This window comes from Procambarus clarkii, chromosome 24 (genome assembly GCF_040958095.1).
Source record: "Procambarus clarkii isolate CNS0578487 chromosome 24, FALCON_Pclarkii_2.0, whole genome shotgun sequence".
NCBI classification, from domain to species: Eukaryota; Metazoa; Arthropoda; class Malacostraca; order Decapoda; family Cambaridae; genus Procambarus; species Procambarus clarkii.
In genome coordinates, this window is record NC_091173.1 from 23,282,065 (window position 1) to 23,354,153 (window position 72,089).

At 43.7% G+C, this 72,089-nt stretch overlaps 1 protein-coding gene across 1 annotated transcript; it reads left to right on the forward strand.

Annotated features, from left to right (window-relative positions):
- The first annotated feature begins 16,925 nt into the window (after window positions 1-16,925).
- LOC123761597 (nitric oxide synthase-interacting protein homolog) lies at window positions 16,926-58,004 on the forward strand. Its single transcript, XM_069330749.1, has 8 exons — window positions 16,926-17,257; window positions 18,525-18,714; window positions 24,800-24,906; window positions 29,555-29,654; window positions 33,493-33,623; window positions 46,806-46,993; window positions 53,975-54,083; window positions 57,280-58,004. The coding sequence occupies exons 2-8, from the start codon at window positions 18,534-18,536 to the stop codon at window positions 57,349-57,351; spliced, it is 888 nt and encodes a 295-aa protein (XP_069186850.1). The 5' UTR covers window positions 16,926-17,257; window positions 18,525-18,533; the 3' UTR covers window positions 57,352-58,004.
- The last annotated feature ends 14,085 nt before the right edge of the window (window positions 58,005-72,089 follow it).

Here is a 72,089-nt window from a genome sequence, read left to right on the forward strand (position 1 = left end):
AGGTACTCATCAGTGCTTACCAGTATCATAAGAAAAGCAAAACTTTCATATTATGAGACTAGATTCAAAGAAGCAAAAGGCAACATGAAAAGCACATGGAATACCATCTCTAACATCCTGGGAACTAAACAACACTCCCACAACCAGATAACACTCTCTAAGGATGGCCTTACACTGTCATCTGACTTAGAAATGGCGAATGAATTTAATAGCTTCTTTTCATCGGTTGGTGCTAATCTTGCCAGTAAAATCCCACAGACTCAGACACATATTAACACATATCTCTCAGGCAGCTATCCTAACTCTCTTCTCCTCTCACCAGTCAGCCCGACAGATGTTGTGTCCATCATACACTCTCTAAAAACCAAGGCAGGGAACATCAGTGAAATCCCATCCATTGTATACAAGAGAGCCTCCCATGCCCTTGCGCCACCTATAGCTCTGCTGTTCAACAAATCCCTTGAGTGTCATACCTTCCCTGATATCCTTAAAAACGCAAGAGTAACGCCAGTTCATAAAGGAGGTAATCCGTCAGACATAAACAACTATAGACCAATATCGAACCTACCCATACTATCAAAAATATTTGAAAAAATTATCTATAAACAGCTCTACTCCTATCTCGTAAAATTCGACATTCTTAGCCCCTGTCAGTTTGGCTTCCGCTCTCAAAAGAGTACCAACGATGCAATTATTAGTCTCCTTGATATAATTTACTCAGCTCTTGACAAAAATGAGTTTCCAATTGGACTCTTCATTGACCTGAGAAAGGCCTTTGACACTGTTAATCACGATTACCTCTTAAGTAAACTCCATCATTATGGAATCCGAGGCCATGCACTGGACTATATCCAATCCTATCTTAGTGATAGACACCAATGTGTAGCCATCAATAATATAATCTCTCCCATTCTACCAATAACTGTTGGAGTGCCACAGGGCAGCATCTTGGGACCTCTTCTTTTTCTTATATACATCAATGATCTGCCTAATGTCTCTAACATTCTGAAACCTATTTTGTTTGCTGATGATACTACCCTCATCTACTCCCACCCCAACCCACATACACTAAATGGTGTTGTTAATAATGAACTAAAAAAAGTCCACTTATGGATGTCAACCAACAAATTAACACTTAACATAGAAAAGACCTACTACATCCTATTTGGAAGCAAATCTACAAATGCAATTCAACTTCAGATTGACAATGTAAACATTAGCAATAAAAATGATGGAAAGTTTCTTGGCCTATTCCTAGACAAGAGACTCAACTTCAGTACCCACATACAACACATAACTAAGAAAGTCTCTAAAACAGTTGGTATACTTTCCAAAATCAGATATTATGTTCCTAACTCTGCTCTCATCTCTCTATATTATGCACTAATCTATCCCTATCTCAACTATGGTATCTGTGCATGGGGTTCAACCACTGCAAACCACCTCAAGTCCATCATCACCCAGCAAAAATCTGCTATCAGAATAATATCAAATTCTGCTTTCAGACAACACACAGCCCCCTTGTTTAACTCCCTAAACATGCTAAACATAATCTCACGCCACAAATTCTCTTGTGTCAACTACATTTACAAAACCCTGTTCTTAAATGCAAATCCTTGTCTGAAACTCTTCTTGGACAGATGTAATAGGACCCATTATCACCACACCAGAAATAAATATCTCTTTGATATCCCCAGAGTTAAACTTAATCTGTGTAAACACTCAATGCAAATAAAGGGACCCAGTTTATATTATCATAGCAATATGGAAGTTGTAGTGAAGGACCTGGTGACTCTAGTGGGAGCCCTGAGGACAGAGTTGGACTCTCTGCGGGAGGAGGTGCGTCAGCTTAAAAAACAACGAGAAGTAACGAAGGAGGAGACCAGCAGTAAAGGGACCTCGTCTTGGAGAGTTGCGAAAGACAGGGGCCTTAAGAAGACTTTGATAAAGCCGCCTTCAAACGCCATAGCAACTTCAAATTCATTTGACGTTTTGGAGGACGAGTGCTGTGGAGAGACTGTGGATCGCGCAAAAGGGAAAGCAACGAAGAGAAAGGAAGCGCAGGCCCCTCAGAAAGTAAAGGAAGTACCTAAGCAAACATTAGTTGTGGGAGATTCCCAGATAAGGTATTTGGATAGAACGTTTTGTGCTAGAGATAGGGGGAACAGGTTAAGGGTTTGCTATCCCGGAGCTGGCATTGGTGATATTATAAACAACATGAATGATATTATGGCTGGTAATGGGAACAATCCCATTATTTGCATTAGCGTGGGAGGAAATGATGTTGGTCGAGTCAGGAGTGAGGAACTGATTCAGAGGTATAAAACAGCCATAGAGTTAGTTAGGAGCAAGGGAGGAATCCCGATCATATGTGGCATTCTTCCAAGAAAGGGAGTGGGAAATGAATGGATATCGAGGGCACTTGGTGTCAATTGCCGGCTGGAAAGATATTGCAAATCAAATGCAATATCTTTCATAGACAACTGGGAACACTTCTATGGAAGAAATGAAATGTATGCTCGTGATGGGGTGCATCTATCGAGAGCTGGGGTTGTTGCTGTTGCGAACTCGCTAGAAGAAGTGGTTAGAGGTGTTTGTTTGGGTTTAAACTGTTAGTAGATAGAGGTATGGGAATTGATTTGGAGGAAGGAGGTAATAAAAGTATGTGTTTGTGGGAGAAAGGAATTGGCAAAACGATCAGGGAAAGAGAAGGTCCGCAAAATAACAATTCACTTAGGGTATATTACACTAACAGTAGAAGTCTAAGAAATAAAATTAACGAATTAAATGCTCTTGTCTGCACAGAAAAAATAGATATTATTGCACTTACCGAAACGTGGATGAATGTAGAAAATAGAGAACTATTAGCTGAATATCAAATATATGGATTTAAACTATTTCACACAGATAGATATATTAGACGAGGAGGTGGAGTAGCCATATATGTTAGGGACAATTTGAAATGTAGTCTCAAAGAGGGAATCAAAACAGAGCCACACACAGAAACTATTTGGATTGAATTAAACGAAAAAGCTAATAATATTATAATAGGAGTAATATATAGGCCACCAAATTTAGACAGAATGGAAGCAAAGCATCTATGGGATGAAATATCTAGAGCATCTAGATCTAACAGTATTTATGTCATGGGTGACTTTAATTTTAGCGGAATAAACTGGTTGAACAAAACAGGGAATAGTGAAGCAGAAGATTTTCTAGAATTAATTGACGATTGCTTTCTTACGCAACACATTAAGGAACCAACACGGGAAAATAATATTTTAGATTTAGTGTTAACTAACAGGGAAACGCAAATTAATGACATCGAAATAGGGAGTGAGCTAGGGAGCAGTGATCACAAAGAAATCAGATTTAGCATAGAATGGAATAGACCAGTAGGAGAAAATTCTGTTAAAGTGCCAGATTTTCGAAAAGCTGATTTTAATAGCCTAAGAAATTTTTTGGGTCAAATTGATTGGAAAGGCTTGGGTATGGGGTGTGGGCCGGTCTTGGAGCGAGACATGAACCCAGCGATAGGTGACTTAAATGGGGATTTCGATGTGGATTCAATATATAACTTATTTAAGAATATTCTAAACAAAGCACAGGAACGTAGTATACCATACAAATTGAATAGATCGTATACTAATGACCCAAAGTGGATAACAAAGAATTTGAAGAACCTTATAGGTAAAAAGAGAGCTTGGTACAAAAGGATTAAAAATGGGGAGGTCACTTTAGAACAGGAATTCGTACAACTGGTTAGAAATGTTAAAAAAGAGATAAGGAAAGCAAAAAGAAACTATGAAGTTCGCATAGCAAGGCAAGCAAAGACAAATCCTAAAGGATTTTTTCAGTTATATCGTACTAAGACTAGGGAAAGGATAGGTCCATTAAAAACTGAGACAGGTCAAATAACAGATAGTGATGAAGAGATGAGTAGTATTTTTAATAAATATTTTGTATCTGTATTTACTAAAGAGGAACTTAACAATATGCCTTCAGCCGAACAAGTCTATGTGGGTGGGGACGAGGACAAGTTGACGAGTTTAGCAGTTACCAGGGAGGATGTTCTTAAACAAATAGTAAAACTCAAACCAAACAAATCCCCAGGGCCGGATGAAGTGTTTGCTAGGGTGCTTAAAGAATGCAAAGAGGAGCTTTGTGACCCACTGTCAACCATATTTAATAAATCAATAGAGTCAGGCAGAGTGCCAGAGTTTTGGAAAGTTGCTAATGTGATACCAGTTTTTAAGAAAGGAGATAGATCACTTGCGTCTAACTATCGACCAATTAGCCTAACGTCTATTGTGGGAAAGTTACTCGAATCTATAATAGCAAATAAGAACATAAGAACATAAGAACAAAGGTAACTGCAGAAGGCCTATTGGCCCATACGAGGCAGCTCCTATTCTATAACCACCCAATCCCACTCATATACTTGTCCAACCCGTGCTTGAAACAATCGAGGGACCCCACCTCCACAATGTTACGCGGCAATTGGTTCCACAAATCAACAACCCTGTTACTGAACCAGTATTTACCCAAGTCTTTCCTAAATCTAAACTTATCCAATTTATATCCATTGTTTCGTGTTCTGTCCTGTGTTGATACTTTTAATACCCTATTAATATCCCCCCGGTTATGTCCATTCATCCACTTGTAAACCTCTATCATGTCACCCCTAACTCTTCGCCTTTCCAGTGAATGCAACTTAAGCTTTGTTAATCTTTCTTCATATGAAAGATTTCTAATTTGGGGAATTAACTTAGTCATCCTACGCTGGACACGTTCAAGTGAATTTATATCCATTCTATAATATGGCGACCAAAACTGAACTGCATAATCTAAATGGGGCCTAACTAGAGCAAGATATAGCTTGAGAACCACACCAGGTGTCTTGTTACTAACGCTGCGATTAATAAATCCAAGTGTCCGATTTGCCTTATTACGAACATTTATGCATTGATCCTTTTGTTTTAAATTCTTACTAATCATAATTCCCAGATCCCTTTCGCAATCCGACTTCGCAATCACAACACCATCTAGCTCGTATCTTGTAACTCTATCATCATTACCTAACCTCAGAACTTTACATTTATCAGCATTAAACTGCATCTGCCAATCCTTTGACCATTTCAAAACCCTATCTAGATCAACTTGAAGTGATAGTGAGTCCTCCTCCGAATTAATTTCCCTACCGATTTTCGTATCATCGGCAAATTTGCAAATGTTGCTACTCAAACCTGAATCTAAATCATTTATATATATTATAAACAACAGAGGTCCCAGGACAGAGCCTTGAGGCACTCCACTTACAACATTTTCCCACTCTGACTTGATTCCATTTATACTAACTCTCTGTTTCCTTTGGTATAGCCATGCCCTAATCCAGCTTAATATAGCACCCCTAATACCATGAGACTCTATTTTTTTAATCAGTCTTTCATGTGGCACTGTATCAAAAGCTTTGCTAAAGTCAAGGTATACAACATCGCAATCCTTACCACTATCAACTGCCTCAACAATGCTAGAATAAAAAGATAACAAATTTGTTAAACATGAACGGCCATTTATAAAACCATGTTGCGACTCAATTATTAATTTATGTTTTTCAAGATGAAGACGAATTTTATTTGCTATTATAGATTCGAGTAACTTTCCCACAATAGACGTTAGGCTAATTGGTCGATAGTTAGACGCAAGTGATCTATCTCCTTTCTTAAAAACTGGTATCACATTAGCAACTTTCCAAAACTCTGGCACTCTGCCTGACTCTATTGATTTATTAAATATGGTTGACAGTGGGTCACAAAGCTCCTCTTTGCATTCTTTAAGCACCCTGGCAAACACTTCATCCGGCCCTGGGGATTTGTTTGGTTTGAGTTTTACTATTTGTTTAAGAACATCCTCCCTGGTAACTGCTAAACTCGTCAACCTGTCCTCGTCCCCACCCACATAGACTTGTTCGGCTGAAGGCATATCGTTAAGTTCCTCTTTAGTAAATACAGATACAAAATATTTATTAAAAATACTACTCATCTCTTCATCACTATCTGTTATTTGACCTGTCTCAGTTTTTAATGGACCTATCCTTTCCCTAGTCTTAGTACGATATAACTGAAAAAACCCTTTAGGATTTGTCTTTGCTTGCCCTGCTATGCGAACTTCATAGTTTCTTTTTGCTTTCCTTATCTCTTTTTTAACATTTCTAACCAGTTGTACGAATTCCTGTTCTAAAGTGACCTCCCCATTTTTAATCCTTTTGTACCAAGCTCTCTTTTTACCTATAAGGTTCTTCAAATTCTTTGTTATCCACTTTGGGTCATTAGTATACGATCTATTCAATTTGTATGGTATACTACGTTCCTGTGCTTTGTTTAGAATATTCTTAAATAAGTTATATATTGAATCCACATCGAAATCCCCATTTAAGTCACCTATCGCTGGGTTCATGTCTCGCTCCAAGACCGGCCCACACCCCATACCCAAGCCTTTCCAATCAATTTGACCCAAAAAATTTCTTAGGCTATTAAAATCAGCTTTTCGAAAATCTGGCACTTTAACAGAATTTTCTCCTACTGGTCTATTCCATTCTATGCTAAATCTGATTTCTTTGTGATCACTGCTCCCTAGCTCACTCCCTATTTCGATGTCATTAATTTGCGTTTCCCTGTTAGTTAACACTAAATCTAAAATATTATTTTCCCGTGTTGGTTCCTTAATGTGTTGCGTAAGAAAGCAATCGTCAATTAATTCTAGAAAATCTTCTGCTTCACTATTCCCTGTTTTGTTCAACCAGTTTATTCCGCTAAAATTAAAGTCACCCATGACATAAATACTGTTAGATCTAGATGCTCTAGATATTTCATCCCATAGATGCTTTGCTTCCATTCTGTCTAAATTTGGTGGCCTATATATTACTCCTATTATAATATTATTAGCTTTTTCGTTTAATTCAATCCAAATAGTTTCTCTGTGTGGCTCTGTTTTGATTCCCTCTTTGAGACTACATTTCAAATTGTCCCTAACATATATGGCTACTCCACCTCCTCGTCTAATATATCTATCTGTGTGAAATAGTTTAAATCCATATATTTGATATTCAGCTAATAGTTCTCTATTTTCTACATTCATCCACGTTTCAGTAAGTGCAATAATATCTATTTTTTCTGTGCATACAAGAGCATTTAATTCGTTAATTTTATTTCTTAGAGTTCTACTGTTAGTGTAATATACCCTAAGTGAATTGTTATTTTGCGGACCTTCTCTTTCCCTGATCGTTTTGCCAATTCCTTTCTCCCACAAACACATACTTTTATTACCTCCTTCCTCCAAATCAATTCCCATACCTCTATCTACTAACAGTTTAAACCCAAACAAACACCTCTAACCACTTCTTCTAGCGAGTTCGCAACAGCAACAACCCCAGCTCTCGATAGATGCACCCCATCACGAGCATACATTTCATTTCTTCCATAGAAGTGTTCCCAGTTGTCTATGAAAGATATTGCATTTGATTTGCAATATCTTTCCAGCCGGCAATTGACACCAAGTGCCATCGATATCCATTCATTTCCCACTCCCTTTCTTGGAAGAATGCCACATATGATCGGGATTCCTCCCTTGCTCCTAACTAACTCTATGGCTGTTTTATACCTCTGAATCAGTTCCTCACTCCTGACTCGACCAACATCATTTCCTCCCACGCTAATGCAAATAATGGGATTGTTCCCATTACCAGCCATAATATCATTCATGTTGTTTATAATATCACCAATGCCAGCTCCGGGATAGCAAACCCTTAACCTGTTCCCCCTATCTCTAGCACAAAACGTTCTATCCAAATACCTTATCTGGGAATCTCCCACAACTAATGTTTGCTTAGGTACATCCTTTACTTTCTGAGGGGCCTGCGCTTCCTTTCTCTTCGTTGCTTTCCCTTTTGCGCGATCCACAGTCTCTCCACAGCACTCGTCCTCCAAAACGTCAAATGAATTTGAAGTTGCTATGGCGTTTGAAGGCGGCTTTATCAAAGTCTTCTTAAGGCCCCTGTCTTTCGCAACTCTCCAAGACGAGGTCCCTTTACTGCTGGTCTCCTCATTCGTTACTTCTCGTTGTTTTTTAAGCTGACGCACCTCCTCCCGCAGAGAGTCCAACTCTGTCCTCAGGGCTCCCACTAGAGTCACCAGGTCATTCACTACAACTTCCATATTGCTATGATAGCAATATGGAAGTTTGCTATCCAGTAGTAAAGGGACCTCGTCTTGGAGAGTTGTGAAAGACAGGGGCCTTAAGAAGACTTTGATAAAGCCGCCTTCAAACGCCATAGCAACTTCTAATTCATTTGACGTTTTGGAGGACGAGTGCTGTGGTGAGACTGCGGATCGCGCAAAAGGGAAAGCAACGAAGAGAAAGGAAGCGCAGGCCCCTCAGAAAGTAAAGGAAGTACCTAAGCAAACATTAGTTGTGGGAGATTCCCAGATAAGGTATTTGGATAGAGCGTTTTGTGCTAGAGATAGGGGGAACAGGTTAAGGGTTTGCTATCCCGGAGCTGGCATTGGTGATATTATAAACAACATGAATGATATTATGGCTGGTAATGGGAACAATCCCATTATTTGCATTAGCGTGGGAGGAAATGATGTTGGTCGAGTTAGGAGTGAGGAACTGATTCAGAGGTATAAAACAGCCATAGAATTAGTTAGGAGCAAGGGAGGAATCCCGATCATATGTGGCATTCTTCCAAGAAAGGGAGTGGGAAATGAATGGATATCGAGGGCACTTGGTGTCAATTGCCGGCTGGAAAGATATTGCAAATCAAATGCAATATCTTTCATAGACAACTGGGAGCACTTCTACGGAAGAAATGAAATGTATGCTCGTGATGGGGTGCATCTATCGAGGGCTGGGGTTGTTGCTGTTGCGAACTCGTTGGAAGGAGTGGTTAGAGGTGTTTGTTTGGGTTTAAACTGTTAGTAGATAGAGGTATGGGAATTGATTTGGAGGAAGGAGGTAATAAAAGTATGTGTTTGTGGGAGAAAGGAATTGGCAAAACGATCAGGGAAAGAGAAGGTCCGCAAAATAACAATTCACTTAGGGTATATTACACTAACAGTAGAAGTCTAAGAAATAAAATTAACGAATTAAATGCTCTTGTCTGCACAGAAAAAATAGATATTATTGCACTTACCGAAACGTGGATGAATGTAGAAAATAGAGAACTATTAGCTGAATATCAAATAAATGGATTTAAACTATTTCACTCAGATAGATATATTAGACGAGGAGGTGGAGTAGCCATATATGTTAGGGACAATTTGAAATGTAGTCTCAAAGAGGGAATCAAAACAGAGCCACACACAGAAACTATTTGGATAGAATTAAACGAAAAAGCAAATAATATTATATTAGGAGTAATATATAGGCCACCAAATTTAGACAGAATGGAAGCAAAGCACCTATGGGATGAAATATCTAGAGCATCTAGATCTAACAGTATTTATGTCATGGGTGACTTTAATTTTAGCGGAATAAACTGGTTGAACAAAACAGGGAATAGTGAAGCAGAAGATTTTCTAGAATTAATTGACGATTGCTTTCTTACGCAACACATTAAGGAACCAACACGGGAAAATAATATTTTAGATTTAGTGTTAACTAACAGGGAAACGCAAATTAATGACATCGAAATAGGGAGTGAGCTAGGGAGCAGTGATCACAAAGAAATCAGATTTAGCATAGAATGGAATAGACCAGTAGGAGAAAATTCTGTTAAAGTGCCAGATTTTCGAAAAGCTGATTTTAATAGCCTAAGAAATTTTTTGGGTCAAATTGATTGGAAAGTCTTGGGTATGGGGTGTGGGCCGGTCTTGGAGCGAGACATGAACCCAGCGATAGGTGACTTAAATGGGGATTTCGATGTGGATTCAATATATAACTTATTTAAGAATATTCTAAACAAAGCACAGGAACGTAGTATACCATACAAATTGAATAGATCGAATACTAATGACCCAAAGTGGATAACAAAGAATTTGAAGAACCTTATAGGTAAAAAGAGAGCTTGGTACAAAAGGATTAAAAATGGGGAGGTCACTTTAGAACAGGAATTCGTACAACTGGTTAGAAATGTTAAAAAAGAGATAAGGAAAGCAAAAAGAAACTATGAAGTTCGCATAGCAGGGCAAGCAAAGACAAATCCTAAAGGATTTTTTCAGTTATATCGTACTAAGACTAGGGAAAGGATAGGTCCATTAAAAACTGAGACAGGTCAAATAACAGATAGTGATGAAGAGATGAGTAGTATTTTTAATAAATATTTTGTATCTGTATTTACTAAAGAGGAACTTAACAATATGCCTTCAGCCGAACAAGTCTATGTGGGTGGGGACGAGGACAGGTTGACGAGTTTAGCAGTTACCAGGGAGGATGTTCTTAAACAAATAGTAAAACTCAAACCAAACAAATCCCCAGGGCCGGATGAAGTGTTTGCCAGGGTGCTTAAAGAATGCAAAGAGGAGCTTTGTGACCCACTGTCAACCATATTTAATAAATCAATAGAGTCAGGCAGAGTGCCAGAGTTTTGGAAAGTTGCTAATGTGATACCAGTTTTTAAGAAAGGAGATAGATCACTTGCGTCTAACTATCGACCAATTAGCCTAACGTCTATTGTGGGAAAGTTACTCGAATCCATAATAGCAAATAAAATTCGTCTTCATCTTGAAAAACATAAATTAATAATTGAGTCGCAACATGGTTTTATAAATGGCCGTTCATGTTTAACAAATTTGTTATCTTTTTATTCTAGCATTGTTGAGGCAGTTGATAGTGGTAAGGGTTGCGATGTTGTATACCTTGACTTTAGCAAAGCTTTTGATACAGTGCCACATGAAAGACTGATTAAAAAGATAGAGTCTCATGGTATTGGGGGTGCTATATTAAGCTGGATTAGGGCATGGCTATACCAAAGGAAACAGAGAGTTAGTATAAATGGAATCAAGTCAGAGTGGGAAAATGTTGTAAGTGGAGTGCCTCAAGGCTCTGTCCTGGGACCTCTGTTGTTTATAATATATATAAATGATTTAGATTCAGGTTTGAGTAGCAACATTTGCAAATTTGCCGATGATACGAAAATCGGTAGGGAAATTAATTCGGAGGAGGACTCACTATCACTTCAAGTTGATCTAGATAGGGGTTTGAAATGGTCAAAGGATTGGCAGATGCAGTTTAATGCTGATAAATGTAAAGTTCTGAGGTTAGGTAATGATGATAGAGTTACAAGATACGAGCTAGATGGTGTTGTGATTGCGAAGTCGGATTGCGAAAGGGATCTGGGAGTTATGATTAGTAAGAATTTAAAACAAAAGGATCAATGCATAAATGTTCGTAATAAGGCAAATCGGACACTTGGATTTATTAATCGCAGCGTTAGTAACAAGACACCTGGTGTGGTTCTCAAGCTATATCTTGCTCTAGTTAGGCCCCATTTAGATTATGCAGTTCAGTTTTGGTCGCCATATTATAGAATGGATATAAATTCACTTGAACGTGTCCAGCGTAGGATGACTAAGTTAATTCCCCAAATTAGAAATCTTTCATATGAAGAAAGATTAACAAAGCTTAAGTTGCATTCACTGAAAAGGCGAAGAGTTAGGGGCGACATGATAGAGGTTTACAAGTGGGTGAATGGACATAACAAGGGGGATATTAATAGGGTATTAAAAGTATCAACACAGGACAGAACACGAAACAATGGGTATAAATTGGATAAGTTTAGATTTAGGAAAGACTTGGGTAAATACTGGTTCAGTAACAGGGTTGTAGATTTGTGGAACCATTTGCCGCGTAACGTGGTGGAGGTGGGGTCCCTCGATTGTTTCAAGCGCGGGTTGGACAAGTATATGAGTGGGATTGGGTGGTTATAGAATAGGAGCTGCCTCGTATGGGCCAATAGGCCTTCTGCAGTTACCTTTGTTCTTATGTTCTTATGTTCTTATGTTCTTATGATAATATAACAACACTCAGGAGCTCTGGTTAACACAACCTCTCACTGTGACTTCACCTGACCGACTGACTTCACCTGACCGACTGATTTTTTTAATCAGTCTTTCATGTGGCACTGTATCAAAAGCTTTGCTAAAGTCAAGGTATACAACATCGCAATCCTTACCAAAATAAAATTCGTCTTCATCTTGAAAAACATAAATTAATAATTGAGTCGCAACATGGTTTTATAAATGGCCGTTCATGTTTAACAAATTTGTTATCTTTTTATTCTAGCATTGTTGAGGCAGTTGATAGTGGTAAGGATTGCGATGTTGTATACCTTGACTTTAGCAAAGCTTTTGATACAGTGCCACATGAAAGACTGATTAAAAAAATAGTCTCATGGTATTGGGGGTGCTATATTAAGCTGGATTGGGGCATGGCTATACCAAAGGAAACAGAGAGTTAGTATAAATGGAATCAAGTCAGAGTGGGAAAATGTTGTAAGTGGAGTGCCTCAAGGCTCTGTCCTGGGACCTCTGTTGTTTATAATATATATAAATGATTTAGATTCAGGTTTGAGTAGCAACATTTGCAAATTTGCCGATGATACGAAAATCGGTAGGGAAATTAATTCGGAGGAGGACTCACTATCACTTCAAGTTGATCTAGATAGGGTTTTGAAATGGTCAAAGGATTGGCAGATGCAGTTTAATGCTGATAAATGTAAAGTTCTGAGGTTAGGTAATGATGATAGAGTTACAAGATACGAGCTAGATGGTGTTGTGATTGCGAAGTCGGATTGCGAAAGGGATCTGGGAGTTATGATTAGTAAGAATTTAAAACAAAAGGATCAATGCATAAATGTTCGTAATAAGGCAAATCGGACACTTGGATTTATTAATCGCAGCGTTAGTAACAAGACACCTGGTGTGGTTCTCAAGCTATATCTTGCTCTAGTTAGGCCCCATTTAGATTATGCAGTTCAGTTTTGGTCGCCATATTATAGAATGGATATAAATTCACTTGAACGTGTCCAGCGTAGGATGACTAAGTTAATTCCCCAAATTAGAAATCTTTCATATGAAGAAAGATTAACAAAGCTTAAGTTGCATTCACTGAAAAGGCGAAGAGTTAGGGGCGACATGATAGAGGTTTACAAGTGGGTGAATGGACATAACAAGGGGGATATTAATAGGGTATTAAAAGTATCAACACAGGACAGAACACGAAACAATGGGTATAAATTGGATAAGTTTAGATTTAGGAAAGACTTTGGTAAATACTGGTTCAGTAACAGGGTTGTAGATTTGTGGAACCATTTGCCGCGTAACGTGGTGGAGGTGGGGTCCCTCGATTGTTTCAAGCGCGGGTTGGACAAGTATATGAGTGGGATTGGGTGGTTATAGAATAGGAGCTGCCTCGTATGGGCCAATAGGCCTTCTGCAGTTACCTTTGTTCTTATGTTCTTATGTTCTTATGTTCTTATGATAATATAACAACACTCAGGAGCTCTGGTTAACACAACCTCTCACTGTGACTTCACCTGACCGACTGACTTCACCTGACCGACTGATTTTTTTAATCAGTCTTTCATGTGGCACTGTATCAAAAGCTTTGCTAAAGTCAAGGTATACAACATCGCAATCCTTACCAAAATAAAATTCGTCTTCATCTTGAAAAACATAAATTAATAATTGAGTCGCAACATGGTTTTATAAATGGCCGTTCATGTTTAACAAATTTGTTATCTTTTTATTCTAGCATTGTTGAGGCAGTTGATAGTGGTAAGGATTGCGATGTTGTATACCTTGACTTTAGCAAAGCTTTTGATACAGTGCCACATGAAAGACTGATTAAAAAAATAGAGTCTCATGGTATTGGGGGTGCTATATTAAGCTGGATTAGGGCATGGCTATACCAAAGGAAACAGAGAGTTAGTATAAATGGAATCAAGTCAGAGTGGGAAAATGTTGTAAGTGGAGTGCCTCAAGGCTCTGTCCTGGGACCTCTGTTGTTTATAATATATATAAATGATTTAGATTCAGGTTTGAGTAGCAACATTTGCAAATTTGCCGATGATACGAAAATCGGTAGGGAAATTAATTCGGAGGAGGACTCACTATCACTTCAAGTTGATCTAGATAGGGTTTTGAAATGGTCAAAGGATTGGCAGATGCAGTTTAATGCTGATAAATGTAAAGTTCTGAGGTTAGGTAATGATGATAGAGTTACAAGATACGAGCTAGATGGTGTTGTGATTGCGAAGTCGGATTGCGAAAGGGATCTGGGAGTTATGATTAGTAAGAATTTAAAACAAAAGGATCAATGCATAAATGTTCGTAATAAGGCAAATCGGACACTTGGATTTATTAATCGCAGCGTTAGTAACAAGACACCTGGTGTGGTTCTCAAGCTATATCTTGCTCTAGTTAGGCCCCATTTAGATTATGCAGTTCAGTTTTGGTCGCCATATTATAGAATGGATATAAATTCACTTGAACGTGTCCAGCGTAGGATGACTAAGTTAATTCCCCAAATTAGAAATCTTTCATATGAAGAAAGATTAACAAAGCTTAAGTTGCATTCACTGGAAAGGCGAAGAGTTAGGGGTGACATGATAGAGGTTTACAAGTGGATGAATGGACATAACCGGGGGGATATTAATAGGGTATTAAAAGTATCAACACAGGACAGAACACGAAACAATGGATATAAATTGGATAAGTTTAGATTTAGGAAAGACTTGGGTAAATACTGGTTCAGTAACAGGGTTGTTGATTTGTGGAACCAATTGCCGCGTAACATTGTGGAGGTGGGGTCCCTCGATTGTTTCAAGCACGGGTTGGACAAGTATATGAGTGGCATTGGGTGGTTATAGAATAGGAGCTGCCTCGTATGGGCCAATAGGCCTTCTGCAGTTACCTTTGTTCTTATGTTCTTATGTTCTTATGTTTATGGAACTCACTCCCTACTGAATTGAAAAGCTGTCCAACTTTTACATCATTCAAAATCAATACTAAAAAGTACCTAATTTCATCTTCATAGTTTTTCACTTTTTGCCTTAAAATTGCACTGTATCAATTGCAACCCAATCTCCCAACCTTTATGTTCCCAATTTGAACATCTTTACCATTGTGATCATTGCTGTTTTCTTATATGTGCTGCCAATCTGTTGTATGGTGTTTATAAATCTTGTTATCTGTATCTTTTGCTACCCAGTCTCCCAATCTTTATGTACCCAATCTGAACATCTTTACCATTGTGATCATTACTGTCTTATATGTGCTGTCAATCTGCTGTATGGTGTCTAGTAACCTTGTTTAAATTACTAATCAAGCTGTCAATGTAATCAATCAGAGCTTTAATATAACAATGTGCTTTACTATACCTACTTATCTCTCTCATCTCATTTTTCTCTTGTAATGTATCTTTCATTTATCAATTCTGATTGAAATTACCTACTTAAAATTATCTGTTAGATTAAGGACCTGCCCGAAACGCTGCGCGTACTAGTGGCTTTACAAGAATGTAAATACTGTACTATCCAATGTATTCTCACAAACCCAATGTACCTTCTTGTATATATATAAATAAATAAATAAATAAATAAATAAATAAATAATGGGATTGGGAGGTTGTGGATGGGAGTTGCCTCGTGTGGGCTGGTGGGCCTTCTGCAGTTGCCTTTGTTCTTGTGTTCTTATGTAAGTGGATGAATAGACTGAAGATTGATGATTGATGAAGATTAAGCCACCCAAGAGGTGGCACGGGCATGAATAGCCCGTAAGTGGTGGCCCTTTCGAGCCATTACCAGTATCAATAGATGATACTGGAGATCTGTGGAGGCGCAACTGCACCCTGCGTGACGGGAGATGTCTCCCGTACCAAGTGGTGACCAAATGGTGGTGGTGGTGTGGTGTCGTTTCTACGATTGATGATTGATGAAGATTAAGCCACCCAAAAGGTGGCACGGGCATGAATAGCCCGTAAGTGGTGGCCCTTTTAAGCCATTACCAGTATCAAGAGCTGATACTGGAGATCTGTGGAGGTGCGACTGCACCCTGCATGACGGGAGATGTCTCCCTTATGAATGTGTTAAGATGAAGATGAAGCAACCCAAAAGGTGGCACGGGCATAAATAGCCCGTAAGTGGTGGACATTTTAAGCCATTACCAGTATCAGGAGCTGATACTGGAGATCTGTGGAGGTGCGAATGCACCCTGCATGACGGGAGATGTCTCCCTTGTGAATGTGTTAAGATGAAGATGAAGCCACCCAAAAGGTGGCACAGGCATGAATAGCTCGTAAGTGGTGGCCCTTTTGAGCCATCACCAGTATCAATAGATGATACTGGAGATCTGTGGAGGTGCGACTGCACCCTGCGTGACGGGAGATGTCTCCCGGACCAAATGGTGACCAGATCGTGATGAATAGACTCAACAAAGGGGATATTAATAGGGTATTAAAAGTATCAACACAAGACAGAACACGAAACAATGGGTATAAATTGGATAAATTTAGATTTAGGAAAGATTTGGGTAAATACTGGTGCGGTAACAGGGTTGTTGATTTGTGGAACCAGTTACCGCGTAACGTGATGGAGGTGGGGTCCCTCGATTGTTTCAAGCATGGGTTGGACATGTATATGAGTGGGATTGGATTGTTATAGATAGGAGCTGCCTCGTATGGGCCAATAGGCCTTCTGCAGTTACCTTTGTTCTTATGTTCTTATGTTCAATGTACCTTTTTGTATATAAATAAATAAATAAAACTTCATACTTATGTTCTTAGTACTACATTGTGGCTTAATAAATAAATAACATATAAATAAAATCTAATAAAACTACTTATAAACCAAATAATAACCTCCACAAACAGGAGAGAATGAGAGTGTTAGAAAGCGGGTCATAAGCGACCGATGACGTCATCACAACAACAACACCTCACGGGCAGGAGGGAGGAAAACCTTCATATAGTAGATCATGGTCGTCGCCCCTAACTGAACAACAACACTAGTAGTAGTGTACTGCCTACTACACCAAGGCCTTCTTGCCTCCATGAGGGACTCCTGGGGCTCCCCAATCATCTGCCCGTCTCTGTGGTGTTTGGCCGCGATTAGTTTCTGCTGATAAGCCACATTCATTCCGCGATTAATCCTTGACGGTGGTGTGGGGCTCATCCCACGAGCGTCGTCGCCCCCAACTCAACAACAACAACAGTATCAAGAACACTAACACCCTTGTTAGTCCTTTGTATACAATAAGAGGTAAATCGGTAGATTTTTTTTATAAAAAGTACAGTTGTGGCAATATTGCATAGTTCAAGTTTATTGAGGTAATGAAATGCATCTCAATTCCCCCTTGCTTCATGGCTATGCCTGCACCTGTATTGTAAACTTTATCAGAGTACCTGAGTGTACCTTAAACTACCTTTAGTGTAATTGTAGTCATTTTACTAAGTTTATTTTATTACTAATCATATGCCTTCAATTTTATATTCACTTTCATCTCAATATGATTATTTTTTAATTTGAATTTTTATTGTAATTTATTAGAACCCCATCAAGAGGTGTGGAATGCATGTTGCAGACACTTGGTGGAGGTTAGTGTGGAATGCAACACCTGGTGATGTCAATAAAGTTGATCAGTCAGGCAAACAAGCAGTTAGTTTGTAGTGTAGTTTGCATAGATTTTGCAGTATCTTGTGATGCCCAATGAAGGTTTGGTTAAGTTTTGAGCCCCTGTGACTGTACATGCGACTTTTGAGCCCCTGTGACTGTACATGCGACTTTTGAGCCCCTGTGACTGTACATGCAACTTTTGAGCCCCTGTGACTGTACATGCAAGCAATGAGTCACAATAACGTGGCTGAAGTATGTTGACCAGACCACACACTAGAAGTTGAAGGGACGACGAAGTTTCGGTCCGTCCTGGACCATTCTCAAGTCGACTTGAGAATGGTCCAGGACGGACCGAAACTTCGTCGTCCCTTCAACTTCTAGTGTGTGGTCTGGTCAACAATGTACATGCAACTTTTGAGCACTTGTGAAGTTGGCACTGAGCTTGCCAGTAATGTTTCTAGCACTTGTACTGACCCTGCTGGGATGTTTGAAGATATCCCTGCAATACTGGTGTCTTGCATGTTATCCTGCATGACTCTTGCCAGTATGAAACACTGGATAAGCACCTTAGGGAGAAACCTTGTGAATCTACTGTAATAGCTACTTTTCATATTGAATAAATTACTTATTTTTCTTTATTGGATTTTAACCATATTTATTTATTAATATTGTAATTACAAAAATTCTTCAGATATGTACTGTACTGTACTTCAAAAATCTTAAGACTGATTCTGTTGTTTAAAATACAAAGCTTATTCAGTCATTTACAAAGCTTATTCAGTAAATTAAAACGATAGTATTTAAAAGTACTGTAATATCTGTTCCTATACCTAATTGATATAGACATAGATAGAAAAACTAGCATCTTTGTAGCCTGTATTTTTTAGAAAAGTCTTTATTTTCAAAATTTCAGGTCATCATCATGACCCGACACTCCAAAAACTGCACAGCCAGCTCTGTCTACTCTTACCATGAGAAGAAGAAAGATGCCAAGGCCTCAGGGTATGGATCACTGAAACTACGTTATGGTAAAGATGGTGTGAAGGATTTTGACTGCTGCAGCCTTTCACTTCATCCATGCCGCAACCCAGTAATAACACCAGGTATGTGCTGTGTTCTCTGCTGGTCCCATCAGTGGCTCCATAGTGCTAATGAGACTGACTGGTATCACATGGCCACTTCATTCATATCAAGCTTCTGAGACATTTACAACCTTTTGGGGACCAAAATTTTTCCTCAAAGAGACAGCAGGAGCATCAAAGAACAACCCAAAACCAGGGAAAACTGGCCAGAAAGTTAGATTCAATAAAACAAACCATTGCTCTTTAGAAAATAAAATTTAGAGAACAAAGCAAACACTAGTTAGCAACTGTTAAATAAACCTGCCCTAACTTCTCTGGCCACCAAACACTGACAGGTCAGGTCATACAGTTCAACCAAGCCACTCTCCACTCAAGATCCTGGTATCACCCTGTTCACATCTTTCCTGCAGGGCTTGTATTTCTCCTACTCAAGCTACGTGGTTTTGGCGTTCTTGGTACATTAATCCTTCAACTGCAAATATCAACCATGGTTGATTTTACATGTACTGTAGTGCGAGACTTTAAACTCATGGGGTTTACTTTTGCTTTCTCAGGCCTCCAGTAAATAGATGCCATCTTGGAAAAAATCATGGGCACCACATCTCTCTTTGGTGTGAGGGGCCTCGGTACGAACACGTTATAATTGCCATCTCATTTAGTACGTTTCCTAGTTTCGAGTCATTTTCTCTGCTACATTTACATAAATTGGGATCTCTGTACTGGAACACCTTCCAACGTGAAGAAATCGGCACTTGAACATTGTGCTCACATTGGGTAGTCGACCGTTTACTCATCAGGGACGCGTATTTACGTTTGCGTGCCGAGTCAGTTTTACAGTAGCTGTCGTTCAGAGCACACCACTAGACTTATCTAACCTTTCTTGTGTTTTCTTGGATAATTTTTGTATTCTTCGTGTAAAGTCACTATGGCACTGAAGAATGTTAGTCATAAGAGCCAAGCAAAAACAAATATTGGTTAGAACCATGATAGAGATGAAAAAAGAACTCGGCAAAATATGAAAGTGGTGCCCATGTGTCTGTTCTTACTACCAATTTTGGTATGCCTAAATCTAGTTCTCTAATAAAAGAAATGTGTGCAAAATGGGGGAAAGTGCACTCTTAAGTTTCTTAAGAGGGGAAACAGGAGAGGATAAAGAACCTCAGAAGCACAATTACCTGAAGTTATAATGGTAGATGACTTCCCTACCAAAGAAAAACATCTTTCTTCCACCAGCCTGTCCTCCTAAGGTTTCCCAACGTCAAGAAAACTGTCAAATTGAAGTGAACTGAAGTGAAGAGTGAATGAGCTTGTTGAATGCAAGAGGAACCTGTGACTCATTGAACCCAGTGACTATTACAGTATGTCAGTAGTACAGTGTGAGTAAGCCAACTACACCAGAAGATTCGTAATTTCCTAAGTGTAGTTACAGGATGAGAGTTGTGCTCATGGTGTCCCATTGTCCCAGTACTCTGTCGTATAACGCATTGACACTATTGGCGGTTTTGGCCTCCACCACCTACTTGGCTTGCTCCAACCATATACCACTGTTTGCAAAAGAAAACTCTCTAATTTTTTTTTTTTTTTTTTTTTTTTTTTTTTTTTTTTTAGATATATACAAGAGTTGTTAAATTCTTGTACAGCCACTAGTACGCGTAGCGTTTCGGGCAGGTCCCTGGAATACGATTCCCTGCCGCGAAGAATCGCTTTTTCATCCAAATGCACATTTTACTGTTGCGTTAAACAGAGGCTACAGTTAAGGAATTGCGCCCAGTAAATCCTCCCCGGCCAGGATACGAACCCATGACATAGCGCTCGCGGAACGCCAGGCGAGTGTCTTACCACTACACCACGGAGACTGGACACCTTTTTGGCACCTTCGTTTCCTTAGCTTGAATCTGTGTCCTCTCGTTCTTGAAGTTGTTGGTTTCAGGAATTCCTCTTTGTTAATTTAGTCGATTCCTGTTAGTATTTTGTAAGTGATGATCATATCTCCTCTTTTTCTTCTATCTTTTACTTTTGGCATGTTTAAAGCCTCCAATTTCTCTTTGTAACTCTTTGTTTTTCAGTTCTGGAAGCCATTTTGTATTATGCCGTTGCACCTTTTCCAGTTTATGTTCCTCTTGAGAGTTGGACACCATACAACTGCTGCATATTCCAATTTTGGTTTCATAAAAGTCATGAACAGTTTCTTTAGTATTTCACCATTCATATAACTAAAAGCAAATCTTCAGTTGGAAAGCGATGCATACGCTCCTCTCACATGTTATTTGTGTTCCTCTGGCGACAGTTTACTATCCAAAACCAACCCTAGGTCTTGTTCTTTATTAGAGTTCTGTAATTTCTTTCTACATAATTTGTAAGTTGTGTGTGGTCTATTTTCTGCAATTCCTCATTCCGTAACATGCATTTATTCACATTGAATTCCATTTGCCTCTTGATGCTCCTAGAACTTATTTTATCTAGATCAATTTGAAGGGCATTACAATTGTTTGCAACCCCTATCTTCCCAGTATATGGGCATCATCCGCAAACATGTTTTTATAATTCTGTATTCCTTCTGGTAGATAGTTTATGTAGATGATAAACATTACTGGTGCAAGAACTAAGCCCTGTGGTATTCCACTAGTAACACTCCTCTAGTCATATATATTGTTTCTGATTACTGCCCTCATCTGTCTGTCAGACTGAAAATTTTTCATCCATGTCAGACGTCTCCCTGTCACCCCTCCAGCATGTTTGTTTTCAGAGCAACCTTTTGTGTGGGACTCTGTCAAAATCCTTTTTTAGGGGAAGTCCTTTCGGCTCCCCAGAGCTATCTGGGCTGATATGAATGTATTAGATCCTGGCATCAGTCATGTGTATGGAGTTCTTAGGCCTACCGGGGACCACGAGCCAGAACCTGCACCCTCTCAGAGAGGCACGAGGAGCAATGGCCTGTAGAAATCCCTGTGTGTGTCAAATACTGTCACCTCGTATCATGCCACCTCGAACCACTGCAGTTTGCGTTCAGGGTGTCCCCCCTCACCCCTGCGTCTTCGGGTTGGTTCGTCTTCCGGCTGTGGCCTCCTCCGGCCCCAAGCCCGGGCGTTCGCGCCCGCCGCGATCCGCTCAACCCCATCAACCAGGTATCCCCGTTCCATAAGCTGTCTCGTACTTTGTTTCACCTCAGGCCTGCTCATGCGCTGCCTTAGCCGTCCTGGTCCTTGGACTAGGTGCACTATTTTTTCTCTCTTCCCCTCAGTTTGTTGTGTCCCCCTTTAGTTCAAGATTGTTTCTGTTGGCATTGGCCTCTAGGGGTCGGGTTTGTGAGCTTCATGCCCTCCTCCGGTGCAGAGGTTTCTGCTCTTTGGATCCTGGTGGTCAGTTTGTTCAGTGGCAGCCATCTCCTTCTTTTCTTGTGTAGAACGAGATGGCGGGCTGCCAGAGGGGCCCTTGGCTTATTGATGCTTGGTTGGCAACCCGTCCTCAGACCAAGTCCATTTTATCCAGAGGTCGACCCTAAAGACATATTCATCAATTTTAACATGCTGTTCATTCAAAACAGAACTTTTCTCAAATATTAATTAATATTATTATATATTGGCATATTGTGCATATTTAGGCACTGGCTAGGTTGTGTGTTTAGGTTCTGTTGCCGATTATTTGTATTTATAGTACAGTACATGGGTGAAGCATTTACAGCGTTGTAGTTCAAACAAAAGTCATCAGTGAAGAACTCGTTCCGGAAGTGTTCGGATATCATCAGTTGTGAGTCGTGTGTAAACCTGTTTTTAATTCATAAACAGGGGGTTTGGCGGGTGCATGGAATGGACTTTGGGTCTTTGTTTAGAGGATAGGCTGTGGTTGGTTAGGCTGGGGGTGAATTATGTATTGTGAACAAATGCACATGGGCTGTGACGAGGGTTCGAACCTACGTCCGAGAGGATCCCAGACACTGCCTTAATCGACTGAGCTACGACATGGTTAAAAGAATTGCAACCGGGAAATCAACTTGACCTACCCAGATTTCAGAAGCATCTTTTGTGAGCCCTCCAAAAGGTACAGTAATTCAAATTTAAAAAGAGCCCAAGATTTCACCCCAAAAAGAAACAAAAATCCACTGCTGATGTCAAGAACCAGCATGATGCACCCCGGAACACCAAAAAGGAAAGCAGAAAGGCAAAAACCCTGCACAAAATAAGAAGTTCGTTCCAAGTTTTCCTCGAACTGTAAGCAAACAGGCACAGAACAGCCACACCTCAGAAAGCATCACCAGGCCAACAGCAAAGTAGGACCATTGATCTCATGAAATGGGCCAAAAATTAAAGACCCCCACAGACATCCCAGGTGTCTGTGAGGTCATGCAAGAGCTCCTATGAGGAAAAAGTGATCGGGCAATAAAATAAATCAGACAACCGAGGCCAGAGCAACAAAGAAAAGACCCAATGTCCTGCAAAGAGGTTTTTAGACGCAACATGGGACTACAACATTCTTTGGAAGCATCCCAAGCTCCCAGCACCAACCTTGGCCCAATCAATAAAAGGCCAGAAATGGGCTCTCTCTTTTTCAAAGATGAAATTACTAACTTGGAGAATGTGCAGAGAACTTTTACTCTCTGAATCCATACAGTAAGACATGTATATTATTGGTACTGCATAAAAGCTCTCAAACTGCTCTTCAGAGTGAATGTAAGAGATATATAATAATTTACACTTCGAAGAAAATTGAGGGACTAGTTCCTAATCTGCAGCTGGAAATATTTACTTATGAGACAAGGAGGTATTACAGAACCTGTAAAAGATCCCTTTTAAAAGTAGAAAAAGGGGTAAAGAAATCAAGACCTTTCAGCTCCCTCCCTAATCCAGACCTAAACATTAGAAATAACTAGCCAGCCTCTCTTGGTGTTTCAAAAGGGATCTTTATAACTGCCTCGAAAGATATCTGATCAACTGGACTGTAATTCATACATTGGACTGCAAACATTGGCATCTAGTTCACCAGACCAACCAGAAGCCTTGGTTAGAGATAGGATTGCAAGAGTTTTGATCTTCAGAAACACCTCAAGGTAACCACAAGGAAAGGTAAGGATCTCTTATCCTTAAGCTCCCCTCACTTTGTAGAGAGAACCAGATTCTGGTCTTGGCTCTTGGTAGGTCAGGGGGGAGGTCTCGGAGGACTGGTAAACTTCCCAGGGCTTAGTTTCACCTTAGTGCAAGCCAAGCTATGGGGAACTTCACAGCCAACTAGAAATTTTAGTTTCATTACAGTATATACTTAAAAAAAAATATAGTTTTTTTAACACTATCGGTCACGTTGGACCGGACTCTCGTCCATTATTTTTCTCCCGAGTCCTAACTTTGGACCGGACTTGCATCCACTACAAAAATATTTGTATAAAATTCATTTTTTATCCAATTGACCTCGGAATAGTATCAAAATAAGCGCCTTTAGAATGTGCACAATTTGATACCAAAATGAAAGATGTAACATGAAACTTGATGTTCGAACACTTATATGATTATAAACAGGTTTTTGGTCAAAATTTTAAAATATTTGTTAAAATTCCAGTTTTTTTGTTATTATTATGGGATTAATTTTAAAATACGCGCCTTTTTATTGTGAACAATTTGATACCAAAATGAAAGACGTAACACAAAAATTGATGTAATCAAACTGAAGGAGTATACACATTAGGTTGCAGTATACAAATTGGTGCTCGTTCACGGGTAACTTTAGGCTTATCTGCGGGAAGGCACTCCAGGCTTTTGTACATAATATTCATACACATCTGTAGGGAATTTAATTGCGAACACAATGATACCAAAATGAGCGACGTAGCACGAGAATTAAGGTGAGAAAAATGGAACGAGTATGCACATTTTACTGATTTTGTGCGCTCACGGGTAACTTTTGCAGACTTTAGGCTTTGCTGTTGGGAGTCACGCCTGGCTACCGCCAGGCGGTAATGTTAAAATGCATCAGGAAAAAACATGTGATGTTGCACACTTTGGACTCAATTCTTTAGTCAGGTCCTGAAACCTGTTAGAATATATGCAGATATCATGTGCATTTACATAATGTTACTGTATATACAAATCGGTTAATTCACACATGTTGTGTGTTTCAGATGGTCATTTATTTGATAAGGAAGCTATCCTGGAATACATCATCTCAAAGAAAAATGAAATTAGGCGTCAAATTAAGGAATATGAAAAGCAGTGCAAGAAGGAACAGGTTTGTAATAGATTTTTGTTGAGCTATATATGTTCTTTCATGAATAGACTCCCTTGGTTTACATGACCGCTAGAGTTAGCATTAGAGGTGTACTGTACTAACTTGTTTTATATTCTGAGACTGCAATTTGGATCCATATTTACAAGGTCATCATGCAGTAAAGGCAGATTATGGTCACTATTAATTTTTTTGAAATGTACCAGTGTGTCCCAGGAGTGACTGTGGGTGTGGAAATGTACCAGTGTGTCCCAGGAGTGACTGTGGGTGTGGAAATGTACCAGTGTGTCCCAGGAGTGACTGTGGGTGTGGAAATGTACCAGTGTGTCCCAGGAGTGACTGTGGGTGTGGAAATGTACCAGTGTGTCCCAGGAGTGACTGTGGGTGTGGAAATGTACTGGCATGTGTGGGGTGTGGGAGGCACGGGCATGTGTGGGGTGTGGGAGGCAAGGGCATGTGAGGGGTGTGGGAGACACGGGCATGTGTGGGGTGTGGGAGACACGGGCATGTGTGGGATGTGGGAGGCACGGGCATGTGTGGGGTGTGGGAGACACGGGCATGTGTGGGATGTGGGAGGCACGGGCATGTGAGGGGTGTGGGAGACACGGGCATGTGTGGGGTGTGGGAGACACGGGCATGTATGGGATGTGGGAGGCAAGGGCATGTGAGGGGTGTGGGAGACACGGGCATGTGTGGGGTGTGGGAGACATGGGCATGTGTGGGATGTGGGAGGCACGGGCATGTGTGGGGTGTGGGAGGCACGGGCATGTGTGGGGTGTGGGAGACACGGGCATGTGTGGGGTGTGGGAGACACGGGCATGTGAGGGGTGTAGGAGACACGGGCATGTGTGGGATGTGGGAGGCACGGGCATGTGTGGGATGTGGGAGACACGGGCATGTGAGGGGTGTGGGAGACACGGGCATGTGAGGGGTGTGGGAGACACGGGCATGTGTGGGGTGTGGGAGACACGGGCATGTGTGGGGTGTGGGAGACACGGGCATGTGTGGGATGTGGGAGACACGGGCATGTGTGGGATGTGGGAGACACGGGCATGTGTGGGGTGTGGGAGGCACGGGCCTGTGAGGGGTGTGGGAGACACGGGCATGTGAGGGGTGTGGGAGACACGGGCATGTGTGGGGTGTGGGAGACACGGGCATGTGTGGGGTGTGGGAGACACGGGCATGTGTGGGGTGTGGGAGACACGGGCATGTGTGGGGTGTGGGAGACACGGGCATGTGAGGGGTGTGGGAGACACGGGCATGTGTGGGATGTGGGAGACACGGGCATGTGTGGGGTGTAGGAGACACGGGCATGTGTGGGGTGTGGGAGACACGGGCATGTGAGGGGTGTGGCAGACACGGGCATGTGTGGGGTGTGGGAGACACGGGCCTGTGTGGGATGTGGGAGACACGGGCATGTGTGGGGTGTGGGAGACACGGGCATGTGTGGGGTGTGGGAGACACGGGCATGTGAGAGATGTGGGAGACACGGGCATGTGTGGGGTGTGGGAGACACTGGCATGTGAGGGGTGTGGGAGACACGGGCATGTGTGGGGTGTGGGAGACACGGGCATGTGTGGGGTGTGGGAGACACGGGCATGTGTGGGATGTGGGAGACACGGGCATGTGTGGGGTGTGGGAGGCACGGGCCTGTGAGGGGTGTGGGAGACACGGGCATGTGAGGGGTGTGGGAGACACGGGCATGTGTGGGGTGTGGGAGACACGGGCATGTGTGGGGTGTGGGAGACACGGGCATGTGAGGGGTGTGGGAGACACGGGCATGTGTGGGTTGTAGGAGACACGGGCATGTGTGGGATGTGGGAGGCACGGGCATGTGTGGGGTGTGGGAGACACGGGCATGTGTGGGGTGTGGGAGACACGGGCATGTGAGGGGTGTGGGAGACACGGGCATGTGAGGGGTGTGGGAGACACGGGCAGGTGTGGGAGACACGGGCAGGTGTGGGGTGTGGGAGGCACGGGCCTGTGTGGGGTGTGGGAGACACGGGCATGTGTGGGGTGTGGGAGACACGGGCATGTGAGGGATGTGGGAGACACGGGCATGTGTGGGGTGTAGGAGACACGGGCATGTGTGGGATGTGGGAGGCACGGGCATGTGTGGGGTGTGGGAGACACGGGCATGTGTGGGGTGTGGGAGACACGGGCATGTGAGGGGTGTGGGAGACACGGGCATGTGAGGGGTGTGGGAGACACGGGCATGTGTGGGGTGTGGGAGGCACGGGCCTGTGTGGGGTGTGGGAGACACGGGCATGTGTGGGGTGTGGGAGACACGGGCATGTGAGGGATGTGGGAGACACGGGCATGTGTGGGGTGTGGGAGACACGGGCATGTGTGGGGTGTGGGAGACACGGGCATGTGAGGGGTGTGGGAGACACGGGCATGTGTGGGGTGTGGGAGACACGGGCATGTGTGGGATGTGGGAGACACGGGCATGTGTGGGATGTGGGAGACACGGGCATGTGTGGGGTGTGGGAGGCACGGGCATGTGTGGGGTGTGGGAGGCACGGGCATGTGTGGGGTGTGGGAGACATGGGCATGTGAGGGGTGTGGGAGACACGGGCATGTGTGGGGTGTGGGAGACACGGGCATGTGTGGGGTGTGGGAGACACGGGCATGTGAGGGGTGTGGGAGACACGGGCATGTGTGGGGTGTAGGAGACACGGGCATGTGTGGGATGTGGGAGACACGGGCATGTGAGGGGTGTGGGAGGCACGGGCATGTGTGGGGTGTGGGAGGCACGGGCATGTGTGGGGTGTGGGAGACACGGGCATGTGTGGGGTGTGGGAGGCACGGGCATGTGTGGGGTGTGGGAGGCACGGGCATGTGTGGGGTGTGGGAGACACGGGCATGTGAGGGGTGTGGGAGGCACGGGCATGTGTGGGGTGTGGGAGACACGGGCATGTGAGGGATGTGGGAGACACGGGCATGTGTGGGGTGTAGGAGACACGGGCATGTGTGGGATGTGGGAGGCACGGGCATGTGTGGGGTGTGGGAGACACGGGCATGTGTGGGGTGTGGGAGACACGGGCATGTGAGGGGTGTGGGAGACACGGGCATGTGTGGGGTGTGGGAGGCACGGGCCTGTGTGGGGTGTGGGAGGCACGGGCCTGTGTGGGGTGTGGGAGACACGGGCATGTGTGGGGTGTGGGAGACACGGGCATGTGAGGGATGTGGGAGACACGGGCATGTGTGGGGTGTGGGAGACACGGGCATGTGTGGGGTGTGGGAGACACGGGCATGTGAGGGGTGTGGGAGACACGGGCATGTGTGGGGTGTGGGAGACACGGGCATGTGTGGGATGTGGGAGACACGGGCATGTGTGGGATGTGGGAGACACGGGCATGTGTGGGGTGTGGGAGGCACGGGCATGTGTGGGGTGTGGGAGACACGGGCATGTGAGGGGTGTGGGAGACACGGGCATGTGTGGGGTGTGGGAGACACGGGCATGTGTGGGGTGTGGGAGACACGGGCATGTGAGGGGTGTGGGAGACACGGGCATGTGTGGGGTGTAGGAGACACGGGCATGTGTGGGATGTGGGAGACACGGGCATGTGAGGGGTGTGGGAGGCACGGGCATGTGTGGGGTGTGGGAGGCACGGGCATGTGTGGGGTGTGGGAGACACGGGCATGTGTGGGGTGTGGGAGGCACGGGCATGTGTGGGGTGTGGGAGGCACGGGCATGTGTGGGGTGTGGGAGACACGGGCATGTGAGGGGTGTGGGAGGCACGGGCATGTGTGGGGTGTGGGAGACACGGGCATGTGTGGGGTGTGGGAGGCACGGGCATGTGTGGGGTGTGGGAGGCACGGGCATGTGTGGGGTGTGGGAGACACGGGCATGTGTGGGGTGTGGGAGACACGGGCATGTGTGGGGTGTGGGAGACACGGGCATGTGTGGGGTGTGGGAGGCACGGGCCTGTGAGGGGTGTGGGAGACACGGGCCTGTGAGGGGTGTGGGAGACACGGGCATGTGAGGGGTGTGGGAGACACGGGCATGTGTGGGGTGTAGGAGACACGGGCATGTGTGGGGTGTGGGAGACACGGGCATGTGAGGGGTGTGGGAGACACGGGCATGTGAGGGGTGTGGGAGACACGGGCATGTGTGGGGTGTAGGAGACACGGGCATGTGAGGGGTGTGGGAGACACGGGCATGTGTGGGGTGTGGGAGACATGGGCATGTGTGGGGTGTGGGAGGCACGGGCCTGTGTGGGGTGTGGGAGACACGGGCATGTGAGGGGTGTGGGAGGCACGGGCATGTGTGGGGTGTGGGAGACACGGGCATGTGTGGGGTGTGGGAGACACGGGCATGTGTGGGGTGTAGTCAATGTATTGCAGAAAAATAGGCAGAGGCAATTTGCAACAGCCTTTGCAGTGCAACAGTTAGTCTCTAATATGAATAACTGTGTTTTAGAGGAGTTGTATATGATTTATTTGGACTTTTTATTTATCCAAACTTTAACTGAACCAACAACCAATATTATTGGTTGAAGTAGATATGTAGGGAAGTAGATGTGTGTGAGAGAAGTTCAATTGTGTGGTTAATAACCACATTAAAATAAAATTATTAATAGTAAATGCCTTGTATTTACTGTATTGTTAATTGATCACTAAATATTTAATGAAACTTTAATTACAGAGGGAATTGGAAGAACTTGGGGAAGCTGAGAATCGGTCCCGTGTTGAGAAATTCCTGAAGACAGAAACAGCCGTTTCATCAGCTTCACAGGCTGCTCAAGGTGAGAAGGGTATCTCAGTTGGTTTGTTGAATACAGTACCACCTGTCATGTGAGATATCTTGAGAAGTGCAGTGTGCGGGTTAAACTGCATATGCCAATCTTTCGACCTTTTTGAAAGTCTATCTAGATCGTTTTGAAGTGTTTTTGAGTCTTCAGAATTTATTTCCCACTCAAACAGAAAATTTATAAGTTAAATTCTTCAGCTCATGCCTATAGTATATGGCATGATTCAGCAGCATCTGCTCCTACTTCTTCTGTAACTCGCTCTTTCTTCCACATTAATAGCACAGCCCATCCTCTTAACATTTCAAAATGTCAAGAAACCGTCATACTGAAGTGCCTTTATCCTAACCTACCAGAGGACCCAAAACAGAAAACTGGACACTGTCAATTTCACAAGGCGCTTTCATTTTCTGGAACGACTATTTCTGGGGGAGCCCCTTTGGCTCCCCGAAGCTAACCATCTTCTTGAGGTTATCTTGAGATGATTTCGGGGCTTTAGTGTCCCCGCGGCCCGGTCCTCGACCAGGCCTCCACCCCCAGGAAGCAGCCCGTGACAGCTGACTAACACCCAGGTACCTATTTTACTGCTAGGTAACAGGGGCATAGGGTGAAAGAAACTCTGCCCATTGTTTCTCGCCGGCGCCTGGGATCGAACCCAGGATCACAAGTCCAGCGTGCTGTCCGCTCGGCCGACCGGCTCCCTACCATGCTGATATGGATATATTATACTTTGGCATCAATGTGAATGGAGTTCTAAGCCTACTGGGGACCACGAGCCAGAACTTGGCCCTCTCAGAGAGGCATGAGGAGCAATGGCCTATAGAAATGAACATGTGTTATGGATCACATCGACCGGGTCAGGCACCCAGAAAGGTAAGCATCCCCAAAGAAACCCCTGTTTTGATTGAAACTACTAAAATACTACTGAAAGTCAAAAGAGTGGACAGAACTTTGTTTTGGAAAACAACCAAACAAGCATGACATCTCCCACATGTTGCGCCGCCGTCTGCGCAGCTCCCCCCTCCCCGAGAGCAGGAAGGGGGAGCCCCAGACCCCTAACGCCGGTTACCCACACTTCAGTTCTTCGGCTGATGTGGATGGCAACAGTCGTGTGACTCTGGCTCCTGACTCCTGTCCTTTGCTCTGTGCCTGGTGGTCTGGTGCAAGTCTTCTCTGATGGTGCACGTGCCTGCACCTAGGGTCACCTACTGCCCTTGGGGCTTGTGGCCACCTTCTAGAGGTCATCTTGGGATCATCTTCTGCTTGGTCTTTTGCTGCTCGGTGATCGACCACCCTTAGTGTGCTGGGGGTGTTTTCTGCACCCTTGTTTGCCTTTGGGAAGGGGTAGGTTACACTGATAGGAGTGCGGGGTACTGCACAGCTAGTTATCCCCTATTATAGTGGCCGGCTTTGTTCCGCCTGGGTACGTTGTCCTCTTGTGGGGGTTTCTCTCTTGTTTTTGTTTTCCTACCTGGTGGGGGTCTGCCTTTGGTTGGTTGCCCCTATATATATTTAGGATTGCGAACAAGCCTGAATGGTCCCCAGGACTATATGCGAATGAAAACTCACACCCCAGAAGTGACTCGAACCCATACTCCCAGAAGCAACGCAACTGGTAACTACAGGGCGCCTTAATCCGCTTGACCATCACGGCCGTCAAAAGGAAGTGATGGATTATATACATCTCTGTTTCTTGGTGGTATTCCCTGCTAGGCCCCTGTGAGTGGGCACATCTCGGGGGTTCAGCTTTTAGAAGTTTGGTTGGTAGACTTGTGCGCCGGTTCGCAGTATCCTGCCTCGGCTTCCATTAGCAATACCAGTCTTAAGGGCCTTGGGAAACCCATCGGGAGTGCAAGGGGTCCGATGTAGCTACCGCTGGGTCCCCTCTTGCCTTGTGCGCGTTTGAGAGTTGCTCTGTCCCCTTGTCTCATTGTGCCTCATCGTTTTTGCCTCCACCATGCTGCCTGATGGGTTGGTGACACCTTTGATCCGGAGTCCTGCGAGTTTTGTTGCTTGTTAGTGGCTCAGTTCACCCAGTCCACTGATGACTATTCGGATGCAGGCAGCTCGGGCGTTGCATGCTAGTTGTAGGTTGCTGCAACACACTAGGTTGATTGCTTACCCAGAAGCCCTAAGGCTTCTGGGTAAGCAATCAGGTTTTTGGTTATGGGGACCCTGATTTGGGGTGTTGGGCGCTTCGGCCTTAGTTCAGTCTACTCGTTCTTCCCCTGCTCTGATGCATTCTGGGCCTCCCTCTCTGAGGGTCCTCCTTCTGGTCCTCCCTCTGAAGCGCCTGAGGGCTTTGGTGTCGGGGCAGGGTTTAGCTGGTTTTGAGACTTGGGCAGTCTCGGGGAATGCCCCTTCCGGGTTGGCGACGGAGATATTAAAGTTGGTTCCTCCAGCCATGGCGTCAGGGTCTGGCTAGAGGGGCCTCCTTCCTTTCTGCCTTTCCGGCTGCCCCGGCTCTTTCTTTTGAGGCCGGGGCTTTGGAGGACGACTCGGCCCCGGGTCCTGGTGTAGAGGTTCCCGGGGTTGACTTAGGGGTCCTTGGGCCCCCCCAAGTCAGCTTGAGGTTTTTCTACCCTCGGAGCGGGGCTTGCTGTTACCAGGCATGGGGTTTTCTCTTTGCGTATGCTCTCTTGAAGTTCTCTGCGCCGATCCTACAGGATTTTTTGCTTCGCGTGACGGCAGGTGGTGCTCGCTTCCTCCTTGGAATTTGCTTGGACCCTGGCTCTTAGGTTTCGTCGCCTTTTAGTCCCTTGCTGTTTGCAGATTCTGCAGTTGGGCAGTATCTGCAGGCAGCTTCTTCTAATTGCTGTCTGATGTCATACTTGTTGGTTCTCCGGGGGGGGGGGTGGGGGGGGGGGGTGGGGGGGGGTAGCTCCTGGGAGCCGAAGGGGCTTCCCCCAGAAAACCTGCATTGAATGTAATGAAATGCTATTTTCTGGGTGTGACCCGGAGACTCCCCGGCATCCCTCCCTCCCTCTAGTCAGCGTTTTTTTGTGCATTTTGACATCCAGCCTCAGAACTGAGGTGTGGGTAGCCGGTGTGATGGATCTGGGGCTCCCCCCTCCCCCTCTTGGAGAGGGGGGACCTGTGAAGACGGCGGCATGTCATGTGGTGATGTCATGCTTGTTTGCTCTTTTTCATTTGGGAAGTTCTGTTCACTCGTTTGACTTTCAGTGGTAGTTTCAACCAGACTAGGGGTTTGTTTTGGAATGCTTACCTTTCTGGGTACGTGACCCGGTCGATGGCAGATAGGGTCAGTGAACGATATGGAATGATCTGAAGTGAATGATACGGAAGAAAATGCAGAATAAAACCAGTGAAGAGCAGGGGTGCCATAGGCACAATCAGAAAACACTGTATAAACATCAGAGATCCACGGTTGTTCATCCTCCCAGCCCTCTAAGAATTATTGCTGGAACAACCGTGGACATCTTTAAAAAAAAATAGTTTTCTCCAAGGAGTGCCGGACCAATCGGGCTGTAGTGGGTATGTGGGCCTGTGGACCGATCCAAGCAACAGCTTGGTGGACCAAACTCTCACAGGTCAAACCTGGCCTCGGGCCAGGGTTGGGGGGGGTAGTAGAACTCCCAGAACCCCATCAAGCAGTCAAGCAGACATAGAATGCTCCTTAACCACACGTGTATTTCTTTAGGCCATTGCTCCTTGTGCCTCTCTGAGAGAGTCAGGTTCTGGCTTGTGGTCCCCGGTAGGTCTAGGGCTCCATTCTCATTGCTGCCAAAGTCTAATATATCCATATCAGGTCTACTAGAAGGACAGATTTAATAGCAACAGGCCTATCATATTAACATAATTTGTTTTTGGGCAGGTCCAAGTTCAAGTAGCAGAAGCAGTGGATCTTCAGTGTCCAACATGGTTGCTGGGCGAGATAAGAAGCTACCGAGTTTCTGGATTCCTTCACTCACGCCAGGAAATAAGGAATCTAAACTTCAGAAACCTGTAAGGATTTTAATACACTTTGAGCAGAATTTTAACTCTGCCCAGTTCTGTAATGCAGGTAGACAGGTTGGCCATATTCATGTCAGTTATCAGTTTGGTCATATTCATGTCAGTTATGGTTCTCCTTCCTTGAGTAAGCTTGAATTAGTCATGCCTAGTAAAAAAAAATATTATTAAACAGTATTTGTTTCTGTGGGGGGAGCCCCATCGGCTCCCTGGAGCTATTGCACTGATATACGCTGTATTAGTGTGGGGCTTCAGTCAATGGAGTTCTGCCTACTCAACGGCTGTTGCCTGGTGTTGGCTGGCTGCTCCTCCTTCGGGGGGTTCGGGGCTGGCAGGGCAGGCCAATTTTCCTGCGCACTATCGAGTCATCTTGGAGTGGGTACTCTTGGGTGTTGTCGAAATGACAACGTCCCTCAGGTAGGTTCCGCGCCTGTTCCCAGTTCCGGAATGGGGCTGTGCGAATCTGCGGTTCATTCTGGACTTGTCCCGTCCCAACTCCTGGGTCTTGCCCCTCCTTTCAGATGACTACTTTTACCCAGGTCCAGTTCCTTTTGGAGCTGGGTGCTTGGGTGGTGTCCCTGGACCTCCAGGATGCGTATTGGCACATCCAATGACAATGATCAACCTTGTTGTTGTTGTTGTTATAGATTCAGCTACTCGGAACAAGTTCCAAGTAACCCGGGTCTCGCAAGAGACCCGGGTTATGCCTCTGCAATGGATCCGTCCTCGTTTGAGTTCGGTTCTTCCCGTTTTTAGGTGCGTTTGGAGGTTCTGGAGTCTTCCTGGCTGGCAGACTGCCCTTTCTTTTCGCTGGGGGCGTGGCGTGGGTTCTGTCGGACTCGCACGCTTGATTGGTGGGAAACTTCTACTTTTATGCAGGTTTACCTGGGGGAGGCGAGTTTGAGCACCTTAATGCGTGCCTGTTCGCTCCCGTGCTTTCTCGGGATGTTGGCCTTTTCCAGCTTCATGTGCAGGTTCCTTTTCTTTCGGCTTCGTTGGTTGCGGAGGAATTGCGCGCCCGTGGGCATTTGGCTTCGGTCTTAAGTTTCTTTGCCCTTCTCGAGCTTTTAGTCATTTAAGTTTAAATTTGCTCTAACTTCTTCCAAAACTATGTTTGAGTTTATTTTCCTCTTCCATGGCTTTGCAATTTGTTTCCAGTTGATTCTTGTCCTTGCACAAGTCTTTCACTAACCCCTCAAGACCTAAAACTTTGCTACTCAAGTGCTCATTACTTTCTTTCAATTTGGTGATTATTTCTACATGATAGTTCACTATAATATCTAATTTTGTCAATTTGTTGTGTAGACTGCTTATATCAATGCTTTCTTCATTAAAACCCCTAAAATCTAACTCTGTTTTGTTTTCCTTCTTGCTGGTGGCCATCTTGAATGTTGTTGTCTGCTCTGTAAACACTAGGGTCACTTTTGCTCATCCAATTTTACACTTCACTTAGCACATTTGTATTATCTCTTTCCAAAGCACAACACTTTTATGTTCCTTGGGACACCACTCACTATCATCAACCTGTACTACAATACTTAGGAATTGTGAAATATCCTGGAGCTCCTCTGATGCAGGTGCTGACACTAGGGGTGTAACCTTTTGAAGTGTCTATCTGTGTCTATCCTCTTAATCTATTTCCCTCAGCCTGTTATAAATTATGATTATATCATCTCTGGTCATGTTCTCTCAGTGTAGTTAGGTTGAGATGTTTGTCTTGATAGCCCGACTTCCTTATCTCTGCTACATTTCACGTATCAAATCTTTGGATTTGCTAAAAAAAGTTTTTGCTTCACAAGATTGGGGATTCCATGCTGGTGCTGCATATTCTAGGACTGGTTTGATGTATTTTGTGTATAATGCTTTGAATATACAGAGGCTGTCCCACTTTCTGTAATCCTTGTTTTATAAGCCTGTCTAGTTAGTCTGGGTGTAGGAGCCCCACCTGAAGCATGCATAATCACCTCTGAGAAGTTTGCCATTTTTTCTGGACTAACTGGACCTACACCCAGACTAACTAGACAGGCTTATAAAACAAGGATTACAGAAAGTGGGACAGCCTCTGTATATTCAAAGCATTATACACAAAATACATCAAACCAATCCTAGAATATGCAGCACCAGCATGGAATCCCCAGTCTTGTGAAGCAAAAACTTTTTTTTAGCAAATCCAAAGATTTGATACGTGAAATGTAGCAGAGATAAGGAAGTCGGGCTATCAAGACAAACATCTCAACCTAACTACACTGAGAGAACATGACCAGAGATGATATAATCATAATTTATAACAGGCTGAGGGAAATAGATGAAGAGGATAGACACAGATAGACACTTCAAAAGGTTACACCCCTAGTGTCAGCACCTGCATCAGAGGAGCTCCAGGATATTTCACAATTCCTAAGTATTGCCTCAGAGGCATGACTGATGCATAGATTATTGACGTGGTCTTCTTTGTTCCATACCTTTCTCATTAATTTTGCATGTTCTGCAAAAAAAAAAAAAAAAAAAGAAAAAAAAAATGGCAAGATTGTTTCTCCTCATGTATTTATTCACACACATCAGGAACAGTAAGAGTCCATGTAGAGAGTCTGGTGGGACTCAACTTACCACTCCCCTCTGGTTGATACCTGGTTGATGGGGTTCTGGGAGTTCTTCTACTCCCCAAGCCCGGCCCGAGGCCAGGCTTGACTTGTGAGAGTTTGGTCCACCAGGCTGTTGCTTGGAGCAGCCCGCAGGCCCACATACCCACCACAGCCCGGCTGGTCCGGCACTCCTTGGAGGAATAAATCTAGTTTCCTCTTGAAAATGTCCACGGTTGTTCCGGCAATATTTCTTATGCTTGCTGGGAGGACGTTCAACAACCGTGGACCTCTGATGTTTATACAGTGTTCTCTGATTGTGCCTATGGCACCTCTGCTCTTCACTGGTTCTATTCTACATTTTCTTCCATGTCGTTTACTCCAGTACGTTGTTATTTTACTGTGTAGATTTGGTACTTGGCCCTCCAGTATCTTCCAGGTGTATATTATTTGATATCTCTCTCGTCTTCTTTCTAGTGAGTACATTTGGAGGGCTTTGAGACGATCCCAATAATTTAGGTGCTTTATTGCGTCTATGCGTGCCGTATATGTTCTCTGTATTCCCTCTATTTCAGCAATCTCTCCTGCTCTGAAGGGGGAAGTGAGTACTGAGCAGTACTCAAGACGGGACAACACAAGTGACTTGAAGAGTACAACCATTGTGATGGGATCCCTGGATTTGAAAGTTCTCGTAATCCATCCTATCATTTTTCTGGCTGTCGCAATATTTGCTTGGTTATGCTCCTTAAACGTTAGGTCGTCAGACATTATTATTCCCAAATCCTTTACATGCTGTTTTCCTACTATGGGTACATTTGATTGTGTTTTGTACTCTGTATTATGTTTAAGGTCCTCATTTTTACCGTACCTGAGTACCTGGAATTTATCACTGTTAAACATCATGTTATTTTCTGATGCCCAGTCGAAAACTTTATTAATATCAGCTTGAAGTTTTTCAATGTCCTCAGCCGAGGTAATTTTCAATTACCTCTTTTTCCTCTGCGCTGACATCTTTCTTCTTAACATTACCCTCTGCTTCCTGTTTGTCTGGTACTCGCACACCAAGTCTAGTAAACAAATCTACAAGGGCTGTGACGAGGATTCGAACCTCCTTTTGACCATGTCGTAGCTCAGTCGATTGAGGCAGAGTCTGGGATGCTCTCGGATGCAGGTTCGAATCCTCATCACGGCCCTTGTGGATTTGTTCATTTGTTGCATCACGCAATTGTGATTTCTGTGTGTAACCAAGTCTAGTACCTTCACAGCTATTCCAGTACACTTTTCCATCTTGCATTTGTCATTTATGGCAGACGGTGATATTTTTGTATTGGAAATCTAAGAAGACTCGATCCACCCATCCTTATCTCGCCTGCCTTGGTGACCCTCTAGTAGAACTTTGATCTCTGTTAAGTATGACTTGCTTTTTATGAACTCATGCTCTCTCTCGATTATCAACTTCAGATGTTGTCCACATCTGGAGACGTTCTCTCCAGATGTTCTGTGATCCACTTTCTGATTATTGTTACTAGTATAGTTTGCTAGGGCTGCAGGTCAGTGGTACTGGGATGCAATTTAGTCTCCCATCACATTTTTCTGGAGGGAATCCTCCAGTGGCTCCCTTAGGCTATCTTGCTGAGATTGCACCTTACTAAAAGGTCACATCGGTCACATAAGTTGTGTTTGGCCTACCAGGTGCCCTTCACAGAGGCACAGGGAGCAAGGTACAATCCACCACCCCAACAGAGAAGTACTACAGAATGTTAGTGAAGCTTTACAGACAATTGTAGAGTTCACAGAAAATGAAGCTTCTGCTTCCAAACAATTCCATAAACGATCTTCACAGAACAAGTGATTTGTTTTAATTGAAACTCATTAGTTTCAAATAGCCCCACAAGGTGGCCTGGCTTCAGCCCTCAGCTTCCCTGATCCACTTGTTCCTATTGCTATTGCTGCTGAAGGACCATGTATAGCTGTAATGTTGTGGTCCAATAGATCATGGGCAAGCCTCACTATTCAAGCCAAGTGCAGGCCATCCTTAGACACTGTTGTCCTACTGGGAGGGGAGGAGTCACTTTCTTTGTGAATTGTTCCTGTATTTTAGCAATGACTTCTCATGCATTTTTTTTTTTTTTTTTTTTTTTTTTGCTGGTAGTGTTTTTTTGCTTGGCTCTTGTTGCATTTTCTGGCTGCATGAGCTCAGGATTTTCTACCCAGAGTGTCCATCAGTGCTTCCCCTGCAAAGAGTTACCTTCTCTAGTGTGTCTGGGAGTTTGCCCGAGAGGCCTGGCCTCAGGGATGGAGAGCCTTCCTTGGGCTAATCACAGGTCTTTGGTTTGTCTGTTTGGGCCCCCTTGGCTGGGGCATTCTTTGGTTGTATTGGGGTTCACTGGGCTTTTCATGCTTGTTTATATGGCACGCTGTGGTCGCCCATTGCAAGTCTCAAGGACAAAGGCTTATCTTTTTGGCTGTTGTTGGTAACTGTTCTTCCAGAGACTGGCCCAGTGCCTGGGGTGTCTGCTTGGTTAACCACCTTCAGGTCCTGGAAATTCCCTTTGGGTCTCTACCGTGTTCTGTTATGGATCGGCCATTGAGGGGTGTTTATCATCTTTGCTGCCTGCACGCTTTAGTGGCAGGAAGTTTCAAACATTTCGGGGGGAGGGGGGGAAGCCCTTTGTGGCTCCTTTAAGCTACTGTATCTCAATTAGATGGCTCCCAACTACTAGGTCATATCATCTGCAGAGTACTTTAGGCCTAACGGGGATCAGAGCTAGAACCTGGCCCTCCTCAAAGAGGGCCAGGTTCATCCTCTCTCTGTGCCTCCTCAAAGAGGCACAGAGAGAGGATGAAATCTATTACACCACCGGGCAAGGCATCCAGAAAGTCAGCAAACTAAACCAGAAACTGCTGTATTCAAAGGAGATCTTGCAACCTGCCTAATGAACTCTCCCATCAATGTAAACAAATGATTAAATCTTTAACTAGTAAGCGCTTGTTCACCCCATCTTCCATATTTGTTTCGGGGTGGGGAACGAGCCCAGCCCTTCCAAGACCTCAGCTACTGTAGTTCTTCAGACCTCCGAGAGTTCCTCAAGACCTCAGTTCTTATGCTGAAGCAGTTGCAAACACTTGACTGCACTAGGGTTGCTTAACATTTACAGCGTGCCAAAGCCAGCCTTCACAGTCATAGCCCAGGCTGTGTTGGCTGTGATTTTTTTGGGTGTAGTAACACTTTGTTTGGTGTAGGACATCCAGGCATAACCAGCCTGGACCAACCAGGACATAACCGACCATAACAGGCATGTCCAGCCAATAATGTGGCTACCACCACCAGGCAGTCCGGTCCAGCCTCTCGGCCAGCTCAAGTCAGTCCTGGACCTTGTGAACAAACCCATGATGAACCATCAAACCTGTAGGGAGGGTGTCAGGGAGCCACCATGACTCCTTCAGAAAAAGGCATTTCATTACATTTAACACTGGGTTTCTAAAGGGAGCCCCATGGTGGCTCGCTGAAGCTAACTAACCATAGAGAACAAGAAAGAACTTGCCAGGAAGGAGGAAAGGCAACAAACCACTAAGATAAAGATGAGAACCCAGTGGCTAATAGATACAGGTAGTGCGTATGATTTTAATTATGCAGTGGCATGTGTAACTATAAATTTGTCCACACAATTATATTAGCACTTTTGAAATTCATTAAAGTCAAATTTATGGTCTCGGTAGCACAGTTGGATTCGTTCTCGACTCATAATTGACAATTCTGGGTTTGAATCCCATGCGGGACTGACATCAACAAGTGATCCGTACAGTGAACCACAAATACAACACAATACATCAGACAATGGAGAGGTGTGGCGAGTGTTCGGGAGTACTGGGAAAACGTAATGTAGGCGTAACGTGCTGCATCTGTAACAAAAGATTTCACCTGGGCTGTACAGAAGTATCTCCAGGATGCACAAAAAGGCAAGGAATTTACTGGGTTTACAAAGATGACAGATTAATGTTAGAGAACATAACTAATCTGATGAAAAACATTCCTGAGTCACAGAGATTATCATTCACAGAAAAGCTACCAGTGATATATGCGGACTGGGAAAAGTCAACATTGGATAACGACCAAAACTCAGGAACAGATAGTTTAGAGAACCGCAGCAGTAGTGTGGAGGAAGAGGGTATTGTGGTACAAAATAACAGCAATATTGCAGAGCCAGGTAATATAAACGATGAGAGCAACAGTGAGACAGAGTGCATAGTTGAAGGAATTGGGACGAAAAACGGAGATGGCTCCAATAAAGAGGTAGACAAGACAGACAGAGATACAAATACCTTAAAAAACGCAAAACCGGAACACATTTGCAAATTCTACGCTAAAGGAATATGCAAATATGGAAAATTAGGAGCAAAATGCCATTTTCTGCATCCTCGAAAATACAGGAACATGTTGGAGAGGGGTACATGCCGTTTTGGAACAGGGTGTAGATACTTCCACCCTAAATTATGTCAATTTTCAATTAGGGACAAAAAATGCTACAATCTTCAGTGTCAGGAATTCCACGTGAGAGGTACACTGCGTTATAGATGGGAAGATCAATATGACACTACTGGAAATTTTTTAGAGGAAGGCAGAAACAGAGTAGTAAATATTAGAGAGAGGAACAGTCAGATGGAACCACTACAGGATTACAGAGGGGAAGGGAGATACCCACAAGACTGGAATACAAACTATCAACAAGCACACAGGTACTACACCAGACAACACCCGTCCTACTACCATAACTGGAGGAATCACTTCCAAAACAACACACCCTGGACGCAAACACAGTGGCCTCCTTACCAGAGCCTCAGATATTAACACCAAGTAAGGCATTCAGCACTTCCACTAACACGATAACATCATTTATATTTGCCAACATCCAGGGTATAAAAACACGCAAATCCAACAAAGTTGACTTTATTGACGGTCTCCTTCATGAGGCAAATGCAGTGTTTGCAGCCCTAACAGAAACCCACACAAAGGACTACCATGATGGTGAAATATGGATCTCAGAGTACAATCTTTTCAGATGTGATAGGAAACACCGGCTTCAGGGTGGGGTCAGCCTCTACATGAAAGACACACTCATCTGTACTGAGCTGCTAAACACCTCAAATGATATGGTGGAAGTGCTGATAATCAAAATAGAGATTCTAAATGTAGTTATTGTCCTTGTATATAAGTCACCGGAGGCAAACCCTCAGCAGTTTAAAGACCAACTAATGAAAATAGAACACTGCTTGGAAAACCTCACTAATCCAGCTCCGAACATCATCCTGCTTGGGGACTTTAACCTACGGCACCTGAAATGGAAGCACCTGGCTAATACAGTAATATCAGAAAGAATACCAGGAAGTAGCCTAAATGAACAGGCACATGCAAATGACCTGCTACGGATGTGCGACAGGTTTGCCTTAAACCAGCAAATAGTAGAACCAACTAGGAAGGAGAACACGCTGGACCTCATTTTCACTAATAATGATGAATTGATCAGGAACATAATGATTACAAATACCTGTTACTCAGATCACAACTTAATTGAAGTTATGACAACCATGGGGAGTAGACCTTCAAAACCAGTCCAGATTACCGGTGGAGAAGATTTCAGCAAATTCAACTTCAATAATAAACAGATAAACTGGGAGCAAATAAACCAGGACTTCACAGAAATAAACTGGGAAGAACAGCTAGAAAATGCAAACCTGAACCAGTGCCTGGAAAAAATAAGCTCAGTAGCACTAGAAATATGTTCAAACCGCATACCCCTAAGAAAAAAGAGAAAGAGATGCAGATTGGAACGGGAACGTCGTTCCCTATATAGGCGAAGAAAACGAATCGCGGAACAACTTGAGAGTCGCACCTTATCTCAAGAACGGTGAAGAAGGTTAGGTAGAGAAATAAAAACAATTGAACTCAAGCTACAAGAATCATACAAAACCCAGGAGAGGCAAAGAGAGCAAAAGGCCATCAGTGAAATAGAGAGAAATCCGAAATATTTTTTCTCCTATGCAAAATCAAGATCAAAAACCACATCTAGTATCAGGCCCCTGCGAAAGGGAGGTTATCTTGAGACGATTTCGGGGCTTTTTAGTGTCCCCGCGGGCCGGTCCTCGACCAGGCCTCCACCCCCAGGAAGCAGCCCGTGACAGCTGACTAACACCCAGGTACCTATTTTTACTGCTAGGTAACAAGGGCATAGGGTGAAAGAAACTGCCCATTGTTTCTCGCCGGCGCCTGGGATCGAACCCAGGACCACAGGATCACAAGTCCAGTGTGCTGTCCGCTCGGCCGACGGCTCCCTGATGGGAGATGGAACTTTTCACCGATGACAACAAAGAAATGAGCGAGCTACTGAGGAAGCAGTACGACTCTGTTTTCAGTGAGCCATTAAACGCAATAAAGATTGATAACCCAAATGAATTTTTCATGGATATGATACCAACATCAAATCATATATCAGATGTCACCCTATAACCACTAGATTTTGAAGAAGCCATAAACAGTATGCCTATGCACTCTGCACCAGGCCCGGATTCTTGGAACTCCATATTCATCAAGAACTGTAAAAAACCACTATCGCAGGCCCTCCACATTCTGTGGAGACAAAGCCTAGATACTGGCGTTATTCCTGATATACTAAAAACAGCAGAGATAGCACCACTTCATAAAGGAGGAAATAAGGCAGAGGCAAAAAATTACATACCGATAGCACTAACATCGCACATTATAAAAATTTTTGAGAGAGTGCTAAGAAGTAAGATCACAAAATACATGGAATCACAGCATCTCCATAACCCCGGACTCACGGTTTCAGAACAGGGCGCTCTTGCCTGTCGCAGTTGCTGGACCACTATGATATGGCATTAGATGCTATGGAAGACAAACAAAACGCTGATGTAATTTACACAGATTTCGCAAAAGCTTTTGATAAATGTGATCATGGCGTTATTGCACATAAAATGCGTTCAAAAGGAATTACCGGAAAAATAGGCAGATGGATCTACAATTTCCTGACCAACAGAACCCAATGTGTAATAGTCAACAAAATAAAATCCAGCCCATCAACCGTGAAGAGCTCAGTCCCCCAGGGTACTGTGCTTGCTCCAGTACTTTTTCTCAGCCTCATATCGGACATAGACAAGAACACAACCTATAGCACTGTATCATCCTTTGCAGATGACACTAGGATCTTCATGAGAGTAGGCAACATAGAGGACACGGCAAACCTCCAATCAGATGTAGATCAGGTCTTTCTATGGGCTACAGAAAATAATATGGTGTTTAACGAAGATAAGTTCCAGCTCATGCGCTATGGAAAAAATGAAAATATAAAAACGGAAACCACGTACAAAACTCAGGCAAATCATGACATAGATCGAAAAGGCAATGTAAAGGATCTGGGTGTACTCATGTCAGAAGACTTTACCTTTAAAGAACACAATAAAGTAGCCGTCACAACTGCAAGAAAAATGACAGGTTGGATAACAAGAACTTTTCACACTAGAGATGCTATATCGATGATGACACTTTTCAAAACGCTTGTGCTCTCTAGAGTGGAGTACTGCTGCACAATGACAGCCCCTTTCAAAGCTGGAGAAATTGCCGACCTGGAGAGCGTGCAGAGATCCTATACTGCTAGAATTCACTCAGTAAAACGCCTAAGCTATTGGGACCGACTAAAGAGCCTAAATCTGTACTCCCTTGAGCGCAGGCGGGAGAGATATATAATAATTTACACGTGGAAAATGTTAGAGGGGCTGGTCCCAAACCTGCACACAGAAATAACATCACATGAGACCAGAAGACATGGTAGGATGTGCAGAATACCCCCGTTGAAAAGCAGAGGTGCAACAGGTACTCTGAGAGAGAACTCTATCAACATCAGAGGCCCGAGACTGTTCAACACGCTTCCACTACACATAAGGGGCATAACTGGCCGACCCCTCAGTGTTCAAGAGAGAACTGGATAAACACCTCCAAAGGATACCTGATCAACCAGGCTGTGACTCATACGTCAGGCTGCGAGCAGCCGCGTCCAACAGCCTGGTTGATCAGTCCAGCAACCAGGAGGCCTGGTCGACGACCGGGCCGCGGGGACGCTAAGCCCCGGAAGCACCTCAAGGTAAGGGACGGAAATGGTTGGGCGTGCTTCCTATCACCTCATGCCCCTGTCTACGTACAGTAGCAGTAAATAGGTACCCAGGAGTTAGTCAGCTTGTTGTGGGGTTGCATCCTGGGGAGGGGCTGTAATTCGTCCCCGGGGGAAGACCTTGATACAAGCCTAACGTACAGTATACCTTGACCTTAAGGTTTCCTTGATGTGATTTCAGGGCTTAGCATCCCCATAGCCTGGTCCTCGACCAGACCTCCTGGGTGCTGGACTGGTCAACCAGACTGTTGGACGTGGCTGCTTGCAGCCTGACTTATGAGTCACAGCCTGGTTGATTAGGTATCCTTTAGAGGGGCTTATCGAGTTCTCTCCTGAACACTGTGTGGGGTCAACCAGTTATGCCCCTTATGTGTAGTGGAAGCGTGTTCAACAGTCTCGGACCTCTGATGTTGATAAGAGTTCTCTCTGAGTACCTATTGCACCTCTGCTCTTCAATGGGGGGTATTCTGCACATCCTGCCATGCTTTCTGGTCTCATATGGTGTTATTTCTGTGTGCAGGTTTGGGACCATCCCCTCTACTATTTTCCATGTGTAAATTAATATGCATCTCCCCTGCCTGCGCTCAAGAGAATACAGATTTAGACACTTTACTCGGTCCCAATAGTTTAGATGTTTTATTGAGTGAATTCTAGCCGTAAAGGATCTCTGCACGCTCTCCAGCTTTGAAAGGGGCTGTCATTGTGCAACAGTATTCCATTCTAGAGCACACTAGTGTCTTGAAAAGTATCATCATTGGTATAGCATGCAGGCGATGAGTCACAATAAAGTGCCTGATGTATGTTGACCAGACCACACACTAGAAAGTGAAGGGACGACGATGTTTCGGTCCGTCCTGGACCATTCTCAAGTAGATTGTGAAGATTGGTATAGCATCTCCAGTGTGACAGGTTTTTGTTATCCAACCTGTCATTTTTCTTGCAGTTGTGACTGCTACTTTATTGTGTTATTTAAAGGTAAAGTCTTCTGACACGAGTACACCCAAATCTTTTACATTCCCATTTCGTTCTGTGTTATGATTTGACTGTGTTTTGTACGTGGTTTCTGTTTTTATATTTTCATTTTTTCCGTAACGGAGGAGCTGGCACTTCGTTAAACACCATGTTATTTTCTGTAGCCCATAGAAAGACCCGATGTACATCTGACTGGAGGTTTGCAGTGTCCTCTATGTTTTCTACTCTCATAAAAATCCAAGTGTCATCTGCTAAGGATGATACAGTACTATAGATTGTGTCCTTGTCTATATCTGATAGGAGGATGAGGAAAAAGTACTGGAGCAAGCGCAGTACCAAGAAGGTTTGACATCATCACGGTTGATGGTCTGAATTTTATTTTGTTGACTATTACACATTGGGTTCTGTTAGTCAGAAAATTGTAGATCCATCTGCCTATTTTTCCAGTATTCCTTTTAAACGCATTTTGTGTGCAATAACACCATGGTCACATTTGTTGAAGGCTTTTGTGAAATCTGTGTAAATTGCATCAGCGTTTTGTTTGTCTTCCATGGCATCTAATGCCACGTCAAAGTGGTCCAGCAACTGTGATAAGCAAGAGCCCCCTGTTCTGAAACCATGTTGTCCAGGGTTATGGAGATGCTATGAGTCCATGTAGTTTGTGATCTTCTTAGTACTCTTTCAAAGATGTTTATGATGTGTGATGTTAGTGCTATTGGTCTGTAATTTTTGGCCTCTGCCTTATTTCCTTCATTATAAGAGTGGTGCTCTACTGTTTTTAGTATGTCAAGGATAATGCCAGGAGTGATCCACCACAAACCTTGAGTATGTATTTACTGGCTGCCTGTCCCCTGACACAATGAATTGTTACTCTTAATTACTTTAACCCTTAGACAGCGGCTATGGAGAAATAATCATGCCTGCCTATGCACAAAAAATTTAAATAATTTTTCATTATAGAATTATTAATTCACATGCAAAATGTAAGATAAACATGAAAATAAGTTCATATTTATCGTTTCATTGAGTGTAGGAGCTCTGCAAGGCTATGTTTGGCACTTGTCAACACCTGGTGCTGTTTTATCATCAGATGTTTCACTGATTGTTTTATTACTTGTTTTTCTTTATTTACATCCATGGAGAGCTATTATATCCATAATTGTATCACACAGTACATGTAAAACCCAGGCAATAATTGTTTAAATTGTTATATGACGATATCTGTATTTCCCCGTGAATCAACAATTGATGATGACCATTGCCTGAGGGTTAAATTTAAAAATAACAGTAACAACAGTAACAATTATTTATGGTATCTTTATATGATTTATTGATAAGCTGTGTATTAATCATGGCAAGAACAGTAATAGAAGATATAGTACACATAAATATATTTATGAAAATATAAATTGTGTATAGTTTTTATGTTATTGTCTCTTTCACAGGAAAATATTATTTATTGTCCTCTCAGTGGGAGGCCCTTGAAAGCTAAGGACCTCATTGACGTAAAATTCACCTTGGCTGTGGATCCTGGCGACAAGGGTTCACTGGATGGCAAGAGTGAGAGATATAAATGCCCAGTTACAGGAGACATCTTAAGAAACAACGTTCCATGTGTAGTGCTCAGACCAACGTAAGAAATGCATTATTAGTTTATATATGTGTGTATGTGTATGTGTATGATATATTTAAGAAAATAATGTCTCCTACTGGAGACATTTATGCCATTTAGTTTTTGTATTATATTGTTTAACTCCAGTATTTTTTTATCTTACTCCATCTATGTTAACATGTGTGATTTATAGGAACATGTTTCCTCTTCCTTTGTTCTTTACTCTATCTTCCTCTAATGATTTTGTTGCTTTGCTCTTATGTATCAATTTCACAGGCTTCTTGATCCCCTATCATGTAGGATAAAGAACTTACTCCTCATTCCTACCCATTTACATGCTTAAGGATCTGGTGAAGTGTAGATGTAGCCTCAGTTTTCACCCAAGCATTGCACTGTTCTAACTCTGCCAACAGTATTCCCCTACTGTTGTCTTTCCTGGCCGAACTTATATGTGTCATCTGCCCCCTAAAGGCTAGCATCTTCATGGTGGAACTGTGTGCAATATTGTATGCTCCTTATCAGCTGCTTTTCTGACATTAACTTCCTTTGTTATTGTGGTTAGCTTTTGTAGTGCCCTTGTGGCTCTGGAGTCATTTAACCCTTTGCAGCCTGTGGTGGTTGAACTCTAATACTGTACTGGTTATTTCTTATCTCTATTAGATTTAAGACAGTCAGATTTGGCTGGGTTCCCAGCCATATTGATCTTACCTTAAATGAACCTGTAGGTGCTGCTGCTAAGGAGGCCATTTGCTCCTTTCCTATTTCTCGAAAAGTGGTTTCTTATTTGGATTTCTTCCTAGTCGTCTGTAGTGAGGCATCACATTGTCATTAAAAAGGTTAATGCATTGACCTACTACAGATTGCTCTGGGTGAGTCGTTTCAACAAAAGTTTGCACTTCTTCCCACAGTCTACACCACTTCCTAATTGTTGAGGAAGAGACATTCTGTACTGCCTCCTCCTCCTCCTCCTCCTCCCTGAAGAATTTTCCTCAGCTGCCTCTTGTCAACAACCCGTGTACCATTTTCATGTTTACGAATGATCTCTTGTTTTTCCTCTATGGTCATTCCCACATGCGTTTTCTTGGCTTGAACCTTACCACTGGCTTTCTTGGGACTCATGGTGAAATACTGTATAAATAACTTTTATGTTCAAATACCCAAAAATTAAAAAAAAACTAATTCTTTACAAAGAATTCAGGCGCGATTGTCACTAGGCGGGAGGCACTGGTAAACTGAGGTGCGATCGCAGTGCCACCACGCGCTAGGTTGGCCCATACGCGTATCAACAAACATCGTTTCCCGAGGCAAAGCTCGTAACCTGATTTGGATTTTACGAAGAAATTGGGCTCGTAACCCGAAAAGTTCGTAAATAGGGGCATTTGTAAGCCGAGGTGTCACTGTATATGGTTTGAAACAGTTGATGGTTTTGGCCTCCCACCACCACCACAACACTTGTTCCAACTCATCTACTACTCCATTTGCAAAAGAGAAGATTCTAATATTTATTCGGCACCATTTTTTCCTTTGAATCTATGACCTCTTGTTCTCAACATTTCAAGTTTCAAGAATTCCTCTTTGTCACTTGTGTCAATTTGGGTTATGACTTTATATATAGTGATCATATTGCCTCTTTTCTTTTATCTTCTAGCTTTTGTCATATTTAACACCCCTAGAATTTCTTTATAGCTGCACACGATGAGTCACAATAACGTGGATGATGATATGATGACCAAACTACACATCAGAAAGTGAAAGAAACTACTACGCTTTGGTCCATCCTGGATCGTCATCATTCCATGTGATAATGACAATCATCTTCAAGAACACACAGCTTGATAATGGTTATCTGGAGATAATTTCGGGGCTTAGCGTCTCCGCGGCCCGTTCCTCGACCAAGCCTCATTTTTATTACACCCCCTTAGGAAGCAGCCCGTAGCAGCTGTCTAACTCCCAGGTACCTATTTACTGCTAGGTAACAGGGGCATCAGGGTGAAAGAAACTGCCCATTTGTTTCTGTCTACACCGGAGATCGAACCCGGCCATTACAATCGTGGAAGTTTCTTAAATTCCCTAGAAGCTTAACATCTTCAATAAACATATTTGTATTATTCTGTATTCCTTCAGGTATACAGTTTATATAGAAGCTGAACATTACCGGTGCAAGAACTGAACCCTGCGTTATTCCAGATATAACACTTCTCCAGTCTGAAGCATTGCTTCTGATTACTGCCCTCAGCTTTGTCAGAATTTTTTTTATTCTTGATAGTCTGCCTGTTTCCAGTAAGTCATTGTGGGACTGTCAAAAGCCTTCTCCTAGAGGACCCCCTTGTGATTTCCTGAAGCTGCTTACACAGATACAGTGCCATACTAGTAGGTGCCATCAGTCGCAGTGTTCTTATTGTCCTACCAGGGACCATGAGCCAGAACTTGCCCCCCCCCACCCTGTCAGAGGTACAGGGAGCGGTGGCACTGTGAAAACCTTTATATAAAGTTATTCATATCTGCCACTACTAAGGCAAGGCATCCAGGAAGCCGGCAAAACAAAACCGACTACTACTACGTGCTTAGAAATGAGACCGTAGGGCTGATGTTTTTTGTTTTAGATTCAGCTACTGGGAACAAAAGTTGCAAGTAGCACGGGCTACGGTGAGCTCGTAGTGGACTTGACCGCATGGCTGATCAGGGGTTTGTCCCTTCTGAGTCAGCTACGGAGGCTGTTGAGCCTCTCGCTGACGCCGAGGATTTTGGGTCCTTCCAGCAGCCCCCTTTTTTTGGAGCCCCTTCCTTAGGCTCTGCTTTTCTATCCTGGGCAGGGGGCATGGACAATGGCTCCACTTTAAGGCACTCCTCTGCGGTTCCTGGGGTTTGGGAGAAGTCTGACTAGAACCCTTGGGTCCCATTTGATTCTCTGTGGAGGGTCTTGTGTTGCAAGGGTAGGGATTTTCTTATTCCTCCCCTCCTTGTATGAGCTTCAGTTGGAGGTGGCTCTTCCCAGGGTTCATTTTCAAGTGCATTTGGGCTCTTCAAATTCGTCCTTCCTCCTGAGGTACCCCAGCTGGGGCTTGGTACGTACCTCCTGCACGACCCGGTTTACACCTTGGTTATGAACCCGGCTTCCTTTGAGTTTGGATGCTTTACGAGGTTCCAGAGTCGTCCTGGTTGGCAAACAGTCCTTTGTTTTTACTTGAGGCTATCTTCTTGAGGTCATCTTGATATTTCGGGGCTTAGCGTCCTCGCGGCTCGGTCCTCGACCAGGCCTCCATTTTGTTACACATACCCCCAGGAAGTAGCCTGTAGCAGTTGTCTAACGCCTAGGTACCTATTTACTGCTAGGTGAACGGGAACATCAGGGTGAAAGAAACTGCCCATTTGTTTCCGCCTTAACCGGGGATGGAACCCGGATCCTCGGGACTACTAATCCGAAGCGCTGTCCACTTAGCCGTCATTCTCCACTCAGGCCTATCAGGGCTTGGCGCAGTTTCTACCATACCTGCATGCTTGAGTGGGGAGAGATGTCTACTGTGTTGCAGGTATATCCTTGAACCCCTGAGGGGTTCTTTTAAGTCCCTCCATGCCTGCCTCTTTGCCCCTGCCCTTTCTCGTGATGTGGGTTGGTTGCAGCTGCATGCTTAGGTTTCCCAGCTGCCAGCTTCTTTGGTTGCAGTTGACCTTCATGGCCGCTCTCATTTGGCTTCTGTCGCACATTTTGACAATTACATCTTGTAATGCTACCATCATTACCTAGCCTCAAAACCTTACATTTGTCAGTATTAACACTTTCGGACTCTTTAACGCCGCTGGCGTCAACAGTTTTTCTCTCGAGTCCGAGTTGGTGACTCGAGCGGCGTCCACATTTTAAAATATTTGTTAAAAATTTAAATTTTATCCAATCAATCTGGGAGTGGTTTTAAAATGAGCGCCTTTATAATGCGCACAATTGATATTCAAATGAAAGATGTAACACGAAAATTGATGTCGGTGATCTTTCTAGCTTGGCCTTGGTTTCAGGTGCTGCCTGCTTGTTGTCGGAACCCAAGCATTTTTCCATGGCTATGCCTCTTTCAGAGGGTCAGGCAAGACCCTCAATTCTGCGACTCCCCGGTTAGAATGCAAACTTTTCAGGCCAGATTTACTCACCCGATCTGACGAACTCTGGTTCGCTGAAACGGGGAATGTGCGAATTTGCTTAGGATGTTGGGACAGAGTTCACAGACTGGGTGAAGATTTTCCATCATATCACATGATAAAATATTAAATATCCTTCATATGACAGATTGAAATTAAAATTTTCCTCAGTGAAATCTCCCTCCCACCCGCACTACTGCACCCTCCCTCACAGCCTTTATCCATCCCCCACTGCCTTTCTCCCTTCTACCCCTCACTGCTTTTCTCCCTCTCTCCCTGCTTTTCTCACTCTCTCTCTCCTACCCTCACTGCTTTTCTCCCTCAATCCCTGCTTTTCTCACTCTCTCTCTCCTACCCTCACTGCTTTTCTCCCTCTCTCCCTCCTTTCTTCCCTCTCTGCCTCCCTCCCTCCCTCTCTGCCTCCCTCCCTCCCTCCCTCCCTCCCTCCCTCCCTCCATCTGCATTCTGTTTTTCTTCTAATGCTTCAGTGACTTTGTCATACTGGTCAAGTAGCTGTGAGAGGCGCGATCTTCCTGCTCTAAATCCATGTTGGCCTGGGTTGTGATGGTCATTGGTCTCCATGAAACTGATGACCTGATTCCTGATTACTCTCAAATATTTTTATTATGTGGGACGTTAGTGCAACTGGTCTATAATTCTTTGCCAATGCTTTGCTGCCTCCCTTGTGTAGAGAAGCTATGTCTGTTGATTTAAGTGTATCTGGGATCTTCTCTGTGTCCAAGCTCTTCCTCCACTCTATACTGAGTGCCTGTGCTACTGGCAACTTGCATTTCTTTATAAATATGGAATTCCATGAATCTGGACCCAAAGCTGAGTGCATGGGCGTTTTTTCAATTTCTCTTTCAAAATCTGCCACACTGGTGTTGATATCAGTTATATTACAGGGGTTTGGATATCACACATAAAAAAGTTGTCCAGATCTTTCACTTTCATGCTGTTTATCGGAGTGCTCAACATGTCCTCATACTGCTTTTTTATGATTTCACTAATTTCTTTGTCATCCTCAGTGTATAAACCTTCACTAATACAAATAGATCCAATACTGGCAGTGGTTTTTGTTTTTGATTTAGCATATGTGAAGAAATATTTTGTTTTGTTTTTTCTTCATTTCTTTAATTGCTTTCTGTTATAGTTGCCTTTCTTCAATCTATTATGTGTTTCAGTTTCTGCTCAATTTCCCTGTTTAAATTATTCCTACTTTGTAGTGAAAGTCGTGTCTGCCTAAGCATTTCCGTTATTTTTTCCTTCTTTTATAGTGTCGTCTGCGTTTTCTTTCTACGTTGGACCTCTTTCTGGCTTTCCTCAAAGGAAAATGTTTCAGACAGACTTCATATATGCTTCCGAAGTCAGTTTTTCTATTCCATCTGTAGGATTTGTATTACTTAAAACAGTTTCCAAAGAAATGTGTGTAAGTTCTCTGTTTATTTTCTCCCAGTCTATCCTTTTATTATTAAAATTGAATTTACTAAATAACCCCTCTCGCTTGATCATTGTCTATTCTGGTCTATTCTGAGTATTGATGGTAGTTTGCACTTCATTGATATAAAAACAGACAATAATAGTTAAAAAATCAACATTGCACTGTGAATCGACGTATGACGATAAGCACTCTTTAAGGGTTAAAGAAGAATGGACCATAAAATGATCAAGGACAGCAGTGTCAGTCCTAAATCATTATATTCTCAGCACCTCCATAGGCCAGAGCCATGGAGCCATGGAGCCATGGAGACATGGAGCCATGGAGCCATGGAGCCATGCATGTCTTTCCTACTGTGAATGAACATTTGAGAAGGAAAGAAAAATATATAATTTACATAGTGTTCCTGTAATTTCTGAGTGTAAAGAGATTGGTGAGGGATATCACTATAGGCATCAATATCTATTGTGTACACACACACATATAGACTATCAAGTAGCATAGACAGCCTGGCAAGTCTGACTATTTAATCTGAATTTGAAAATTAACTGTTTATCTCAACAGTTGGCTGGTACCATGGCTTAATGTACTCCAAAGAAATGTAAGGTAGTTTACTTCAGTATTAAGGAAAGTATAGGTATGGAATATCCAGGTTACTGTACCCAAATATGAAGATAAGAGCAGAAAGTGGCGATATGATAACTATATGTAGTCATATGTTTGTAAAAAAATAAAAAATAAAAAATTATGAAACTAGAATGGATCCCACTCCTACTCCCTAACAGAAAATAATTTACAGGAAATAAGTTGGATGAAGAATAATATTTATTTACCAATAGTGCTAGAGGGTTAGAGTAAACTCAAGGTGGGTGTATTAAAATCAATGAAAGTTTAAAAGTATTTTTAAAATAAACAAAGATGAGACACCATGAACATGATGTTCTTCAACTACAAATAGGTAATGAGAAGTATAGAAATTGTCTTGTGAGGAAATATCTTCATTCTTGGCTGCCTCTCCAGTACACTGTAGCTTCATTAATATTAGTTGATCATACAGAGTTGTTATCAGAGTTGTTAATCCCAGAGTTGCCCTGGGAGCCGGTCGGTCGAGCGGACAGCACACTGGACTTGTGATCCTGTGGTCCCGGGTTCGATCCTGGGCACCGGCGAGAAACAATAGGCAGAGTTTCTTTTACCCTATGCCCCTGTTACCTAGCAGTAAAATAGGTACCTGGGTGTTAGTCAGCTGTCACGGGCTGCTTCCTGGGGGTGGAGGCCTGGTCGAGGACCGGGCTGCGGGGACACTAAAAAGCCCCGAAATCATCTCAAGATAACCTCAAGATAACCATCTATGTGACATTCAGCCACTGTGTGGACACTGGTTATGTATTTAAGACAATTAGTATATTGCTTATATTTTAATGTCTTAATATTTTCAGAGGTGATGTGGTAACGAAGGAATGTGCAGAAACTTTGATCAAGAAGGATATGATTCATCCTCTTACTGGAGGCAAATTGACTGAAAAGGACATTATCCCAATGCAGAGGGTACGTAAAGAAATGAACAAATCCACAAGGGCCATGACGAGGATTCGAACCTGCGTCCAGGAGCATCCCAGACACTGCCTTAATCGACTGAGCTACGACAGGGTAAAAGGGTTGAAACCGAAGGTTGAGCTACCCTGTCATAGCTAAGTCGATTAAGGCAGTGTCTGGGATGCTTCCGGACGCAGGTTCGAATTCTCGTCACGGTCCTTGTGGATTTGTTCATTTGATGCATCACGTTAGTGTGATCTTTGTGTGTAGTGTAATGCAGAGGGTACGTACATGTAATTATATGTCACACCACTGATAGGTGGTGTGTGTGTGTGCAGTCATTACCAGTTATGCAACAGATTTGTAATATATATATACTGTGTGTATATATATATATATATATATATATATATATATATATATATATATATATATATATATATATATATATATATATATATATATATATATATATAATATGTATTTTATACCCGCATTTTGGGTGAGGTGATATGTTACAACAGTTTTGGATGAGGTGAACAAAACTTTCAACACAAGACAGAACACGAAACAATGGGTATTAATTGGGTAAATTGAAGGTAAGAATGGAAGTAACTGCAGAGGGCCTATTGGCCCATATTTCTTGATGCTTCTATATTGGAGCGGAGTCTTGAGGTGGGTAGAATATAGTTGTGCATTAATTGGCTGGCCAATTAATGCAGAATATAGTTGTGCATTAATTGGCCAGCCAATTATATATATATTATATATATATATATATATATATATATATATATATATATATATATATATATATATATATATATATATATATATATATATATATATATATATATATATATATATAAAATACTGCAGTAACATACTGCAGTAATGCTACTGCGATTTTCTGGATTGCCTTTTGCCTGGTTTGAAAGTGTATTACCCAATGGCTTGTTTGTACCACATCGCAGTGGATCTGCCTTCCGCTACTTTGGCTGTGACGATTTTTGATAGTTGGGAGTATTTTCTTCTCGATTTGCTCCTAAATTTGCGAAAAACTTGGAGTATTTTAACCTGTACAACAGACCAGTGGACGTTTTATTTTTTGGATGTTTTATGCGAACATGCCTGAATGGTCCCCAGGACTATATGCAACTGAAAACTCGCACCCCAGAAGTGACTCGAACCCATACTGCCAGGAGCAACGCAACTGGTATGTACAGGACGCCTTAATCCACTTGACCACCATGACCGGAATAGGGAAGTGATAGCCGAAGCTATTTGAACCACTTCCCCACCGGCACTCGGATAGTAATCATGGGCATAGCATTTTATCAAATCACCTCATTCTTTGGGGCACACGTGAAGTACACAAATGTGAACAATCCTGAATGGTCCCCAGGACTATATGCAACTGAAAACTCACACCCCAGAAGTGACTCGAACCCAAACTGTCAGGAGCAACGCAACTGGTATGTACAGGACGCCTTAATCCACGTGACCATCACGACCGGACATAAGGAAGTGATAGCTGAAGCTATTTGAACCACTTCCCCGCCGGCACTCGGATGGTAATCTTGGGCATAGCATTTTATCAAATCACCTCATTCTTTGGGGCACACATGAGGAACACAAATGCGAACAAGCCTGAATGGCCCCCAGGACTATATGCAACTGAAAACTCACACCCCAGAAGTCGAAGAAGCAGCAGCTTCCTCAGCGCTCTTGTAAACAGACCCCATTTTTTAAAAAAATCGTGGGTAATATTCTCCAGTGTGAGAGCCACAGTACTGTTGGAGCAACCAAGGCTGGCGCACACAGCATGAGCGAACAGCATTGCTGTTCAGCTTGTGACCACAACATCGCCGAAAAATGTCAAAATAAATATATAACTGCTATTATTTAGTGATGACAATATTACAGATGACCCCTGACTGTGATAAAAATGACCAGGATTGTGATAATAGCAAGATTGTTGTAATAATTAGCGCTGTGGGAGGAGTGATGCTGAGGGACGTTGGGAGATAGCATCGTTTACTGACTGTGTGGCCACCTGTTATTGTCTGCATTCACCATTCCAGCTCAGTGGTTCTCTGTGGTGAACACAAATGTAGATAACGTCTATATATTGTGAATAAAATATAAAACAGGATGGTGGGAGGAGAAAGTGGGAGAGTGAGGCGTGTTGAGGGAGTGGCAACGAGTGGCTGGCTGGTGTGTGGCGGTCATTCCTCGTTGCTTTTCGACTCACAATACCAACTTAGTGGTTTGTTATGGTGAACAAAACATGCAGATACTTATATATAACCTGTGTATAGATTGTAATAACAGCAAAAGCATTTGTTTATTGTTTTATGACCATAATAATTGAATCTTGAGGTTATCTTGAGATGATTTTGGGGCTTTAGTGTCCCTGCGGCCCGTTCCTCGACCCTCCACCCCCGGGAAGCAGCCCGTGACAGCTGACTAACACCCAGGTACCTATTTTACTGCTAGGTAACAGGAGCATAGGGTGAAAGAAACTCTGCCCATTGTTTCTCGCCGGCGCCCGGGACCACAGGATCACAAGTCCAGCGTGCTGTCCGCTCGGCTCCCTACCGGAATCACTAATCACTGGGACCGGAATCACTAATATGCACACCATACTTTTGAGTATAGCGATGATTCACCCCTTTTATTATACTGTATAAATATATCACAATACACACTATTGAATAATGTTACTGCAAAAAAACTAAGAAAAAATCATCAGAGACATTGAAATAATTAGGGGATAATATCTTTGTGGCAACTCCTACCTGTCAGCGCCGGTGACGCTGACCGGCTCTGACAACTGCTATGTCAACGCCGACATTTTGCCAGACTTCCTCGGTGTATTGCGCCCAAAATATGTCGCCTACGATTTTTTATTTTTTCCCGAGCTCAGAGAACACAAATTAACATGTTTAGAAGACGAAATAATATTTTAGATTTTTGTTTTTCTTGCACACAGTAAGAATCTCCTCAGGACCCCTTAGCTTCCCTTAGCAGTGGAAGGATTAATGGTAATACAATGCCAGAACAATAACAGAACTGTTCAGGTGGCAGCAATAATTTTTCAGGGTTTAGCATTCATGTGTAGCACAACTAAAATGTCTGTGCACATAAATTGGTGCACAAACACCATGCCCTGTTGCTGCTTATTCTACTTTTTCTTTGTTTACAGGGAGGTACTGGTTTTGCAACTGCAAATGATCAGCTGATGAGCAAGAAAGCTCGGCCTGTGCTTCAAGCGTGAAGTAGGTTGGTCGTACAAGGCCTGGACTTGTAGCGGAAGAGTCTCAGATGTGCTATATAGCTCGGATATATATGTATACAAGTTTTTTTTATATTTTTCTTTGTGGTAAGTGATGTGTTGATTAATGGACATAATATGGTGGCATATTATGCATAAGAGGCATACTAGGAGCCACTGAACTTTTATCAACAGCAAATGAGTGATTACCATTATATATTTCAGGCAAAAAGGGTTCTATGTCCAATTATACAATTTAGGCTTTTATATATTAGTATGAATAAATACATGGTGTGCTAATATGTGTAATTATAAACATAGTTCCATCGCTATGGAACATTGGTGCAGCATTATAAATGCATATATCAGGATTATATCATATATATATATCTATATCAGCAGATATAGATTTTATTTTTTTTATTTTTTTTTTGTGGATTTAAGGAAGAAATTATGGAAGTTCAAGAATTTATCCTAATGTTGCTATATAATAAACAATAAATTAAATTTTATATCTACTTGCATTACTTGTACATGTACCTTACCATTTTCTAAGAAAGGGTAAAAGAACCAACTTTTTTTCCCACAATGTATTTCTTAATACCTTTGTTAAAGTATTAAGTAGGTTAAATAAAACATTTTCCAGAGTAATGTATTATTAGATTTATCATTTACATTCAGGAAAATATTTTTGAATAAAATACAAATAAATTGGTAATTTAAAACTTCATAAATTGTGCATTTCTTCCATCACTTCAAATTAAGAAATGTAAATAAGCCACAGTGTTGCACATTTAGTGTCTTCTTAAGGCTTAGCATCATCCAGTACACAATCTTGTGAGCCTCTTCAATGGTTGAAGTTATATATATATATATATATATATATATATATATATATATATATATATATATATATATATTTTTTTATATAGGCCTCTGTAATTTTTTTATATAAGCACTATCAGGAACAATACATCAAACGATATATGACCAAGATATGGAGAAGAAAGGTTATAAACATTGAAAGCACACACACTGAATATCCAATTTTTTTAGACGCATAAATGACCTGGTCGGCCTTGGCACTGGCTCATACAAAATTAAATATTCTGCTGGTGGTGAATGTTGGTGGTGGTACTTCCAGGATGTGCACTTGGTGGAATTTGTACTGTACTTCCACCAATGGATGAAAATTGTTACAAATGGCTCTGGGGAGGGATGGAATTACTGTGAAGTAATCAAACACTTTGAATATCAATAGAACTGAATGTTTTAATTGGAATAAACCATACACCCTAAGGAATGTTATACTATATTGCTTTCCTGAAGGTTCTTGAGTCTGAAGGAGAATAGAAGCAAGTGTACAATATGGAATGCATACTTATTGTTTTTAGTAAAAATAGGTCATAGATTTTCAATCTAAGATCAAAATACACAAACTAAATAAAAGGTATTAGGCATAATTTGCTCAATTAGGTCACCAGTCACAACTCAAAAGAATCACATTACTGTCAAAAATACAATATAGATTTACATATACAAATATACATTTGCTAAATAATGTTAGTGTGTACTGAAAAATATTCAACACAATTAACTTTTTTTTCTTTATAATGTAAGGAAGGCATGAAGCCAGGGAGACTATGTAGCACCATTAGTGTTGCAAGATAATTAAAAGGTGATAAATATCACTGAGGAAGCCAATACAAAAACAAAAGCACACAATGCGAGCGACATCAAAGGCGTCTGATTCACCAAGTGTTCTATTTAATGGCAAATGACCTCGAGGGACATATGAACATCCTGAAGATCAGGACATTTTTACAAGGTGGTGCACAACTAAAAGGGACAATGCAGTTCGAACAATTAGGAGCAAGGCAGCGTTGTTAATATCATTATAATACAGTATAGGATTATTCATTTGTTATTTAACCATTACAAATTTAGATAAAAATACCTGCAAGATGTTCATGGTTAAATAGTGCACTAAGTGTAGTTACAGGATGAGAGCTATGCTCGTGGTGTCCCTCCAAAACAGGCTCCGCCAGGAGTTGAACTTGAGTCAGCCACTTTAAAGGCAGACGTGCAGACCGCTGCACCATATAGCCGGGCAGTGGCGGTATACATAGCACATTCAATATTACATTCAAATTCACAAAATTTAATTAAAATAAATATTTTGTAGTACGCTGATCAGACGCTTCTCTTACAATACTGCAATGAAAGCTGACAATACAAATGGGATAAGTTTTTTCAAGATTTAATTCCAATATCTTAACAGCCATTGCCGGAGACCAAATGTTGCTGAAATTTTCAATGTTCTCACATTTATTGCATCTCATTTTAGATGCTAATGGCACCACTGTTCAATTGGTTATATATTTTTTAAGAATTAAAGCATCTCAATTTGGACACTTGCTTGGACTAATGAGCATCAAGCCTGACAAGTCAGGTGAGGTTTACCTAGGCTCACACACACTTGAATTTGAAGTGCTTTGCCAAATCTCGACAGTTGTCAAAATAGGAATGGGATGGAAACTTTTTTTTTTTTTTTTTTTACCATAATGAGAGAATACAACCTGTATAACAAAACAAAGTTGTTGTTCTCCTGAGCAACCAGTTATACTGTTTATTTACAAGTGTACTAAACTGCATGAAACATTTTCAGTAAGAATACAGTACATATATATATTTTTAGTTAAATAAGTAGTTTTAAAATAGCTAAATAAAATGATATAGAAAAATATCAAATTGCAACCTTCTAGCAAGTGCGTCGGTGAAATGTTGACAATATATAACCCTTCGGCTGTGCAAAACATCATACGATGGGGTACCTAAATATGCTCAGACTGCACATCCCATCATATGATGATGATGTATTAGAGAACTGCCTAAAGTTTAAGTTTTGCACATCCATGGGGCTTACAGTTGCTTCTTCAAAGGGGAAACAGCTGCTGCGTCCTCAGTTCCTGTCCAGAAGCAGAGGAGCTCCAAGAGATCCACATTGTTTCTCAGGCCTCCAGTAACAGTCCCCTATTTTGAAAAAAAACAATCCCGAGTCCCTCACCCTTCTAGGGCCTTCGTAAAAAAAAAATTAAGGACTATAGTTGGCAACACCACTATCCCGTGCATGAATGTGCAGGGTGGCCATACTAGGAGCCATTGAACTTTTATCAACAGCAAATGAGTGATTACCATTATATATATCAGGCAAAATGTCCAATTATTGTATACAATTTAGGCTTTCATATATTAGTACGAATAAATGTGTGGTGTGTGAATATTTATAATTATGAAATATTATGAAAAGTTATACCTAATGAACCCCATCCTTGACTAATCATTACAACTCTTTAGAACAAAAACCATCATTGAATGTAATGAAACGCCATTTTCTGGCTGAGACCCGGAGGCTTCCCAGCTATATCGGGCTGATCTGCATATATTAGACCATGGCAACAGTCAATCGATGGAGTTCTAGGCCTAACAAATCAGGGCTAGAACCTGGCCACCCTCAGTGAGGCATGAGGAGCAATGGCTTACAGACACCCCCGTGTAATTGGAAGCAGACTATGTCTGCCATCTACCAGGTCAGGTACCCAGAAAGGTAGGAATTCCAAAACAAACTACAGCTGGTCAAAAATTGCAAACCGAAAGCTGAACTGAACTTTCGCAAAAAGTCCCCCAATTGCAAAAAAGTGTGACATCACCACAGCGACTGCACAGCCGTCTGTGCAACTCCCTTTTTCCCGGGAGGATGAAGGAGGGGTCCCAGACCTCCGTGCCAGGTACTCCACCTCCGTTTAGAAGTAAGTAATTATCAAAAGAAGGCACCAAACCGGGAAGGCTATGTAGCACCATCAAATACGCAAAATAATCAGAGGGCCCTAAATATCACCAAGGATGCCAATACGAGAACAAAAACGCATAAGGCGAACGATATCAAAAGTATCTGAGTCACCAAGAACTCTATCGAGGGACAGGTGACCGTGAGGGGCGGTCGGAAAGCAAGACACACGCTCGTCCTGGAAGTCAGGACATTCAAGAAGGACATGCACGACCGTAAGAGGGACAATGCAACTAGGACAATAAGGAGCAGGGCGGCGCTCCATCAAGTGACCATGGGTTAAGCGAGTATGGCCAATACGCAACCTCGCCAGAGCTGTTTCCCACCGCCGGTTACGGTGGAAGGAGGATGGCCACGAGGAAACACAACATTTAAGAGTACGTGGCTTGTTACCAGTAACAGACAACCAAGAAGCCTGCCAACGGGTAAGGACTGAGGAATGGATAACCGGGTAAAAGTCGGAATACGGAATGCCTTTACGAGAGATGGGACAAGAGCGGACAGCTTCCTTGGCGTCAGCATCCGCACGCTCATTTAAAGACACACCAATATGGCTGGGAACCCAACAAAACTCAACCGACTTAAATTTACTGTGAACGAGAAACGGCCAATGCTGGATCTCGACAACTACTGGATGAACCGGATTAAAGGACCCGAGAGCCATGAGGGCACTACGAGAGTCAACAACAACTACAAAGGAAGACTGACAACGAGAAACAGGAGACGAAGAGCATAGAGAATAGCATAAAGTTCCGCTGTAAAGATGCTAGTCTCCGGAGGCAAGCGACACATATAAGTGCGATCAGGAAAAACAACAGAGTAGCCAACACCGTCCGCTGACTTAGACCCATCGGTGAAGACAGAAACGGAGCGGGAGTGAGAAGAAAAGTGCTCGAGGAAAAGGCGTTTTAGAACCGTAGGAGGGGTAAAAGCTTTAGTGATACGGGTCAAGGATGTACAAAACCGCGGAAGAGGGACCCTCCATGGGGGCAAAGAAGGAACAACACGAGGAGAAACATCAGAAATACGAACGGAAAGAGAATCCTGTAGGCGAGATAACCGGACAGAAAGAGGGAGGTGGTGAAGAGGAACATGAACCGCAGGAGGGGTAAAAGTTAAAGCACGACAGAGGCGAGAGGAAGGATGTTGCAAGGACCGTGCAAGATAGCGAAGACAGTAGCGATCACGGTCTTGGAGAAACAGGAAGCCAGTGTCAACATACAAGCTAAGGATGGGAGTCGAACGAAAGGCACCAGAACTGAGGCGCAACCCAGTATGGTGCAAAGCATCAAGACGGCGAAGAGTAGAAGGAGAAGCGGACAAGTAAGCAGGGCAACCATAATCGAGCTTAGACAGGACGAGAGAGGAATGTAAAGCAAGGAGAGTGCGCCTATCTGCCCCCCCAAGAAGTATGGGACAAGACCCGAAGGAGGGTAAGGGCCTTAGAGCACTCAACACGGAGGTAAGAGATATGGGGAGACCAAGACAAACGAGTGTCAAGGAATAACCCCAAAAGCTTCGCGGAATCTTTGTACTCAAGGGGATGACAAAGTGACAAAGAGGGACGAAGAACGACCCGTTTCCGCGTAAAAGTCATGGCACAAGTCTTAGAAGTAGAGAACTTGAAGCCATGATCTGTGGCCCAAGATGACACGGCATCAATTGCAAGTTGAAGCCGGCGCTGAAGGAGAGGCGAATCATCACCCTGACAGCAAAGGGTAAGATCATCGATATAGAGAGCGGAGAAGACACCTGAAGGAAGAGAGGAGAGAAGACCATTGAGGGCAACCAGAAAAAGAGTAGTGCTCAGAACACTACCCTGGGGCACACCTTCGTATTGCTGAAAAGAGGCAGAGAGAGCGGTACCAAGGCGCACCCGAAAGGAACGACGAGAGAGGAAGCTCGCAGCAAAAGCAGTACGAATATAGACCTCCAAGTTCACCAGGACATCTGTCATGCTGCGGCACTTGCGGAAACCAAATTGAGAAGGGGAGAGGAGGTGATGGTGTTCCAGGAACCACATCAGACGAACGTTAACCATACGTTCAAAGAGTTTGCAGACACAACTTGTGAGGGCAATAGGGCGAAAGTCCTTAGGGAAAGTACCCAGAGACCCCGGTTTGCGAACAGGGAGGACATGCCAGTCCTCAGGGACTGACGACGACTCCCAGATCCGATTATACAGACTCAGTAAATACTGAGACGTGCACGGAGGGAGATGGCGAAGCATATCATAATGAATACCATCGGGGCCCGCCGCCATAGAACCGCAGAGGGCCAGGGCAGAACGAAGTTCAGAGAGAGAGAAGGGATCGTTATAGGGAAGCTGAAGATGAGTGCAGAAATCTAAAGGACAAGACTCAAGGACAGGTTTACGAAGAAGGAAAGATTGGGGAAGATGAAGACCAGAGCTAACAGAAGAAAAGTGGGAACCCAGTACGGAAGTGACCTGCAACGGGTCCGCCACAAGAGTATCATGGAGGTGAAGGACCGGTGAAACATCGGGAACGAACTTACCCGCTATCTTGCGGATACGCTTCCAGATCTGGGGCAGAGGAGTTTCGGACGTAATTGTTGAGACATAAGATACCCAACATTCACGTTTAGCCATACGGATGGCCCTACGGGCCACCGCACTCGCTTTCCGAAAGAAAAGAAAAGAATCGGTCGTCTGCCTATGGCGGTGCCTCTTCCAGGCTGCACGCTTACAGAGGACAGCCCGAGCACAGTCCGCATTCCACCAGGGAACGCACTTCCGTGGACCCCGAGAGGAAGAGCGAGGAATAGAGCGGAGGGCAGCGTTGAAGACAGTGTCATGAAAAAGAGGAGAGCGCGAGAGAGGCAGAAGGGTGAGGTCAGAGAGAGCAGCACTGAGGGTAAATAGGGTCCAGTCCGCCTTAGCAAACTGCCACCTAGGGAAAGAGAGGGAAGGGCGAAAAGAGAAAAAGGAAACACGGATGGGGAAATGATCACTTCCATGGAGGTCATCAAGAACCTGCCACGTGAAATCTAAGTAAAGAGAAGAAGAGCAGAGAGAAAGATCAAGACAAGAAAGGGTGCGAGTCTGAGAGTCCAAATGCGTGGGCTCACCAGAATTCAGAAGAGACAGGGAAGAAGAGAGGAGAAACGGCTCAAGAAGGCGACCCCGGGTATTCGTCAGAACGTCACCCCAAAGAGAGTGACGACAATTGAAGTCACCCAGCAGGAGCACAGGCTCCGGCAAGGAGTCTAGGAGGTGTTTCAAATCAGGAAGAGAAAGCGGGACACTCGGGGGGAGATAAATGGAACAAACTGTGTACCATTTCCCCACAAAGATACGAGCAGCAGAACAATGGAGAGGCGAAGGAAAAAGTAAAGGAACAAAGGGAACATCAGCACGAATCAAGAGAGCAGAAGAATTAGAAGTCCCAGCAACGGCTGGGGGGAGGGAGAGAAAGGAATAGCCATGAAAACGACCAGGACGAGCACCAAGCATCGGCTCATGGAGACAGACACAAAGGGGCAAAAACCGTGAAATCAGAAGTTGGAGTTCGAGGAAATTGGCGTAATAACCTCGAACGTTCCATTGAAGAAGAGAAAGGACAAAAACAGAGAACAAGGAAGAAACAAAGGCGAAAGAGCAACAGAGCACGTTAAAGAATATCAGGGTCGGGATCAGGGTCAGCAAAGTCAGGGTTAGGGGGCATGGGTAAAGTGAGCAAAGACAAAGGGAAGGAGGCGGGAGAACAGACCAGAGGTGGACGGGTGGGGTCCGGAGGAGGAAGAGGAGAAGACAACGGAGGGGAGCAGTCAAGGACAGCAGCAGGAAGAGGGGGGGGGGTAGAAAGAGGGGAGCGCACCTCAGCGAGGACAGCAACCGAGAGGGAAGCGGGGGCTAAAGAAACCTCCATAGCAGGAACAGGGGGCGCAACCACCAAAATGGGAGGGGAAGGAGCGAGAGAGGCAGAAGTAGGGGCCGACGAAGAAAGCGAAACCTTCTTACCCGCCGGGGAGGAGGAAGGAGAGGAGCCAGGCTTATGCTTCTGACTTAAAGAGACAGGTGTCCCAGCAACCACGTACTGGGCAACGGATTCTAGCGTCTCAACAGGAGAAGCTGAACGAGAGCACACATGACGGCCGTTTGGAGAGCGATGGACATCAGCCCGCACCGACAGGCGGCGGGGAGAGTCAAGAGACGGAGGGGAAGGATGGGAAGGAGGAATGGAGGGAGACGAGGAAGAAGACACAGGAGACAAGACAGACTGGGTAGAAAGAAGGAGAACCCCAGACAGAGGACCAGGAGGTGGATCCTTCGGGAGAGAACCCAAAGGAACAGAGGGGGCAGTGGGCGTATCAGGGTCCAAGGCCCGGAAACGATTGTGAGTCTGAGGAAGGTGGGAAGGACGAGGAGAGGAAGAGCGCAACACGCGAGCATAAGAGAGATTAGCATAAGGCGGGAGCCGGCGAACCTGGCGTCTCGCCTCAGGAAAAGATAAACGCTCCCGGTGCTTCAAGTTGAGGATGGCTGCCTCAAGCTTGTAATGGACACACGCACGGGAGAAGGTAGGATGGGCCTCACCGCAGTTGAGGCAACGAGCCTGGGGAGAAGTGCACTCCGACTTAGAGTGACCTTCGCCCCCATACAAAGGACAGAGAGAGACAGTCCCGGAGCAGTGGAGGGCACCATGCCCAAACCTCCAGCATTTGTTACAGAGCCGAGGCGAAGGAATGTACTCCTGGACAGAGCACCTGGCACCAGCAAGAATGACAAGAGGGTGGAAGGGTCCTACCATCAAAGGTAATCTTCACAACCCGGAGGGGTTGACGGCGACTACCACGAGGGGACGAGTAAACGTGTCCACCTGGAGAATAGAATGGCCCTGGGCAGCAAGGATATGTCGAATATCATCGTGGCAGTCGCGCAGGTCCCGAACACCGGTCGCAACATGGGGCGGGAGCAGAATAGTGCCAACACTGGCATTCAACTGAGCGTTCATCGAGACCCGAACAGGGGTCTCGCCAAGGAAGGATAAGGCAGCCAAGCGGGAAGCAGCATCCTGAGAAGGAGCAGCAACGACACGTGTACCGAGACGAGTGGGGTTGAAAGTAATGGAGGCATCCACGGAATCAACGAGATGTCGATGGAGGGAGAAATCGTCAGGAGGCGCAGAATCAAGAGGGAGATCAAAATATTTGGCCCACGAAGCGGGACCAAACAAGGCTTGATAGGTAGCAGAACTGGAAGGAATCGAGCGAGGGCGGCCGTGACGAGGACGGCGGTGAGAACCCCCAGAGAGAGAGGGGTTAAAAGGCGCAGTAGTTACAACTAGAGATGGAGCCGCGCCAGGGGACGAGGTAGTCACCACTGGGGGCTTGGGGCTCGACCCAACCACAGAGGAGGGAGGGAAGCCAGGGGAAGGAGTCAGAGAGGCCAAAGGAGGAGCAAGGTCGGGGCCCAATGCAGCGGAGGCTACAGAGCCCTGTCTTCCAAGACAGGCCGACTCGGGGGCTTGGTCGCCCACCCCATGAGCCTGAGAGGGTACAACAAAAGCATTCAACGACATAGGTACGAAGAGTGATAAATTCATCCACGAATGTGCCTCCATAGCCACCATGAAGCCACAATTAGAGGCAGGACACCCAACAGGAAGCTATCACCGATCATGCCGGGGCCCCCTAGGGGTGCGTCGTGAGTATACGCCCCACAAACGCCACCTTAAGAACCGTCAGTCCGTCGAGATCGGGTTCAGCGACGAAAGGGGGATTGACAATAAAAGGTTCCCCTCGCTCGAGACGTTGGGTACTACAGTTCTACGGGTGCAAGAGTATGCCTCCTCAAGCACCCGGGCGTCAAAATAGAAGAAGTCCAAAGAAACAATCCAAAACAAGCAAAAGGTCGGCAGGAAACGACAAGCAGATAGGAGAAGAGGGGGGAGAAAAACGAAACATAATGAAAAGGAAAAGCGATCCGGCACAATTAGAGAAAACAGCAGCAGGAGTGCAAGGCCAGAAAAGGACAGAGGACTGTCCCACGGAGCATCACACTCCGGCAGCCGTCCACGAAGCCCCCTCACGACGCCAATGGGCCGGATGGGGAGGGGGAAGGATGTCTGAAAAATCAGCTGAAGTGGAATGCTGTGCTCAGGTGCGCATTCTCTCAGAACCCATGGTGAAACTCCATCTGAACCAACTGCTTTGTTCTTACTTAGCTCCAAGAGCATTTGTTTCACTTCATCTCTAGACACCTTATGTGCTCTATGCTGTTCTCTGGAATTCTTCTTGTGCCTGGTTCTCTGAAGATCTCATTTTGTACAAACACACTTTGGAACTTTTCATTTAAAGTTTCACACATTTCCTTTTCATTTTCCATGTAACTGTTCCCCATTTTCAACCTCTGAATGTTATCCTTTACCTGCCGCTTGCTTTTAATGAATTTATAGAAAAGGCCTGGATCTGATTTACATTTGTCTGCTTTACCGTTCTCAAAGTTCTTCTCTGCCTCTCTCCTTACTGACGTGTAGTTGTTTCTCGCATCTTTGTATCGCTGGTATGTTTGGGGGTTTGGCCTCTTCCTATAATGATTCCATGCTTGTGTCTTTTGATCTCTGGCCCTCTCACAATTTCTGTTAAACCAACCGTTTCCTAGGTCTGCATCTCTGTTTTGGTATGAATGTTTGTGTGCCTTCATCGTATATTTCGCAAAATTTGTCATACATCTCATTTACTTCCTTACCTATCAACAAGTCTGTCCAATAATACCCATGAATTTTTTTTTTAAGTTCCCAGTAGCGTCCTCTCTTGAAATCGAGTTTAACTGTTTCAGTGTCCCCATTCTCTACTAGACTATATCGCATAGCGTATTTAATGTCCAAGAGGACGTGATCACTCTTTCCCAAGGGAGGAAGGTCTGGATGTCGAATACCTCTTCTTCTTTCCTGGTGAATACCAGATCCAGTACTGACGGAACATCCCTTTCCCTCATTCTTGTGGCCTGCTTGAAGTGTTGATACATTAATGTCTCCAAGATGAGGTTTACAAATCTGCCTGTCCAAATGTCCTCTGTTCTTGCCTCAACGCCTCCCAGTCTATTGCCTTAAATTTGAAGTCCCCCAGTAAAACAATTGGGATTTATCTTTCTCAGCTCTTACCATAATTTCTCTCATGACCATTATGAGGTCCTTTCGTTTGTCATCCAGTTCTTCCATTGTCCATGTGTTGCTTGCTGGTGGGCTGTAGGGATTTACAATTATCAGCTTATCATCCTAATTCCAGACCTGCAATGCCATTATGTCAAAATCTCGAAGGTTTTCAATTAATAACTCTCTTACCGTCAAGTGTTCTTTCGCCAGCACAGCCACTCCTCCCCCCCTCCTAGTTTTCCTGTCACGTCTCCAAACTGAGTAGCCCCTTGGGAATACGACCTCATTTAAAAACTTTCTTCAAATTTTGTTTCTGTTAATGCGACAATATCTGAGACTTTGAGCTGAATTATATCCTTCAACTCCAATATTTTCAATGTCATTCCATCTATGTTTTTATATACTATTTTCAGGAACAGGTTCCCCTTCCCTTTGTTCTTTACACCTCCTTCCTTTAATGATTTTGTTGCTTTGTCTTTTTGTACCATTTCACAAGCTTTCCAGTCCCTGAAACTTTGTAGAAAAAAGAATTCCTTTTTCTTCATTTCTATCCCCATTTAGACATTTTGTTTCAATAAGGTTCATTTTCAGCTTTTCTCTGTCCTCCTTTGCGGTCTTGTCTTATTGACCAAAGTTTGCCAGCCTAGTCACATTGCAATTTTCTGTTATTCCTAAGCACTTCTGTCATATACTTCACTCCATTAAACGTCACCCTTAAGGGACGGTTCTTGTCTTTCTCATATTTACCTATCCTTCTAAAATCACTGACATGTTCCTTTGAATTTAGGCCTTCTCCTAATCTTACTATTTTCTCTATGATTTTCATCGCTTTTGCTGCTCGGTCCACCCTAGATGAAATTTCCTTCTCTTAACATCCAAAAATTATTATGGACTTACTTCTATCTACAGTGTTTTGTTCTAGTTTACTGTTGGTAACCAGTTCTTTCCTAATTGCTTGCATAAGATCGACTTCTTGTTTGTCATTTCTGGTTTTGACCTCCAAACACATTTCCTTGATTGTCTCTTTCTCTTTTATAACTTGCGCATACGTCTCTTTTATTTATTCTTTATACTTTTCTAGTTCTTTACAAAACTCAATCTTGAGACCTTCATTTTCTTGTTCTAATTTAAGTAAGTAATTATCAAAAGAAGGCACCAAACTGGGAAGGATATGTAGCACCACCAAATGTGAGGAATAATCAGAGGGCGTTAAATATTATCAAGGATGCCAATACGAGAACAGAAGCGCATAAGGAAAACGACATCAAAAGTATCAGATTCACCAAGGTAAGATAATTATCAAAAGGAGGTACCAAACCAGGAAGGCTATGTAGCACCATCAAAGTGCAAAATAATCAGAGGGCGCTAAATATCACCAAGAATGCCAATACGAGAACAGAAACGTATAAGGCGAATGATATCAAAAGTATCCGATTCACCAAGAATTCTATCGAGGGACAAGTGACTGCGAGGGACGGTCGAAAAGCAAGACACACGCTCGTCCTGGAAGTCAGGACATTCAACAAGGATATGCACAAATGTAAGAGGGACAACGCAATTTGGACAATAAGGAGCAGGGCGGCGCTCCATTAAGTGGCCGTGAGTTAAGCGAGTATGGCCAACCCGCAACCTTGCTAGAGCAGTTTCCCACCGTCAGTTACGGTGGCAGGAGGAAGGCCACGGGGACAAACTTCGTTTGAGAGTATGCAGCTTGTTACCAACTACAGAACACCAACAACCCTGCCAACGGGCAAGGATGGAGGATTGAATAACTGGATAAAAGTCGGAATAAAGAATACCTTTACGGGAGATGGGATAAGAACGGATAGCTTTTCTAACGGCAGCATCCGCACGCTCATTTAAAGAAACACCAATATGGCTGGAACTCAACAAAACTCTACTGATTTAAATTTACTAGAAATAAGAAACAGCCAATGTTAAATCTTGATGACCACGGGATGGACAGGATTAATGGACCCTAGAGCCATGAGGGCACTACGAGAGTCAACTACAACCACAAAGGAGGATTGACAATGAGAAAGCAAGAGACGAAGAGCATAGGGAATAGCATAAAGTTCTGCTGTGAAGATGCTAGCCTCCGAAGGGAGACGACACATATAAGTGTGGTCAGGAAAAACAACAGAGTAGCCCACACCGTTCGCAGACTAAGACCCATCGGTGAAGATGGAAACAGAGTGGGAGTGCAAAGAAAAGTGCTCAAGAAAAAGGTGTTTCAGAACCGTAGGAGGGGTAAAAGCTTTAGTGATACGGGTCAAGGATGCACAAAACTTTGGAAGGGAGACCCTTCACGGGGGCAAGGAAGGAACAATATGAGGGAGGCGATGAAGAGGAACAGGAACTACAGGAGGAGTAAAAGTTAAAGCACGACAGGCGAGAGGAAGGATGTTGCAAGGACCGTGCAAGATAGCGAAGACAGTAGCGATCACGGCAGTCCTAGAGAGCGAGAGAGGAAGCCAGTGTCAACATACAAGCTGAGGGCGGGAGTCGAATGAAAAGCACCAGAGCTAAGACACAACCCAGTATGGTGCAAAGCATCAAGACGGAGAAGAGTACGAGAAGCAGAAGAGTATGCAGGGCAACCATAATCGAGTTTAGACAGGACGAGAGAGGAGTGCAAATAGAGAAGCGTGCACCTATCCGCACCCCAAGTAGTATGGGACAAAACCTTAAGTAGGTTAAGGGCCTTAGAGCATTCAACTCGGAGGTAAGAGATATGGGGCGACTAAGACAAACGAGTGTCAAAGATTAACCCCAAAAGCTTAGCGGAATCCCTGTATACAAAGGGAGGACCATAAAGTGACAAAGAAGGACAAAGAACCTCATACTTCTGAGTAAGTCATAGCACAAGTCTTAGACGCAGAGAACTTGAAGCCATGATCGGTGGCCCAAGACGACATGGCATCAATCGCAAGTTGAAGCAGCCGTTGAAGGAGAGGCGAATCATCACCCTGATAGCAAAGGGTAAAATCGTCAGCATAGAGAACGGAAAAGACGCCAGAAGGAAGAGATAAAAGAAGACTGTTGAGGGCAACTAGAAAAAGAGTAGTGCTCAGAACACTACCCTGGGATACACCCTCATACTGCCTAAAAGGGGCAGAGAGAGTGGTACCAAGCCTCACACGACAGGAACGACGAGAGAGGAAACTTTGGAGGAAGAGAGGGTGATTCCCACGAAGGCCAAAAGAATGAAGTTGGGACAGAATATGATACTGCCAGGTAGTGTCTTAAGCCTTTTCCAGGTCAAAAAGGATGGTAACAACGGAGGTCTTTGCAGCAAAAGCAGTACGAATATAGATCTCCAAGTTCACCAGGACATTCGTTGTGCTGCGGCACTTGCGAAAACCAAATTGAGAAGGGGAGAGGTGATGATAGTGTTTTAAGAACCACATTAAACAAACGTTAACCATACGTTCAAGACACTTGCAGACACAACTTGTGAAGGCAATAGGGCGGAAGTCCGTGGGGTATGACCCGAGAGACCCTGGTTTCTGAACAGGGAGGACAACAGCATCGAGCCAGTCCTCAGGGACTGACGACGACTCCCAGACCCGATTGTACAGACTCAGTAAATACTGAGACGTGCACGGAGGGAGATGGTGAAGCATCTCATAATGAACGCTATCGGAGCCTGCCGCTGTAGAATCGCAGAGGGCCAGGGCAGACTGAAGCTCAGAGAGAGAGAAGGGATCATTATAGGGAAGGCGAAGGTGGGTACAGAAATCTAAAGGACGAGATTCAAGAATAGGCTTACGATG

What these genes read in the sequence shown, in the direction of transcription:
- LOC123761597 (XM_069330749.1), top strand. Translation starts at nt 18,534, where the DNA reads ATGACCCGACACTCCAAAAACTGCACAGCCAGCTCTGTCTACTCTTAC. An exon ending in AGCAGTGCAAGAAGGAACAG is followed by an intron (nt 24,907 to 29,554) that starts GTTTGTAATAGA and finishes CTTTAATTACAG; the next exon opens with AGGGAATTGGAAGAACTTGG. An exon ending in AGCTTCACAGGCTGCTCAAG is followed by an intron (nt 29,655 to 33,492) that starts GTGAGAAGGGTA and finishes GTTTTTGGGCAG; the next exon opens with GTCCAAGTTCAAGTAGCAGA.